The following is a 72089-nucleotide window of genomic DNA, read 5'->3' on the forward strand; positions in this document are numbered from 1 at the left end:
TTTACTTTTATTCATACAGCGTAGGATTACAAACAGACTGCAGAACTTTCTGTACCTGGTCGACATAGAGAAGCTGAGGATCATCACAGAATGCACAGTCCATGAAGCCCGCATAACAGACAACAGCTGGAGTTGTCCTTTCTGTCAGTGAGCTGATGGCATTCTTAGCAGTTCTGTTTCTTCGAGCAACATTCTGCCCAATTGCTGTGATGGTCGAATGTTGGTTGGCAATGTACGCTGTGCCCTCAATCAAGGAGACGAAGTCACGTGATCGCTACAAAGAAATTATGCGGTACTTGCGGTTTGACAACAAGTACACCCGGGCTGTTTCCTATAAAGTCCACTGTCCATTCTTACAGTGCATCGCATCAAAGACCAACAAATTTGGAATTAACTTTTGGGTTGCTTCCGACTTGAATACCAAGGACATGTGCAATTCAATTCCATATTTGGGAAAGGACCCCAATCATCCCAAAGGGAGACAGAGTGTCTATGATACTCATGGAACCATACCTGGGCAAGGGCAGAACTGTAACCACAGACAATTACTTCACATCTCTCTTGCTGGCTAGCAGACTGCTGAAATGCAGTACAACTCTGCTTGCAACGATCAACAAGATTACACAGGAAATTCCTCTGCAGTTAAAGCAAAAAATGCCAAGGGACGTGAGAGATTCTCCACGCAAGTGTACAGATCTGATGGTGCTATGCTGACGGTGTACGCCCCCAAGACAAATAAAACAGTCTGTGTTCTCAGCGCTATGCACCAACCCACAAAAGGAAACCAAACATGGTTACAGACTACAGCCGGATGAAGGTATGTATATATGTGTTGGCATTGCAAAATTAATTTGTCATAAATGAAGGAATTTATTCAAAGTGTAACACACTTTTTTGAATTCTTCTCCGCAGTGTGGTTTGGACATCATGGACCAGAAAATGCGTGCGTATACAGTGCGCGCAGGAACCCGCCGGTGGCCAGTTGCTAGCTTCTACAACTTGCTTGACTTGGCAGCAATGAACCCGCATGTTTTGTACATGGCCTGCATGGGGTCCACAGAGAGTAGGAGAGACTTTCTACGTGCTCTTACTGGGGAACTTCGTCATCATTATCTACAGGAAAAGGCAATAAGGATAACTCCACGTCCTCCGCCTGCTCCTGGAAAGAAGACACAGTGTCAGGTGCAGGAACACTGCAACCGAAACCACAGCACAGAGCAGTGTGCTGCGTGTGGCAACTACACCTCTCGCAAATGTAGGAAGGAGGGTCCCTGGCTGTGTAGCAACTGTTAGCTACAACTACATGTGGCTGTACTGATTTTTTTCTGTTATGAAACATTTTATTCAAAATGTAACTTATACTTCTTTGAATTGTTCCTTGCAGTGTGGCATCGACATCATGGACCAGAAGGTTCAAATACGCTGCGAGTACAAGAGGCCTATGCCTAATAATCTCTCCTCTCTTTCTGTCAAGGTGCATCCCCACTTGGTGTCGTGATGTTGCTGAGCCACCCGTCTAGCACTTCAAGAAACCCGGAATAGACGTTCATTCAGGTTGGTGCTTCCAACGCACTCCTTATCATTACCAAGACAATAGGCATTAATCGCTTCACAGCAGGGGAGTGGGCTACATGGGGGCTATTTTCCCTTATGAAAATTTTCGGAGCTTCAGTGTTTCTAGCTCAGCTGTAGCCACTCCTCTTTCACACATTAGTCAGGAAACTTTAACATGTAAAACGTCTCTGAACGTCTGACTTTTTCAGAGGCTGAAGTTCGATTCTCATTTACCAGCTTCTGGTTTGAATATTCGCGTTTCACCTTAAATGTGCCTGAGGCGGCAGAATGTACGTTACTGCTGCGCCATTTAAGGTGGAAAGGGAGAATTCGAACGAGAAGCTGGCTTCGCGACTTAGTGTTTCACAGTTTCTTGTTGTAGATTAAAGGTATCCAGAAACCAGCAGGAGTGATTATAAATGCAAATAAGTCTGTTCATCTCCAAATGATTGATGTTCGTCTTAAATGTGGGGACAGAATATTATGCCTGATTTTCTTTTTTATATGAAATTTGATTTGGTCTCTGTGAGCGCTGTCATTGAAGCATGTGGCCATTCAAAATCTGCCCAGCTCTGCATTATTTTCTCAAACCTCCAATCACCGCTTATCAATCATTGCTGCCCGCAGTTACTTCAGTAATCAGCGCCTGTGACGTTCGTAACTAGCGTCAGGACTCCGAGCTCAGAAGTTTCTCAGGGTTTTATGAGATTCAAAAAGTGGTGAAACTGTACAGCGAGCAGTAACAGGTTCTCAGCTGACCTCAGTACAGCTGTGGCTCAGCCATAGACTGAATTGCCTGCTCTGTTTGTCTCTGTACCAGAGGTTACAGCCCAGAGAACCAGAGTAACTTTGACTTGTTGAGATTTTCATTTGTGCAGAACACAGGCTATAAGCTAACACATAACATCACTATGGCAAAATGCAGCTAACTGAGAGTTGTTATGAGCACAATAAACACATTAAGACTGTAAAATGAAAACCCTATATTTCATTTTTTTGCTTGGACTACTTCAGTTGCATGGACCAAATCAGTTGCTGCTCCGTTTCAGGCTTCATAGTCAGCTATATTAGAGATTAGATTGTGTTACCTATTCATAACAGAGTACAAGTGACATGAGAAAGTTCACTGTTAAGCAGCATATTGAAGGTATAGTATCATGCAGCATTAAGAAATCAGCAGGTACACTAGACTAAAGTTTGTCTCATTAACCATATGAGTAGCTGCCTTTCCCTTTTGCTGGGCTTTAATACAGGCAGCCTTTTTAGAGCATATGTTTAATATGTGCTTTTACAATAATCAGTTAGTACAGAGATGCAAAAGAGGCAATCAATGATAGAGAGGTAAATGAAACACAATCAAATTTAAACTATCACCTGATTTAATATAGATTTAATGTAAACTGAAAATAAACATAAATAAATGGTTCAATGATTAAGCTTAAACAGGACAATTGAAGTCAAGTTTATGGAATTGTAATAGCAGTTTATGGAAGAACGTGTCACGATTGGCCCCTCCCAGTTCCCCATGTGCTTTTGCTTTGGTTTTGGTCTTGTCCACACTTGTCCATGTGCTTTTGTTTTGCTTCCTTCCCGGTCTTGCCCCCTTGTTTCCAGACCCTGCCCTTAATTGTACCACCTGTGTCTTATTAACCCTCGTTGCCTCTGTATTTAAGCCCTATGTTGTTCGCTAGTTGTTTGCTGGACTTTGTAGTGTTTGATACGGTATAACAAAGTATTGCTTTGTTTGGCCTATGTTTTGTATTGTTTGTTGTTTGTTTTTCTGGCCTCCATTGGGTATTTACTCTGTTTTTCTGTTTGTTATGTCTGTCCCCCGATCTCTCTGTGTTGGTTCTCTGACCTTGGACTGTTTTGACCCTGAATTTGGATTTGCCCCTAATAAATGTCGATTCTCTTCGCATATGTGTCCACCTCATCATCGCTCCCCCGTGTTACAAAAACGGAAGGGTGAAGACAGAATAAATGAAAGAAAAAGTGGCATAACAGTATAGATGGGTAAAAAACAAAAGGAAAACCTTTTACCTAAAAATCTAGTTCTGCTGTGGAGCCATAACAGGGCAATAAAAGTAAAAGGCAGTAAAAGTCCTTAGCTAAAGTGGAAAAAACATTTTTGTAATACACTATTACTAATAGTACTCCGCAGAGTCAGGGTCACTGGTAAAGATTTTGAGGCTGAAGTTTGACAAAAGACTCTGAATGTTGTGTTTGTATAGATCTTGCTGAAATGTTTAAATTGGAAGGTTTAGTTTAACAGTTGACCATGCTTTGCACAAAATTGTTTGACTTGAATTTAGTTATTTTAGTTCATTTCTGTTACTAAAACCTGGAATTACCTGGAATGATTGGCTTTTCCTTTACTTAATCTATATTTTTGTTGGATATCTGACAGAAGTTCAACACAATTAAGTATCTCAAAATAAACCTCCACAGCATCTTCAGTTGTGGAGTGCAAGTAGGCTAGTATGCATATGAGCTGGCGGATGTGCATCTACCCACTCGTTTGTCCAATTCATTAGACTGTCTGCCTTTCCTCTTTAATGATGTCATATCGTGCTATGAGATTAAGGCAGAGTGACTAATATGGATTGTAGGTGTTGATATTTATGTTATTGCTCCAGGCATTGTACTGTTATCATCTATTCCATCAAAGCATTCATAATGATTAATTCATTAATAATATTCATAGAACCCTCACAGACTCAACAGGCTTCTTTTAAGCAATTCTGTTTGCCAGCATAGTAGAGTCTCACAAACCATTGAGCAGAACACACATACTGCTCAGTTTACTGATTCGCTGTCCAGATGGTGTTGCTTTTCTCCAGCTCCATTACTGAAGGGCAGCTGTTTAATGTCTTCCGGTACCTTGTAAGCTTGACCATTAGTTGCTAAGCTCAATCAGCGGTGTTGGAGCAGGGAAAACACTTGTTTATTTTCCTATCTCTACTGCTAAATACATTTTTTAATCAGATTAGGTTAAACTGGTTTAAAGCTATCACTGAGGGTACAGACCAAGGATTAGCCCTTCGGAATTATGGCTAATAACTAAGAGTTATCATTTATGTTACTTTGTAGATTCTGCAGTGTCTTATGAATCTTTCAGAGAACCTCAGTTTAATCCAATTCATGCAAATTTCATCTGTGACCCCATAACTCTACTATCTGGTGTGTCCCAGAGGATGATGGGATTTTTGAGTTTTGGTTCCTCTCAGTGTTTCTTCCTCGTACTAAGAGATTGTGTCCTGCCACTGCTGCCCTCAGCTTACTGATTACGGGGCTAGACAAAGCTATAAAGCTCTGCCATAACAGCATCATTAAAAAAGCAAACAAATAATAATATTATTAGTAGTAATGAAATGATTATTTAATTTAATTTATTTATTTCATTTTATTTTGCTGATTAAAATTTAACTCCATTTGATCCTATGAATGTTTTTATTCATTATTTATTCATATATTATTACTTTCTATCATCCTTTTACTTAACTGTTTAAATGTGAGTTTGCCTTATTTATCCTTTCGTGTTGAAATTGTGTTAATTGATGTATTATCTTGGTTTCATTTGATTGTTTACCTTTAAATAAAAATTTAATGGTTCTCTTAATTTTTTTTCCTGTGCAACATTTAAATTTAACATTTTAGTGTTTGATTTTGTTGATTTTTGTTCATTTGTTCATGTTGTTCTGTTGATTTATTTCCATTTTAATTTCTTTTTCAATCCCTTTTTGCTGTAAATACTCGGCTGCATCCAAAATGAGGTTCCGAGTGAAAATAATGGTTGATTTATTGACCACATTGAATTGATTACACCACTTGAAAACTGCAGTTTGGAATCCATACAGTAGGTTGATAATACACTTCCTGACCACTTTATTAGATGTAGCTTCTTATACTTTCTGTCCATTAGTGTCCATTTTCTCAGGTCTGCTTACCACATAGGTGCATAACTTGTTACCCCTCCTTTACCCCATTCATCAACAGTCAGTACTACCACAGAACAGGTATTATTTGGGTGTTAGATCATGGTTGCACAGTGGTGACACTGTCGTGGTAGTGCGCAGGTACGAATGAAATCAAATACAGCAGTGCTACTGGAGTTACATTTAAAGCATTTAGCAGATGCTCTTATCCAGAGCAACTTACAAAAAGGGCTTTGTTGTCTATCTAGAGAAAGTATCTTTGCTATTTACAAATAGGTTAGATAGTAAGCTAGTCCTGAGCTCAGATACTGCTAGAAACAAAAGGTCATGTTGATACCTAGAGAAAAGAAACAGTTAAACACAGTGCAGTGCAATATATTACAATAAATATTTAACTCAGTGCTCACTTAAGTGCTGTAAAAAGAGATGTGTCTTCACTCTTCGTTTGAAGACTCTACTGTTTGGATAGCCAGTGGGAGTTCATTCCACCACCTGAGAAAAGTCTTGATGCTTGTCTTCAACTCGTCTTGAAGGATGGTGGGTCAAGCTGAGGTGTACCTGAAGTTCAAAAGATTAAAGGTACAGTTCAAGTTTTGATCATTGCCATCAGGTAGGGAGGGGCTGGTCTGTTTTTGGTATTGTAGGTAAGCATCAGGGTTTCAATCTGATGCGTGCAGATTAAAAACCCAGTTTTTTAACACTGTGTCCACTCACTGTCCACTCTAATAGACACCTTGTTGGTCTACCTTGTAGATATTAATCTCATCTCTATAGCTCATCTCTTGCTGTACAGTTTGTGCTAGTAATCCTCTAGTCCTTCATTAGTGGTACACTTTTAGTTGATGGACTCTTCTCGGTCCAGCAATGACAGTGAGGTGTTTAAAACCACCATATCAGTGTCAATTCATTGCTGAAAATGACCCATCACCCAAATTATACCTTCTAAATGGTGGTCCTGTGGGGGTTCTTACTACTGATGTATGGGGTAAAGGTAGGACTAACAAAGTATGTGAGCTTGATTAAATGGACAGTGAGTGTTGATACAAGGTAGATGTACCTACTGAAATGGCCAGTGAAGGTATATTGAGGTCCAGTGCCAGTTATAGGCTGAGTAGGTGATTGCCTAGTGGGTTCAACATTGCTGGGGGCGTCCACATAATTGCTCTGCATAGATGGAAACAGAAAATGAGAATTAACTTTCTTATTGGATACATTGGTTGATTGTCGCTAGTCCTGAAACCAGTCACTGTTTCAGGATCTCATCGTCTTAAAATATGAAGAGATCTAACAGGTCAAAAGCAAAAGACTCATACAGAGTGGGAATGTTTCAAAATGATAAAAGAAACACAATCAAAACAAAAAGAGCTGCATGTGATTCAATTACAGTACTGTATTAGGCATATTACTCAGTTTGATGTCCTGCAACATTTTATATCAACAGCCTCACCAAGCCTTTGCTGTAAAGCACAGTTCTTATCATGTCTGAGCATCACATTACGTCCTTCATTGAGCTGCACTAAGAGAAAAATGAACTGCAACTGAAGCCATAAATTTATCAAAAAGCAGTGAAAATACTTGATTAAGTCCTATAAACTATGTTTTGCCTTTTGTTTTTTGCTATTTTGTGTATTGTGTATAGTTGAGTAATTTGCTTATTTCTCAACAGCCTGCTAGCGCGAGTGATCTACAGCTGTTCCTGACCCTCATTAGACATGAACCTTCCTATTTACCTGCTGAATGTTTTATAACCTGAGATTATAAGAGATGTTATCTCTTTTCCATGGTGTTTAGCTATGAGTAATGTTTGTAATAGTTTGTAATATCAATGATTAATTTGTTGCTTTATTTGTAAGTCACTTTGGATAAAAGCGTCTGCTAAATGTAAATGTAAATGTAATGTAATGTAATGTAATGTATGCCAGTGATATAATACTTTATGCAGTAATACATAAAGAAATGCACAAAGTCTCTCATTATCTCATTATTAAAGCAACATACTGTTTATTTTCATGTATGAGCTTTACACTTATTACTAATTACATTTGTGGTATCCTGCAGAGGAGTTTTCTCATTCAGTGACTGACACAAAACTACTTGAGAGCTAACAGCAGACTTCAGGCTGCTAAACTTGTGTGAGTAAGTTACAGTACAGGTTAATACTTGGTATTGAAAAATAAGAACATTTAATTATTGCTGTTATGATTAAAGACAATGTGTACCTCAGGGTACATATGATTTAGTGGTTTGTCTGTTTATGTGATTTAACACATTTCATGAAAACTTGTACAATATACATTGGACTACTTTTTCATGTTCAAACCTTTTCATATAGCTTTGCTTTGATGTCATTTCATTTGATGCGGTACTAAGCTAAAGCAGATTAATTTGGGAGGGAGGTAAAATATACTCCTGCATACTCCTACAGTTACAGTCTAGAGCCAGATGTTTTAAAAATCTTTTGAAAACACCAGTTGGCATTTACACTGTTCAAACATTTCATGACAAGTAGTCCAGTGGATATGAAAACCCCATGCAGCAGGGCAAAAGGGAAGTAAATTACTTCTCACATAAAGATCTCAAATAGGTTTGCTTGGGAGACTTAAGTTTCACCACTCAACTGAAGGGCTATGTAAAAGGTTTCATTTAAAACTGAAGTTCTAATTAAGTCCCAGTTCTAGTCCTTAGTAGACCACAAGACTGCACAATGTTTCCTTTCTCTAATCCACCTAATTAACGTCATCAGATCATTTCCACAGCCTTCTGTGAGTTGAGACTGGTGTGTTAGAGCAATGAAAACACTAAAAGCAGTACAACGGTCCTCTAGAGCTGAACATGCCCATCCTTTCTCCATGACACTGGAAGAATAGAAAATGCACTAAACACTTATACATGCATCTGGAATTGCATACAGTCGAGAACTAGAAACTTTGAAATAGCTTAGCTTTCAGTATTTTATGTTTATACTTATCCATCATAATCTACCATCTGTCCATGTAATACTCTGTGTTTGAAAGGCAAAAAAAGGATTCTGGATCAGCACTTTTTGTAGTTTTGTTCACGTGACTCAACATGTGTTCCTTGAGTCTGAAGGCAGTCAAAGCAGAGCTGAGTGTGGCCTGGCTGACAGACTGTAAGGGAGAAGGCATTGATGAGACGAGAGGGGCAGTGGGTGGGGGAGGTGATCTCAATGGAGAGAGACAGGCAGACGCCCTGTGGCTGTCGTCAGCAGTCGCCTGTCTGAGCGCATCACCAGACCATCCTGTCTGTCTGAGCCTATGCACCCATCACACTCACACTCACTTTTGCCTAGTCTTGCTTTCAAAGTTGCACGCCATCCATCCAACTTTACATAAGAGGCCTACAAGCTATATGTCATGTCATAGGACATAAGGCCACAGTCAACTGCAGACTATTAACATGAATACTCAAGCATATACTGGACATGTTATCGAATTGTGTGACATTTCTGGAACACTGTTGCACCAGAGACACCTGTGTTAAAACATAAGCAGGGTTTCCTTTCAAATGTTTTGCAAAAGTTTTGCAAAAATTCAGTAAAAGAAAATGTAAATTGAAGTTTTTTCATCAACCACTGTTTTGTGCAAACTCCAAAAGATGTCGTCACATGCTTGTGCCGTATAAGCTCGCTCTGTATAGCATATACAATTAATGGATTCAAAACTTTATCAGTTCTCTATGAACAGCCTACTGACATGGTGGTTATTGTGTTAGTGTTTACGACGCTGCTATGAGGAGGCATGCAGCAGTACTGTGTGAAATTGGTGGTCTTTCTGGGTGTCGGTTGTTGAAGTCTGCGGCTATGATATGGCAGCTGCGTTCCCTGGACACAGAATCCCCTCAATCCTCTCTTCTTTCGTCAATTCCATCTTCAGTTACCTGTGACAGACAACAAAAGTTTTGAACTTTCTCTGTTGAACTTTCACCCATTATTGGCTGGGGTATTCAGATATATCATTTTCCCTTTTGTTTCTGAAATCAAAGGGTGTCCTGTGACTTTTGACTCACCCTGTATATATACAGTACTGTGAGAAAGCTTTAGGCATCTAAGCAAATTTGTAAACAGTTTACCTCAGCAGTGAGTTTATCACAATATACATTAGAATAAAGTCATATTCATAATTCAAATAAACAGAAAAACAATAAAAAGTAACAAGAATTTCTTGGGTCCATATTTGTCCTGGTCACCTTCACAGCCACCACAGAGACTTGTTAATATCATCAATTACATCATGAGCACAATTTACTGAAGCACTGATTGGTCAAACCAGGAGTTGTGTATATGTATATGTGCAGGATTTTTAAAGAAGAGTGGTGCACTCTGAAAGAACTATTGTGAATATATGAAGCAATGGCAGAACAGCATCTTTACACATTGTTTTGGGCTGCATGCTCCTCCTTAACACCAGTGCCGATAGTGCCCATTAGTGAAACTCCTGATAATGCAGACTGTTTTTAATTATACTACTCTTCTGTGTAAATAAAAACACCTTCTAAATTCTAATATAGAATTTAATATCAATGAATGTAGCTAGAAACAATGCTTAATCCAGCACCTCAGTGACTACCGTATTCATCTGTAACCAGCCTGGACAATCCAACTCATTCATAATTCAAAATCCAATGGAAATTTTATGGATTGGCACAACTGCAGCAGTTATTTCATCCTCCAGAATCGACCACTGTTGGTGAAAATAAACTTATTGTTGATTCATTTCAACTTTATTGCCATTATATGTATACAATAGGACTTGACTGCTCATGGGATGACAGTATATACAAGTACAAAAGACAATAAATAGACAGTAGACAATGCAGAATAAACAAGAAACACAGATGTGTACTGGTGCAGAGAAAGTGTGTATATGTATGTGCAAAATATGTGGCAATTTATACTGATGCTGTAGTGTTCAGTGAACAATAGTATGAATATTAGTTGAACTGTTCTAAGTATATATAAAGTCAGTCAGTAGTTCAGAATAACAAAGTGCAGTATGCATACATTTTGATCGGTGTATGTATGCATGTTCTGGTGGGTGGTGTGTGTGGGACCAGTTTTAGAGCTTGAGGGTAGTCCGTTGATATTGCCTGAATTATTGACTGGGCATGTTATTCTATCGTAATTAAGCAATTTTGATATTCAGCTCCCATCTGTGTTAATTTGTCTTCAATTAGCAACATCAACACCAGATGGAACATTGTGGATTCTGCAAGTCAGGCTAGCTAACATTAGCCAGCTTTCCTAGCAGTGTTCTACAATGAGGTAAACATCTAATTTATCTCATCCATCTCAGAAGTTCATGAATAGTAATAATAAGAGGAACAGGCTATGCCATCTTTATCACAGAGCAAAATGAATGGATTCATAAACAAGATGTTATACGTAATATTTTGAATATATTTTGAGTCAAAATAACTAGGACACCTTATTGTCTTAGTTTTATAAAGGCAGAAATGTACTTTGATTCATACATGATATACTTAAGTTAGCTCAAACCATGACAAATTGTTAAATAATCTCACTCTTTCTGTGGTTTCTGATGCTGTATGGCCCATTTTAACTCTTGGTATAAGACCTGCAGGAGTACAGCCATATCGGACAATATTCCAGCTTCAAGATGGCTGCTACTCGTTTTTAAGTGTTCAGCATACTTTTCTCCAAACCGCATAAGAAGTGTGGTTTTTTGAGTACTTAGCAACTTGATGTTTGTTATAAATATATGATGACTTAGTCATGCTGGGTGTCTGTAAGCTTTCATAGTGACCTGATCTACACTGCAGAGCAAAAAAATCAGACAAGACCCCAAACAAGTCTTGGCTATGTGAATACATTTGGGGTACATGTTAACAAAGTAACCAGCTGAATCTCACTGGTATTTCTTACTGAATGTATCTGATACTTGTAACTATGGATGGGCTTTACATGGTGGAACTTGCATGCCACTAATTGCATTTTGTGAGTTGCAACACAGTTTCCACAATTCCCATCCTCCACTGTGTTATTTCACCTGTAATCAGGTTTTCGTTACACCCATGATGTGTTTCAGTGAGCGTGTTTCTGCTTTCTTCAATTATTTGTTATATTGGTGGGCTGGAAGGGTATATGGTTGGCATTAAATAGTGTTTAGCACCATCTGCTGCTTGCTTTGGGCAATGCTTGTGCATATGTGTTTCAACGATGGATACCAGTCATTCAGTCAGTCAGTGACTCAGTGAGAGGCTCAGTGGTCAGTCCAGCAAATATAAAGAATATATTGTAACATTGTGCATGCAAAGAAATTTAATGTAAGTAGTAGCCATTCGCTGTATAATGTTTAAATTTCAATTAGTTTGAAATTCATATGCTACATGAATTACAACCCCAATTCCAATGAAGTTGGGACATTGTGTAAAACATAAATAAAAACAGAATACGATGATTTGTAAATCCTTTTCAACCTATATTCAATTGAACACACTACAAAGACAAGATATTTAATGTTCAAACGGATAAACTTTATTGTTTTTTGCAAATATTCACTCATTTTGAATTTGACACCTGCAACAGATCCAAAGAAGTTGGGACAGGGGCAAGAAAAGACAGGGAAAGTTGAGGAATGCTCAAAAAACACCTGTTTGGAACATTCCACAGGTGAACAGGTTAATTGGAAACAGGTGAGTGTCATGATTATGTATAAAGGGAGCATCCCTGAAAGGCTCAGTCAGTTCACCACTTTGTGAACAACTGCGTGAGCAAATAGTCCAACAGTTTAAGAACAACATTTCTCAACATGCAATTGCAAGGAATTTAGGGATTTCATCATCTACAGTCCATAATATCATCAAAAGATTCAGAGAATCTGGAGAAATATCTGTAAATAAGCGGCAAGGCAGAAAACCAACATTCAATGCCCGTGACATTTGATCCCTCAGGCGGCTCTGCATTAAAAACTGACATCATTCTGTAACAGATATTACCACATGGGCTTAGAAACACTTCAGAAAACCACTGTCAGTGAACACAGTTCGTCGCTCCATCTACAAGTGCAAGTTAAAACTCTGCCATGCAGAGTGAAAGCCATATATCAACAAAGTGGAAAAGTGTCCTGTGGTCTGACGAGTTCAAAAGCCAGCATCTCTGATGGTGTGGGGGTGTGTTAGAGCCCATGGCATGGGTAACTTGCACATCTGTGAAGGCACCATTAATGCTGAAAGGTACATGCAGGTTTTGGAGCCACTTTTCAGCCACTTGTATTCGCGATCTTGTTCTTTCGGTCATTACCCAAGGCTCATGACCATAAGTGAGGGTGGGAACGTAGATCGACTGGTAAATGGAGAGCCTTGCCTAATGGCTCAGCTCTTTCTTTACCACAACAGACCGGTAAAGAGCTCCCTTTTACCATCACTTGTGAACAAGACCCCGAGATACTTAAACTCCTCCACTTGAGGCAAGAGCTCATCCCCGACCCAGAGAGGGCTCTCCACCCTTTCCCGCCTGAGAACCATGGCCTCGGATTTGGAGGTACTGATCCTCATCCCGGCCGCTTCACACTCTGCTGCAAACCGATCCAGCGAAAGCTGAAGTTCACGGCCTGATGTCCCCAATAGGACCACATCATCTGCAAACAGCAGTGATGTGACCTTGAGGTCACCAAACCGGACACCCTCCATCCCCTGACTGCACCTAGAAATTCTATTCATAAAAATGATGAATAAAATTGGTGACAAAGGGCAGCCCTGACGGAGTCCAACTCTCACTGGGAACGAGTCTGACTTAGTGCCAGCCATGCGAACAAAACTGCTTTGTTTGTACAGGGCCTGAATGGCTCGTAGCAAAGAGCCATGTACCCCGTACTCCCAAAGTACCTCCCACAGAATACCCCAGGGAACACAGTCGACTGCCTTCTCCAAATCCACAAAGCACATGTGGACTGGTTGGGCAAACTCCCTTGAACCTTCCAGAATCCTGGAGAGGGTGAAGAGGTGATCCAGTGTTCCACGACCAGGGTGGAACCCGCACTGCTCCTCCTGAATCTGAGGTTCGACTATAAGCCGGACTCTCTTCTCCTGTACCCCTGGATAGACCTTACCAGGGGGGCTGAGGAGTGTGATTCCCCTGTAGTTGGAACACACCCTCCAGTCACCCTTTTTAAAAAGAGGCACCACCACCCCAGTCTGCCAATCCAGTGGATCGATGGGATTGAGAAGGTCCTCAAAGTATTCCTTCTACCGCCCAATGACGCCTTCAGTCGAAGTCAGCAGCACACCATCTCCACTATATACAGTGCTAGTGGCACACTGCTTTCCCCTTCTGAGTCGCCTGACGGTTTGCCAGAATCTTTTCAGACCCGTCTTGAAGTCACTTTCCAAGGCCTCACCAACCTCCTCCCACACCCGGGTTTTTGCCTTGGTGACAACTGAAGCCGCAGATCACTTGGCCTGTCGATACCTGCCAGCTGCCTCTGGTGTCCCGCAGACCAACCATGCCTGATAGGACTCCTTCTTCAGCTTGACGGCGTCTCTCACCTGGGGTGTCCACCACCGGGTTTGAGGATTACCACCCCGACAGGCACCAACTACCTTACGGCCACAGCTACAGTCAGCTGCTTCAACAATGGAGGAGCGGAACATGGCCCATTCTGAGTCAATGTCCCTCACCTCCCCCGATATCTGGTCAAAGTTCTGATGGAGGTGTGAGTTGAAGATCAATCTGACAGGTTCTTCTGCCAGACGTTCCCAGCAAACCCTCACTATGCGTTTGGGCTTGCCTGGTCTGACCGGCATCTTCCCCCACCACCTGATCCAACTCACCACCAGGTGGTGATCAGTTGACAGCTCAGCTCCTCTCTTTACCCGAGTGTCCAAAACACATGGCCGCAAGTCCGATGACACAACTACAAAGTCAGTCATTGAACTGTGGCCTAGGGTGTCCTGGTGCCATGTGCACTTATGGACATCCTTGTGTTCAAACATGGTGTTCGTGATGGACAAACTGTGGTTTGCACAGAAGTCCAAAAACTGAACACCACTCGGGTTCAGATTAGAGAGGCCATTCCTCCCAATCACACCCCTCCAGGTCTCACTGTCATTGCCCACGTGAGCATTTAAGTCCCCCAGTAGGACAACAGAGTCTCCAGGAGGAGCACTTTCAAGCACCCTTCCCAAGGACTCTAGGAAGGCTGGGTACTCTGAACTGCTCGGTGCATAAGCACAGACAACAGTCAGGACCCATTCCCCAACCCGAAGGCGTAGGGAAGCTACCCTCTCGTCCACCGGAGAAAACCCCAACATACAGGCGCCGAGTTGAGGGGCTATGAGAAAGCCCACACCTGCCCACCGCCTCTCACCATGGGCAACTCCAGAAAAGAATAAAGTCCAGCCCCTCTCAAGGAGATTGGACCCAGAGCCCAAGCTGTGTGTTGAGGTGAGCCCGACTATATCTAGCCAGTATCTCTCAACCTCGTACACCAACTTGGGCTCCTTCCCTGCCAGTGAGGTAACATTCCAAGTTCCAAAAGCCAGTTTCAGCAACCGAGGATCAGAACGCCAAGGTCCACGCCTTCGGACACTGCCCGATCCACAAAGCACCGAACCCCTACTACTGCCCGCTACTGCCCAGCCCAAAGGAGCTACATGAGTCCCCCCTCCCATCGACCCACCATCAATGGGAGAGGGGACTCATGTAGCTCCTTTGGGCTGGGCTGGGCACCATGAGTAAATGCCCGGCCACCAGACGCTCGCTGGCAAGCCCTCCCCCAGGCCTGGCTCCAGGGTGGGGCCCCGGTAACTCTGATCCGGGCAGGGTACACAAGTCCTGTTTGCTTTTTGTTTTCATAGGGGTAATTATGGATCACACTTTGTCTGGCCTGTCACCTAGGACCAGTTTGCCCTGGGAGACCCTACCAGGTGCTTTTGCTCCAGACAACATAAATCCTAGGATCATTCAAGCACCCAAACCCCTCCACCACGATAAGGTGGTGATCCATGGTGAGGTGTGGCGCATTATGAAGCGCAAAATACGACAACGGAGACCCCAGACTGTTGAACAACTGAAGTTGTACATCAAGGAAGAATGGGAAAGAATTCCACCTACAAAGCTTCAACAATTAGTGTCCTCAGTTCCCAAACGCTTATTGAGTGTTGTTAAAAGGAAAGGTGATATAACATAGATATTATGCTGTGACATAATAAACTACTCATCCAAGAGCAGATATCAGCTATGCAGTGTGGCCTATTTGTGAGATATCAATTCAGATATCAGAAAGCTTGAGTCTGAAAATTGGCTATATTATTGGATTCAATGTGCTCAGGTGTTTAGAGTTGGTCAGTGTGTGTGTGTGTTTGGGCAGATAACAGGAACAGTGCTTCCGAACTCCACACATAAATCAGCCGCCACTGTGTTTTATAATTAAATGTAGAGCGACTGTCTGCCAGGACCCTAGACTTACTTCAGAGAGAGGAGAAGGCTTGTGTGTGTTTGTCTAATGTATCTGTGCAGGTACAAACTAGTATGCATGTTTTTTTCCCTCAGATTCAGAAAGTTTTTAAATAGTTTCGTTCCTAGGCTAGTCATTCTGTCCCTTTCATTATATTATCCACTTCTTCTCAATGCTGTACTTTTTAAACTCAACATTTAACTGTAAACCGTTTGAAATAAGATTATATGGACACAGTGGAGTAGCAATGCTGCTACGTGGAGACCAAACACCCTATTTAATTTTGGCCTTAGCTATTCACCATTGTAACCAACTGGGGGGTTAAGTGACCAGTGTCATCAATATTCAGTTTTGGCCATTTCCTCCAGGAACTCATTAGCAACCTGCAGTGGAACCCTGACATCTGCTGGTAAGCTATGTATTACAAATCTATGGGAGGCAGAGTGTCCTGCATGCTGATTTATTTACCCAATAGTATGTTGATGAAGTAATTACATATAAAATTGCTTCTTGTATCTGCTCATACCTGTGTGAACAGCTAAGACCCTCCAATGAAAAATCATATATTAACCATATTTTTGAATTATTTTATTTTTCTGCATTTTACATAAAAAGCCAAACAATTATTTATTTGCATTTTAGTGACCCCTTTATTTTAAATACATTGGATCAAACAATACCTTACCATGGTTATATGATTAAAAAAAAGTACATACAGTTTTTTGTTGCAGGGGCAGTTTTTGAAAGGAATATATAGTTAACTCTGTAGATACTATAAACATTATTTGTAAGTTATGTTCTTGATGCTCCACTCAGAAAATATAGTCATAAGAACAATCTCTAGAGTATTACATTCCTTTTTTTAAAGCTTATTAATCATATTTTATAGGTGTAGGCAAAAACGAACAATAATAACAGCTAAAAGACAGCATATAACAACGTGATAACAACAGCTATAAGACATAATTTAACATTTTGTTTTGTCTACCTATATTTAAAAAAAGAATACATTTTATTTTACATTTTAGCTGTTATGAAGGCATGTTCCTCAGGCACCATAATATATATATAAATAATTCAAAGCTGCATATAAAGCTACAATATGCAAGTTCTGGGGATTTGGAGACCTGTTAGAAATGTGTAAGACCCCTGTGTTTCAGACCTCTACCCCAAGCAGACAAGTCTATGATGCGAAAGTTTTGAAAGAACATTCAAAGAAAACTCAGTGAAAACTTAGTGAAGGGCGTGTCATTCAATGACGTTAGTGAATTATCTTCATCAGCGTCATTTTCATTTTACATCAGAGACCTAAACATTGAGCCATAAAAACCCCACCACATCCAACTCAAAACCTCTGTCTTTTAAATTTTACAGGGTTTACAGGGTGACTCAGCACAGCTGTAGTACACCATATTTCAGAGTATTCTTACCAAAAATATCTTACATAGTGCAGTTTTAAGAAAATAACTGCAAAATAGTTCAGTCTTAACAATAAAGTAATAACAGGCTAACAGTACTGCTGTATAAACGTCTTGACATCTCAGGTGCGCAACAGAAGCTGGTGGTTGTTGTGGTAATGAGAATATGCATAATACAGTCATGAAACAGAATACTGCAGTAATGATGAGCTGCCCAGCCGCTGTGACTCACAATGGTTATAGCTTTAAGGTGCATTAGTTTTGGCAATGAGGATCAATTCGTTGAAAAGTCAGCCACTTTTTAGGTATGTAAAACAACAGAAAGTCGCTTAGCTTGCTATTTTTGATGATCTCCTCCTTAACATTAAAGAAAATGATCCATATATTTATTTATTTTTTTCCTTCCATCCTGTTTTAACAGGAAGCCAAAAAATATTGCAGAGATGAGAAATGTTGGTGTATAGACATCATATGTTATACTAATAATTTATTTTTACTGTTGAAATTTTTATAAGCTTTTGAATATCAGAAGAAGACTGATTGTATTCATTTTTATTTATTTATTTATTTTGAATATACAAATGGTTCATTTATTTTGATTACATAAAATGATCTTGACTGTCCAGATGCACGACTGTAGTGAGAAATAGGCTTGAAATACAATTTAGGAATAAAAAGTGCTTTCAAAAGGGCTTTACAGAGGATATCGGTGTATGTAGAGACCCTGATATGCCCTTAAATTAGACGGACACAAGATCTGGATACTAACTTTGTATTTTACACTGCAAACATACTGTATGGCTTCATGTTGATGGTGCTTGCAACAGTAATAAACTTGCTCATGTTTGTGCATGAACAAAAAATCTTAGAATCATAGAAACATTGCTTTTATAGATCGAATTAAACATATGAAACATAAGTATACCAATAAACCAGAACTCTATTCACTCTTGAGAGTACAAATTTACAAAGGCTATTTCCAACAGGCTTAGGCAGTAATTTCAGTCTTTTATATCCTAACATGCATGTTAATGTCCTCACGTACAGTACTGGCAGGCGTCTCAGACACTCTCTCAATCCGACTATTGTTGAGCTGCTGTGTACTAATCTCCAGGCTAGGAATAACTCTGAGTAGAAGCTGTCCTTTTTCTATGATCAAGGACCAAATCCTGATAAATTGCCTGTTGCTGGACAAACCTGCCAAGCTGGTCTCAGTTCAGTGTGGTACATATTAATTGCTTGGGGTGAGCAGGTACATGTGTAGTTCATAGTGATTTCCACTAGTAGGAGTATGTACTAGAATAATACTTAAACTCTATCTGAGCATTTTAGGCTGTTCAAAGTTGTGGATATGGCTTTACAAAGGCATTTAAATGCAGTGATAATCACAATAGAGTGTATTTATATCCCAGGAGAACTGAATATGGCCTATTTTTAATTTAAAAATGTATTATTTCTTTTTGCCTTGCTCTACATTGTGTATTCTGTCTGTTTGAGATATATAGTTTTATGAGAGGTTGGGGTTAATTATCAATCCACATCAATTAGATTAAATTAAACGCAGGTAAAGCAGTTTAACAGGTTTTGACTTACAAATGAGCTCTACAGTAAAACTTCTGTGACATCAGCACTTAGAGGGAGACATTCCATTTGCATCTATTTCTTGAATATTTAAGCATTTGGCATGTGTTTTACATTCGGTCACAGAATATTTCATGTTCGAGGACATATTGTTTCAGTTTTATCCCCATTCGATCAGAAAGTATTATTAACATTTTAACCCTTTTTCAGAGCAGATTCAAATGCAGTTTTTGTCTGTTTTTCGTAGGTCCCCCCGTTAACCTCTGTAAGGAAGCAAGCAAGTCAACATTAACCCTTTTAAATCCCAGGCTGATTAATCAGTAACTACAGGAACTTAAATGCAATCTAGCTGAGCTATTCTTAGGTTATAGAATGTGTAATAAAGTTTTGGGCCTGCTGGTGGGCCCTGGCCATTTGAAGGGTTTTGTTATCTATTTTTTATTGTTAGGTAAGTTAAGTACATTTATTGTCACTGTGCATGCACAGTACAACAAAATTCTTGTCTTCACATATCCCAGCTTTGAAAGCTGGGGTCAGAGTGTAGGGTCAACTGTGAGACAGCACCCCTGAAGCAGAGAGGGTAAGTGCCTTGCTCAAGGGCCCAACAGTGGCAACTTAGTAGACTCAGGTAATTGTTGGCAGTTTACACAATTTTTTGATATAAATAAAGTGGAATTCTGTTTTAACTTGGCGCAGACATCTTTGTGGAGAGGGGTGAATTATGTTCCTGTCCTCTTTCATCTCTCATTGCTATTAGCAGCTCAACACAGTCACAGCATGTCACCCTCAGAGAACCAACAGTGTCCTAGGTCATGTGATAGCAGAGTTAGAGGGAAAATGTTTGGACAATATTAATAAAAATATGTGAGTAAGTTGTGGGGGCATGAAGAAGATGGCTACAGAACTTTAGTTAGGGAATATTTATGGTTTGTTTTCTCTTAATTTTAATTAAAAAAAAAAAAAAAAAAAAAATATATATATATATATATATATATATATTATAACATATTTATTACAAAGCATAGTCTTAGATCCTTTATGAAAGCTGTTTTTAAAGAAAATTTAATGATTTGTAAATGCATCTATTTGTATATATATGATGAACACATTTTCAGCATACATAGAAAAAAAGAGCCACAAATTATTGACTGACAGACAGCTTCTAACCAGAACCTACAAACTGTTTTAAGGAATTGTTGGAACTCTTTATTGTAAAAAAAAAGTATTGTCCCTTTTTATTATGAAACTTTCTTGTATATTTTTTTTTGTTCTGGAAATAACTTAATGCCAAATTGAGTTCCTTATTGGCCACACCTCTGCAGAGGCATTTTCTTCTGACTAACAGTCAATTCAGTTCACAAAGGCCTTGCCAATCAGCTGATGAGTTCAATCAAGTGTCTTTAATAAATAGTGCTATGGCCCATGAGAACTGGAGTCTGACATATGTGGTTTCTATTCGGCAATGCATTGATAAAACAATAGATTATTGGTAGCTCACTCTTTTTGCACCATTACAATACAATTAGTTTCCTTCTTCTGATTTCAAGCTCGTTTCTGTGACGCTCTTTATTTTCACATTTTGCTTTTTTCTCAACAGCTTATTGTAATCATTGTTTTGACAGTGTTTAGTGACTTATGCTCATTGGCCACTTTATTAGAAACACATACCTTGTAGGTCCATCTTGCTGATGTATAATTAAAGGCTATTCCTTCACAGTTTGCATTAGGCATTGTCTAGCCCTGTTTCTGACTATAGACCTGCTCTTAGGTGGATATTTTGGTGGTGGGTGGTGGTCCACCCTCAACCCTACAGTAACACTAATTTGTGGAAAAACCCATCAACACCACTGTGACTGATGCACTTGAACCAGTATGTACCAGTATGCACTTGTACCAGGATGTGCATAACACATGAACTAAAGTTTTCAATTGCTCATAAAATAGACATTCAAGTACAAGGTTAGGGTTTTTAATAACATGGATTGAGAGTGTGTATTGGTGTGCTAGGCAAGAGTCTTAAAGGCGTATTTCACTATGATGCCAGTTTGAAGGAAGAAGGGGGCTCTAGCTGAACTAAAACTTTCATTATCCAAATATGTTAAATTTCATTGTGATATCAAAATATTAAACCTTACAAATTATTTATAATAATGAAAAGACTGTAATTGAATAATGGTTCTTGTATCTGTTTATGAATGTCGTAGCGGTTAACACCCTGCAATTCTTGCAATATAAACCTCTTTCTATAAACACGTGTATTTCAGGTCAGGTGGGGAACATGTGTAATGAACAGCTTGTCACTGCTCTATAATACACTTAAACTATTAAAATTCCAATAACCTTTAGTTACATGCATCTGCCAAAGGCTTTAAGGTTAATAGTTAGCCTCCTTGCGTCAGATAGGTCTGAGCACAGGAATGTTGGTTTGGCTATATATTGAACAGTGACTGTATGTTGACAAATTTTTTAGCTAATTAACTAATTTTTTTTAACTATTAACTAATTTTACAAAATCCAACTGATTATATTAATTACTCGAGTATTAAAAAGGTGTATATACAGAAAACAGGATCTCTATCACACTGTACAACATCGCTTCTGTAGAGCTAGGTTTAAGCAACTGGCCATAACGTTAGCTAGCTAGCTAACTAGCTAACTCTCGTAAGACTGGAGATTTTCATCTATATTGCCATTTTTATGACAGGCTACTTGTGTCAGCTGAGCAACTGAAATATTGGCTAGTAATCTGACCTAGTTAGCTAGTTAGTTAATGTTCGCTGACTAGCTCACTTTTCTCACAATTTGAAGGTTTTGCAAAGAGAAAGAGTTAAGGAGGCAGTGGGAGCTAGCTTTAAGAAGGGTTTTTTTCCATTAGAAAGTCAATTATAAGTACTTAGAAATACAACAATTTTTTTTTCAGTATTTCACAAGAAATTCTAAACTAACAGGCTATAGACATAAAAATGAAGCTAAGTTTCAGTCTCACAAAGCCTAATAAACACATTTTAACACATTGTAACTCATTTTACATCACCCGTTAACAATTTTCCCTGTTAATCCAGGTGCTCAGGCTGTGAATAATGCTCATGCGCATGTATATGAAAGTGTGACATTTATGATGAACAGCAAAGATTAGATTAGATTCTTTATTGTTCTCCAAGGAGCAAATGTCATGCCAGTCACATGACACACGAAGAGCTGCCACCAAAGAAAGAAAAATCTTACTATCTAAATATGTAGAACATAAAGCATGTATGAGCAACATTGTCACCGCTGTCACCAGGGTTGGACTGAACCCGAGCTTAAAGTTAGCTGGACAAGGTTAGACAGACTCTTGGATTGAGAAGGTTAATGGTCATTTGAACTGTATCTTATTAGAGGCCTGAATGAACATCTAATCAGCAGTACAGAAATTATTCAGTTTAAAATATATGTAATTTAGACAGTTTGTGCTAGTCACTGTTATTAGTGCGTCATTTTAATCATTTACATCAGCTAGAAATATGAGGAGACCCAAAAACACTGCATAGGGACCCCTAAAGGCTAGAGCTAGCCTTGCTTTTTTGAAGTGTTCTTGATTCCATAGGCTGAGCGCTAGTGGGCTTAATGTTCATTCTGTTGAAAAAGGAAAATGCAAGTGATGGACCAGATTTAAATACTGTATCATCCATTTCTACATATTAGAGTCATGTATGGTTTTAGTGTTACAGTTAGTAGCTGTATGCTATGGTATTTTGTACTGTGCTAAAGTCTTCTGAGAACATGATGTGTAAAGCTATTTTATCTGGGCAGGTAGCGTTAACACTAATCTTAGAATAAACACAACTAAATAAATAAACAATACCTTGTGATTGGATGTGTGTTTATCCGTTTCCTAGGCTCTCCTCAAGGATGTCCAGTATTTACAGGTACCATCCAATACCTGCTTCAGTCCTGCACTTTAAGTAAAATTAGTTGTACTGCTGATGGAAATGCATGAGTTGATGCAACGGCTGGAGTTCAAAAACCAGACCTGTGTTCTCCTAACTGCATTTTTAAACCAAAATATCAATGCCTTCACTGAAAATATTGTTGCAAGACTTTTGCACAGTACTGCAGTGTCATAAACATGTTATACCTCAAGATCAGAGTGTAAATACTGAATAAGGAAGATATGTTAAAGTCTTACAGTGAATTATGGAGACAGTTGCAAATGGTAGCAACAAAAATGGTTCAATAATTGAAGATACAAGATAGCAAAACCTTCAGGTGTTCAATATGTCAATATAAGTCAAGAAGTATTAACATTTTTTCTTTGCTTTTTGGGGTTTGTCATTTGTCAGTGAGGTTATAAAAATCTAATCATTTTTTTTCTGTTTCTGTTTTTTCATGTTTCTGACAGTTATTATAAACATTCTGATAATTATATATTATATATAACACATTAGTATATATAAGTTTTGTATAATTACAAACTTTTTACAATTACAATTCAAACTATTCAACATGTTAAATATCATAGTAAGTAGTTGTAACTTTGTAGGCTGAATCTAAAAGGAACTTTGACAGCCATCAGTGTGTATTCCATCCATCCATCCATCCATCCATCCTTTAAGCCGCTTCTCCCTCAGTTTCTCACAACCCTTAAAAAGAAAAATATAAAATCCTTTTAATAGCTGTTCCATGAGGCCATCCCCTGCCCAGTAACATATTTTATCACTTTTCCTTCTAGTTCTTTGCTGTTTCTCCAAACATTAATTAGTGCATACAATAAGAATAATGTTGCTGCTGTGCAGAAACCTTGCATTTCTGTTTCTCATTTTTTACTTACTCTTTGCATTGTGCTACGATTTCATGGTGAATAGGCCTATGGGAATGGCCCAGAATTACTTGGAAAAATATCTTTTTACATTAAGTAAAGAATGTTTTTCCTTATGTCATGTTACCGTTTTGGAGATATGAGTTTTTGTTCGGACAGCGATGATAATATACTGGTGAAATGAATTTGAGGTTGCATTTTATGCTTTGGGTTGCAATTTAATGAAATGAAAAGAAGAGTGTTATTCATGGTTGAAGCAAAATGAAAAAGAGCTTTTTAATTTACTGTTTTGTTTGACCTTTTTGAAATGCTTCACTGGAGGGCTTTCGTGGAACCTCCGCAGGAGCTGATCTTTAAAAGACCCCTGTTTAAGAAATGTAAAGAACCATACTTAGCTTATTGGAGATGGAGAATGTGGAAGAGCTGTAGAGCTATAAAGCAGGCAACAAACTGCATTTGAGATCAAACAGCTGGTAAACTATAGTGATGTAAATGAGGCTTCCTACACAGACCGTATTTAACCTCTCCTTTTTATGGGTTTGGACAGTAACTGTGGTTAAACTCGGATAAAAGCACAGAGGTTGCCAGGCAGGTCAAGGGCACTGATAAGAGGAGAGAAGAATACCACTTAGAGAAGGGCAATAATACCCATTTTGGTGGAGTTATATGAGAAGTTCTTTCTTTCCATTATTTCCATGGAAAAACATGAACTGCTACATGTATTGGCACTGTGCTTTTTCATCAGATTTCAAAACCGTGAAATTGTGTGCAGTGTGTCTCCATTTGTGGATCTACTTGTATGTTGTTTAAATGGCCGTTGCTGCAATTTGGCATGCATTTCTTTTTTGACTGGCTTTAGGTGTTTTCTGTCTTCTCTCTCTCTCTCTCTCCCTCTCTCAGCACACATGGTATCGGGTGTCTTTGTCAAAGAGGTATTGTGTTGGTCAGCGCACTCTCCTTTGCCAGCCAATCCCAGCCACTCTCCTCCCCCCAGGCTCACTTACCTGCTCCAATCGAAGTCTAAAAATGAGCAGTGTGGGTTCCACCTCTTCTTAACTGTTATCAAACATAGACAGAAGATGGATCAGAAGTAAGGAAACGGTAAACCTGTACTTGCATGAAGATCCAGTGTACAGAATTTCGAGGAGTCTGCTCGAGGTTTGGCATTCGTTTCTTCTTATAGCAGAGGTGACGTTAGGCATTAAACAGCAGAAGAGTTTGAGACTAATTGTGCTTCAGCGTCAACATTTGTCAGTTTAACATGCGTTGTGTATGTGTATATATATATATATATATATATATATATATATTTAAATTAAACTGGCAGGAAGCTGATTTACAAGTTTAACATAAAACATGAAGATTCTAGCAATACTAAGAGTTTGTTTTCTTATATCAATAGGGCTGATATTTCTCTGGAAGTTAACAAGATATACATTCAAGGTATATACATATTCTTACGAGTCTTTCTTTTATTATAGATTCATCTACAGTCATTAACAGACAGCCTAATTTTGGAAATATCAGCTGCAACAGAGACAAGTCATCACTCAAAGATGTAAGTACAATATATAGAAATGTTTTAAAGTGTTAAAGAGATATTGAGGTTAATGAGTGTTAGATTCAGGGTCTTACACCGTGATATTAAGTTGTGCTTTGGAATATTCTGTTTACTACAGTTTCAACATTTCTCTGTTAATTGGCTTTTCCAGTTGTTCCTATTGTTTATTTTTTGGGACTCTCCTTTTTTTACAAAACAAACTCTTATTTATGTCATGCCAAGCCATCATTACTGCAGACCATTCTAGCGACATCAGGACAGTAAGCTCATGAGCAGTGTAATGCGGGGGAGGCTGAAATCCCTGCTTTTCATAATGACACTAAAATTGCGCTCACTGCTCCATTTTGTTCTTGGCATTTTATGGGAGTCATTTAAAGACAGATAGTTAGATAGTAGATGAAGGTAGAAGAGGGTATAAAGTCATTACTGTGTGACAGTTAAAGCAAGATATATGCAAGGAAAGTCAAGGTAGGTTTATTTATATATAGCGCCTTTCATACATTGTGATCAAGTGTTTTACGAATTAAAACACAATTAAAAAATGATTAAAACATGATTAAAACAGTAGATTTTAAAAAGAAGAAATTAAATGTTAAAATAAAATTGAAGTTAGGATAAAGTGCTGTCACACAAGAGAAGAGCTGTAGAGCTAAAAGTGTTTTAAACTAAGCTGAAAACCCACTTAAATAGGAAGATTTGGATTTTAAAGTATCTCTAATATCAGGGCTCTTCTACTGCTCTCTGACAACTGGTTCTGTTTAAGACCAGATGTTAAAGAGTGGCTAAACGCTGCTTCTCCATGTTCATTCTTCACTCTTGGCAGGACTAACTGATTAGTTCCTAATGAGTTCTGCTCTGCTCATATCGCTGCAGCATATCAGATAAGTCTGCTACTCCTACATCATTAAGAGATTTATAGATAATAGCACCTTAAAGTCTATTCTGTAACAGACTAGTAGCCACTGTAAAGATATAAGCATGAAGGGTGACATGTTTCCTTCTTTTACTTCTAATGAGAAAAAAATTCTGATTCTGTTTGTCTTTTTTATTAGTCCAGTAAAGAGACAATTACAGTAATCAGTCCTGCTAGAAATAAAGGCATCAATGAGTTTCTCCAGGTCTGGTTTAGTCAGAGAATCTCTAATCTTGTAGATGTTCTTAAAGTGATAAAATTCTGATGTAGTAACTGTTCTGATCTGACTGCTAAGACTGAGATCAGTGAAATTGAAGAGAAATTCAGAGTAATCCAGATATGCTGCCATTGCTCTGATGCCTGGAGCCCAACACCATTAACACTTTCACCTCATGATCGGTCAAAGGTGTCTTTGAAATGTGTGAAGTAACTATGTAATGATTTAACAAATGAGTTACCATTTAACATTTGATTTACAATGAAGCAAGAATTCAGACACACATGTTATATACAGCAAGTTCTTTTTTATGTGATGTACATAACTAGTATGTAAGTAAAAGTACATAGAAGCGATTTTCTGGTACTTTGCAAATACACAGTATGTGTAGAGCATATGTACGTAGTATGTAGAGCAGTACTCTGTAATTTTGGGGAAAGATGACTGCAAAATATGAAGGGTAACTTTGTGTATAATGTGTCCATGGAACCTATATGTTTTCTTGTATTTGTGGTATCCAGAGTATAACCATGCTCAGTGTTCATAACCATACATAGATATTATCATTATACATATTATAGATCAGCTCTAGGTTAACAATCAGTGGTAAAAGGTAAGTGGTGTATGTATTGTAGTGTAAAACGTGGATTAATGAAGCAAAGAACAACACAGGCTTTAGGCAAAAACAGAAATGTATGACTTAACCAGAAGAATTTCAATACAGTGTATGGTTGCAAACATTCTGCATCTACATAAGAATATAACAAACAAAAAAAAAAAACAAACAGCAGAGTTCAGTAATGATTCACAGTTCAAAAACGAATCTAACAAGTAATCGTGCAGAAAACTACACTTCCTATACAGTTGTCTCACAGCAGACAACAGTCACACACAAAAACTAGTTCTGTGCTTCTCCATGTCTCATCGCTGTACACAGAACTGTTAGAGATGCGGTCCACTAGCTTCTGGATTTGTTATTTTGGTAATTTGTTACTCCACCTTGCCATTAGCTCTTGCCCTTTTGTACATAATCTGTATATAACAAGTCTTGTCTTTCTGAGTGTGATAGTAGCTGTAGGTCTGTATGTATGTGGAAATGAGGGACAGATGGATTTCGTTTGTTGTTTTGTCTGTGGATCAAACCTGAACTCTAAAATCTAGTTATGTTATGTTGTATTCTGTAGTTCACTGCTTGCAATGCATTCCCATTTTAGCTTTAACCTTGTGTCTTGTTTTCACTTCGTTCATCCATACAACATAAACACCACCTACCAGTGCTGTGCTTTAACCTAGATCAGATCCATTATGTGTGTTTGTGAACACTGTGCATGTACAGTATGTAACCGGTACTGTACTGCGTTATAACTGCATCCAAAGTAACACTTTATTTTACAGTCCTTCTTCCATCATATTACAAAAAACGTACCAGTACACTTTAAAATAAAATAGTTACACTTTATTTTACAGTCCTATTACTACAATTATTAACAAGGTATTACAGATAACATACCAATAAACATATTAGGTAATATGAGATGTATTACTATACTGGAATAATGATACGCTGTCTTACTCTGTCACATACACGTACTTTACGACACACTGAATCATTAAAACATAAAATATCTGGTATTTCTTATGCTAGTGATTACCGTTGTACATACTTACTTTTCATATAGATAATTTTCATATAGATAGTTATAACATCTATATTTATACTACTGGCATCTCAGAGTTCTTTGAGGACAGGTGATAAAGTCAATGATATAGATCAAGTTACTTAAAAGATAAATACCCAAGGGATGTAGAATTTTAATGAAGCGCTAAGTTAAAGTGACATGTTTTCAAATGTTTCTTAACAGTGTGCACTGACCTTGACTGCCTAATAAAAGGTGGAACTGAGTGTGAAAACAGAAAGATGCATCTTTACATTTTCTATATTTTACAGAAAGCATTTGCAGGAAGCCAGTACCTGCAGGTCTAAGATCATGTGTTGGACAGACATTCTGTGATGTAAGCAGTGCTTTAAGGTCTTTAGAGCCTTAAAACTAGTAGCATAACTTTAAAGTCTATTCTAAAATAAATGGGTAGCTGGTGCAGTTTTTCAAAAGGAGAGTGATATGATCTCTCTTTCTTCTTTTTGTTAGGAACTGTGCTGCTGCATGTTGTAGGAGTTGTAGAGGATGTATTGTTTTCTTAGAAAGCCCAGTATAAAGAGCATTACAGTGATCAGCTCTGCTTATAACAAATGCATGAACAAGTTTCTCTGCATCATTTAAAGATAGAAAAGGCCAAGCTTTCGCAATATTTCTCAAATGATAAAAAGCTGCTTTGGTGACTGTGTTTACATGCAGGATAAAACAGAGCTCAGAATGTAAGATTAAACCCAGGTTTTGTAATTCAGGTTTGGTATACAAAGCTAAGGCAAATAATTTTTCATAGATCTAATTTTTATCTGAGTCTGAGTACCAAGGATCAGAATTAAAAAATGTATTTTTTATTTTGTTGTAGAAAATTTTGTGACACCCACTGAGAAATATCTAACAAACACCTGGTAAGCCTGTCAACTAAATTTTGATTATCAGAAAGAGTGGAAATGTAGAAATGTGTGTCATTAACCTGGCTATGAAAATTGCTAATGTCACCTAGAGGTAACATATGCAAAGAAAAATCAAAGACCCTAAAATTGAAGCTTGTGGAACTCCACATGTAATGTTAAATAGTGAAAAAAAGTATTCAGACAGTTTATTAATACATATATACACTGATCAGGCATAACATTATGTCCACCTCTTTGTTTCTATGCTGATTGTCCATTTTGTCAGCTCGACTTACTATATAGGTGCACTTTGTAGTTCTACAATTACAGACTGTAGTCCATCTGTTTCTATGCATGCTCTGCTAGCCAGCTTTTACCCTGTTCTTCAGTGGTCAGGACCCCCATGGACCACCACAGAGCAGGTACTATTTGGGTGGTGGATCATTATTAGCATTGCAGTAACACTGATGTGGTGGTGGTGTGTTAGTGTGTGTTGCGCTGGTCCACAGTCTGTAATTGTAGAACTACAAAGTGGTCCATGGAGGTCCTGACCACTGAAGAACAGGGTAAAAGGGGGTTAACAAAGTGAAAGGGTTACCTCTGCTCTAACTCTGCTCTAAGCAGACTTTGCAGCAAGCATAGCTACTGTCCTTGGCAGTTTTGCACAAACAACTTGCTCTTCTTATCGGGACAACATTCTGTCCAGAACCATTTGTTCTCTTTCGTAGGTAAGATTATCGTACACAGAGCAGAAGCCCCCCTCCTTTGGGCAGTTCCGGTGGTCCGTGAGTGTCAGCTTAGCATTTCATGACTGTTAGACAACTTATTTGGGTCCACCCTGTTTGCTTGTACGCAACAGGGCAGGACGTGTTTGTATAAAAGAAGGAGTGCCCTTCTTTCTTTGTGCAGAAGACTTAATAAACTCTTTGATTGATTAAGAGAGTCGTTCTGTCTTTCTGCACCGAGCGCTCTTGCTGCAACTGAGACTTTCCACAGGACAGGTGATCCACTCTCTGGTTCCTCTTCATGAACGGACCAAAAAAACGGCCGGTCCTTTCACAAAGTATGCAGAGAAACAGATGGACCACAGTCTGTAATTGTAGAACTACAAAGTGCATCTATATAAGTGGAGCCGATAAAATGGACAGTGAGTGTAGAAACAAGGATAATAATGTTATGCCTGATTGACTGACTGTGTATGTGTGTGCTAATATAATGTCCAAAAACTTTTTTTCCCCCTACTTCTTCAATTGTTTTTAAACTTGTTTTTAAACACGTCTTTGTTCATTCTTATAAATGCATACTAAAACTCAGTCTTGAAAAAAGTCAAAAAGAATTATGTATATGTGTCTGAAATGAATGGTCTGAATACTTGTTTCCCCTCACTGTACATGACATACTAAAGAAAGAAAAGTACATAGTAGGGTCAGTATGTCTGGTGAGCATGTGATGAATCAAAGATCCAACTGAAATCTCCATATTTGCAGACGTGATGGATGAAACAGACCTGAAAAAACGGAATTACACTCGCAATGGCAGCGTCACACGCAGTGTGGGCTCCATAATCAAACCAAATGAGGAGGAAGTCAAAGCTACAATACTGCAGAAAGATGTGAGTAGAAATAAAAACAGGAATACGACCTTCCTGTGCTTTGGAATCTTAACAATTTTCTCACGATCATTAGGTTTTTTTCCCCCCAGACTGTCTGTCTGTGTGACAAGTTTTGCACTGGGACTCCTGGCACTACCTGTCACCGTCCCTTAGCTCTAATACCAGACTGTTTTGGGAAACGGCCTGTTAATTCCCATCTGCACTACAGATGAGGAGGTTCTTTTGTAGCAATGAACTGGAGTGATCACATGAAGTCTTCAAAGATCTATCCACTGAAAAGTTCTTTAGGGAACCAAAGGGGTTCTTTCTGTGGTATCACTCACACAGTGGCATGAAAAAAAAAGACATATTCTACTTATCGATTTCATGGTAGAGTTCCATGGTTTATAATTGTTGATAAATTGATTTCAATCCTTAATCCACCTAAACTAAAACAGAAGCAGTTATATTAAAGAGCACCCATGTATTTTGAAGTGTTTTTGTTGGATTTCAGTTGCATTACTTATGTGTTGTTTTGCTCTGTGTTGTGTTAGGTGGGTCTGCTGAGCGGGATCTGTCTGATTGTAGGGACGATGATCGGCTCAGGCATCTTCATCTCTCCCAAAGCCGTGCTTGAGGGAACAGGAGCAGTGGGGCCATGCCTGTGTGTGTGGGCAGCGTGTGGGGTGTTGTCCACTCTAGGTTAGTAACGAGAAGTCACTTCAGCAGCCTATTCATTTAAATCTGTTTATATCTCTAGTGCCCAACTTCAGCACCAAAAATCATTGGAATCTGATGACCCTTCATTTTGTTTATTCTCAACAGATTCAGTCCAACATTTAGCAAATAGCAAACATTTGTAGAGGAGAGCTTTTCAACAGAAATCATTATCTCGATGACCCCTGTTAGGAGAAAAGCAAGTTCTCCATTGCAAAAAGTCTTGAAAATAGACCGATTTCAATTCAGTTATGCTTTACAGGTCTGCTGGAACAATGAGCAGTTTTGAAAATGTAGACAAAATGATCACCAAATATTCTTTGTATACTAAAATATAGCAAGAGAAATAAGGCTTCTGATTGTGTTTTGACGGAAAATGTCTTTGTCAAAACCATACTCTCTTTTGAGGAAACAGAGTCTCTTCGGCACCAGAGACCAGAGAATTTAGTGCTTCAATTAATAGGGTTTTTTTTCCCAAAGCATAGCTACTTCTATAGATCATTTATGAGGACAAGGTTGGGTAATGTCATTATCTATTATACTATTATAGAATTGTCTTACAGACTGCCTTACATTAATGAAAACAACAACAACAAAGGCTTTTTGAGCTTTCTTTTAACATCAAAAGAGGGGATAAAGTTTAGGTGGGCTTAATCCATGTTGATACTTTAAAGACAATAATATTCAAGGTCAAGTTCCAAATGCCTTTATTGACTGGTTATATATGGTTTAGCCAATACAGAAAAATGACATAGCAGTAACAATAAAATGCTAACAGTACAGTATAGACAATGACGTTTTTACGATCAACCCTGATGATAACACTGTAACAGTGGAGGGAAAATATGTAAGCATACAAATTCCACAAACCGTAAAAGTATATAAGTAACAAAGTAAAGCACTGTGGAATTGTATCTGTGATATCTATCTTGGCATGCCTGTGCAGATCTCTAATTCAAAATCAAAGTTAAAGTCCTTTAGCCAGCTTTTCGTTCAATTATTTAATGACTGTGAGAAGTGTGAAACTGCAAAATACAAACTTAAACATTCGACATAAGACGTAAATGTTCATGTTTTAGTTAAAGTTAAGTTTCATTGTCCTGTCATTTTACTGTTTGAACACTGTGAATAGGTTGAGGTTGTACCACTAATAACACAAACGAATTACAGTAACTGCTGTTTAATTTGACACTTTGTTTCCCTCAAAAAAGGATCATAATACAGTAAAAGTACACTATATGGCCAAAAGTATGTGGACACCTAACCATCACACTTTCACACTAGTTCATATAGAGCTAGTTTGACATTCTATTCCAAAGCTATGGGCATCAATATGGAATTACACTGCCCCCACCACAGCTATAACAGCCTTCACCCTCCTTGCACAGTCATGCTAGAACAGGAAAGCACCTTCCCCAAACAATTACCACAAAGTTGGGAGCATATAATTGTCTAAATGTCTGTATGCTGTAGCATTAACATTGCTCTTCACTGGAACTAAGGGGTCTAATAAAAACCCTCAAAAACAGCCACAGATCATTATCCCTCCCCCACCAAACTTTACTGCCAGCATTATGCTTTTCAGAAGACCGTGTTTTTCTGCCAGCTGCCAAACCCAGATTCATCCATTAGACTTATAGATTGTGATGCATAGTTAATCACCCCAAAAACATGTTTCCACAGCTCAAGAATCCAGTACTGGTGTGCTTTAAACCACTCCAGTTGACACTTGCCTGTCTTAGGCTTGTGTGCAGCTCCTTGGCCATAGAAACCCATTTCATGAAGTGATGCAACAGAGGATAGACAATTTTTATGCTCTACACACCCTGCTCTTTGAGTTTGTGTGGTCTGCTGCTGGGCAGTTCCTAGATGCTTTCATTTCAAAGTAAAATGACTTACAGTTGACCCAGGCAGATCTAGCATGACAGAAATTTCACAAACAAATCACTGAGCTCTTCAGTATGACCCATTTTGCAGCCAATATTTGGAGACTGTGTTGATGTTATACACTTATTAGAAATTGAGGTGGCTAAAACTTTTGAACTTTTGAATTTTGGCCATATAATGAATCTGTAATTGTCTTTGTTGTTGCTGTATTTTTACAGTTACTGTCAGCTTTGTGATTGCATTGCATTATGTTTAGATTAAAAAGTAAAACCAACAAATAGGGGAAGAGGGTACAGAAGAATGGTACAATTGCATATATTGAGCTGACAGGAATAACAAGAAGCCTTAAAGGTGATTTGGGTGGAATGTAGCTAAAGCTTTTTTTTTTTTTCAAAGCATTATCCCCAAAACACACACAGGCTATAATATGGGAATACTGGTTGTGTTTGACACACATAAAATAAAAGCACTAGTGGACATCAGGTAATTAGCCACCTACACAGAAATGTTCTTCAGAAACTGCCAAGTAGCACAGCATTGGTGGAAGTTGGTGCAGTGGGATTAGAGTAAGGTAAACTTGTGTTTGTAGGGAGGTTAATCAGGTATGTGCACTCTTTTAGAAGCTTTCCGTCACTTGGCACAAGTCACAGTACATGGGCACACATTCCCACCACAGTCTTGTGAGAAATCCTCTTTAGTTTAGTACATTACAACCTCCCCATGGTGGACTCATTGACCTCAATATGAACACAAAACAGTATACAGCTTCTGTGTGTTAAAATTAAAAGGTCATTTTTAAAATGGCGATGTATTCTTGAATTTGAAATGAGATTCCTCATGCACACATGCAACTTTTGGCTCAAAATTTGTATATTATTTTGTGTACTGATAGACATTTTATTTACTTAGCTGTGAGTAAAGAGTAGAATAAAATTGATTTTCTATACTGCATATTCATGCCTCACATGATTACGCAGCAATTGTATCAAAATCCAATTTAAGAATGGCTTAGTGAAAAATCAGATTTACATCATTTTTAACTGACTCCAGATTTAGTCGATCAGCCAAGACATGTTTAGTATCTAAATTTAGCTTCTTTATGTTTAGCACTGGAGCTATGAGTTTAACATTGCTAACAAATGCTAAAAGTCAATCACTCAAATCTTTACTGTAATATTATTTTCCTTAATTACATGCGCAAACCATCTTTAAGTTCACTCAAACTACATCCAACAACCCATAGAACAACAGAAAGTGCAAACGTAATGGAATGTAATCTGGAGTCCATGTGTCTGAGAGACGTGCGTGAATGTGAATTGGAGTCCGATTTTGCAGGAGAGTCTGAATTTGGCTTTTGTCTGAAATGGCTACATGCTGCATTTAGCTACAAGTGGAAGTTTTGCAAATTTTTGTAGCTCATGCTGTGTCCTGTACCACATCAGGAAGTCTGCACAACCACAGTGAATAGCTGGATGCTGAGAAGATTTGGGAATGTATTTATGAGAAAGATATGGATTTTTGTTGAATTCTGTTTTGTTGAGTTTGTTAGCAATGTTAGCCTCATAGGGCTGCACTTCATTCCTGATGCAAAATTTGGACACCAAATAGTCTTAGCTGATTGACTACATCTGGAGTAATTCCTTTAAAACATAATTTATCTTACATGCATTTTTACATGTCAGTCGACCCATCGGGGGGCTACAGCAAGCTTGGTGGAAAACATTTTCTCTGAAACATGGTGGTTGAAGAGTTTATAGCTGTTTTGAATATAATTAATTTTTAATACAGCCAAAATTGCAAATTAAACATAGAAATACATGTTACATATTACTTTTTAATGTGAATTTTGACACAGATATACTTATGTACATGTCTCTGTGTTTACTATAGGAGCTCTGTGCTATGCTGAGCTTGGCACAATGATCACTAAGTCAGGTGGTGAGTACCCGTACCTGATGGAAGGTTTTGGGCCCGTGTTGGCGTACCTCTACTCCTGGACAACCATCTTTGTTCTGAAACCTTCGTCCTTTGCCATCATCGCCCTCAGCTGTGCAGAATATGCCTCCACGCCTTTCTACCCAGGATGCATCCCACCTATGATGATCACCAAATGCCTGGCTGCAGCTTTTATCTGTATGTCAGAACTTGTTTATCAGGAACACTACGTTATTCACCAGTATGTTAAATGCTAGGAAAACAGGGCTTTGACCTGCTTCAAATTGAAAAAAACCCACTATTTTTCTGTTAACAACACTTAATAATCATATAGGTACAGAACTCACAAGGGATGCAGTGGTACCTTTGGGTACACCCCCTAAGATTCAGTGCACACACATTAAACAAGTATTATGATAAGCCTGTTATTTTAATTTTAAAAATTCATTGAAATGTCATATTACTTTTGTTATTAAAATGTGGAATTTTTTGTGGGATTTTTTTGGGTACATTTGATTGTAACAAGGCAGAATAACTCAGATGCTTGTGGATCAAAAGAGAAAGTGACAATGTTGGAATCCAAAAAGATCCAAGAACAGAGGACAGAGAACATGGTCAGAGAACAAGCAATGGTAGATTTCACAAATGACAAGAGACACAAAAACACAAACATAACCTGGCAAACAGAGTGCAAAGGACAAAGGCAAAAAGGGCAAAAGTAAAAATACCAAAACTCATAATAATGCTCAGAAACTCTTAGAACAAGTAGCAATACTTCACAACAAACTAGTCTACAAGCCCGGGCTTTATACTAAGCTAATCATGCAAGAACATGTGTAAGAAGTTCATACTCAGGAGTCAGAGAGCAGTTACTGGAGCGAGATGTAGGTCTGAGGATCATGTGATCCCCCTGGCCAAAAGTATGTGGACACCTAACCATCACACTTTCACACTAGTTCATATAGAGCTAGTTTGACATTCTATTCCAATTCCATATTGATGCCCAGAGACTTCTGAGCCCTAGGGCTGCGTGACATTTATATTGATCATTACCATATTTGATATGGAGATATTCTACACCAGACACTGTTCCCATATACTGAATTAGTGTATTGCTTGTGTTTTTTTTATCAGTGGTGATGTGGTTTGGCTTGCATTTCCATACATTTACTTATTCTTGTTTTTACTTGCTCTAGCAAATTTACTTTCTCTTTCTGTCCCTACCTTATGTTTCCACAGTATTGATTGTGCTCGTGAACTGCCTAAGTGTGAAGCTTGCCAGCTATGTCCAAAACTTCTTCACTGCAGCCAAACTCCTTATCATCGTCATCATAGTGGTATCAGGAATCGTTATGCTGGCCCAAGGTCTGTACACACTGTGCTACCCATACAGTCAATAAACTGCATAACTGTGGCTGCTTTCCTTAAACAATTAGTGTTCTGTCAAATGCAGCAGGTATAATGTAGAAGCAGTAGGTATTTTTCCTATGCTTACTCCCTTCTTTATTTCTGTTGAGGAAGTTAAAAAGTGATTTTGCAGAAGATTAAGTAAACCTTTGCTACAAATTTAAAGCCGTATTATATTTTTCATGTCCTTGTTTTCAGGAAATACACAGAATCTCACAGATACATTTAAAGGAGCAGCAACATCATTTGGTGCAATCGGACTGGCCTTTTACAATGGCCTCTGGGCTTATGATGGGTGGTAAGTTATTTTATCATCTGATTGTGTTTTTGTTTTCTGATCACAGCCAGATAGCATAGATTAAAGTTCTCTGTTGCTACAATGAATTTCCATCAGTGGGATTCCAGAGAGGCCATGTGTGAGATCATCATAGATCCAAAGAGAAAAAACGCAGGGCTAAAAATAGTTTTATTTTCACAAATTACCTTGAATGTAAATTGCTTTGTCTTGGGAATCATTAGAATTATGAAGGTTATCAATAATGATAATAATAGTAATTTATTAATAATAAAACATTTTGTTGACTGGCATTAGACTATCCCAGTGACCCAGGGGGAGAGGTGGTTTAGATGATGTGTGTGTGTGTGTGGGTGTGTGTGTGTGTGAGACATTAGACTGCATTAGCCTACTTTATGTTAACCTTAACTCATGCCATTAGTTCTGTCAGAGTTTCAGACAGCAGCAACTTTAGATTAAGAACTATGGCTAAATTCGTTGACTTGTTCTCTTAAAAAACACATCTGGAGGAAAGAAGAACTAGATACTTTGGATTACGGAGTCCACTTTGTGTAGGAGGTAGGCCAATATGGTTTTCTTTTGTAGTCTGGCCCTAATTGGGACGTATTGTATTGGTTATTTAAATTGTGGCTGTATTCCTGTCAGTGCACTAACGAAGGTTATGCAGCACTTGTTATTAACATTCCATGGCTAGTTGGCTATTCATCTGGCTGGCTTATATCAAGATTAATTAAAAAAAAAATTAATTACAACCCCATTTCCAAAAAAATTGGGATGCTGTGAAAAATGTAAATTAAAACAGAATGATGTGCAGATCGATTAAACACTATATTTAAGACTCATAGAGTCTCTCTATGCCAATCTAGAAGGATAGATCAAAGTTAGCAGCCGAAATCAGCGACCTAGAGGGATGTAGCAGAGGGTAGAACATTCAACATCCCCGTCTTTCCAGAGTCTATTGAAGGTGGATGCCATTTCTCCAATTTACAATTTGAGGTCTTTGCCAAAGAGCTACTCCCATATCTCCAGAATTTGGCAGAACACATCGCTCTCTAGTAGCCAGGCCTGGCCTGGGGGAGAGGCCACTTTTGGTTATTATGCGTCTTCACTGCTACCAGGGCAAAAACCTCCTAATTCAAGAAGCATGAAGCAGAGGAAAACTGGAATACCATGGCCACCTAATTCATGTTTTAAAAGACTCTAGATTAAATGAGATGTGTCTGTGAGCAAAATACAGGGACATTATGGCTGAACTGTACAAGCAAAGACTGTGGCCCTCACTACATTACCTGGATAGGCTAAGATTACACTGCCTGGGGCCAAAAACAGGTGGTTGGAGCACACTTTCAAAGATGAAAGTTACTTATTGGGTCAAGTCAACTGAATTTAGATATGTGTGAAACAAATTATAGCTAACCAGGGCCTTTTTTTCTGCTGCAGGGCCAAATGGTTCTGAGTGTGAAGGGAAACCAGTACCTGTCTAGACCGTGTTGGTCTCAGCACATTTTTTTCGGCATGGTTAGCTAACCGTGCTGGGGGACACAGAACCATTTGGTAGGATTATGTAATGACATAGCTATTTGCTGGTTCTACGTTATTGCTGTGGTATTTCAAACTTCATAACAATCAAATAAGTTCAGTTTCCTCACAAGAATGGGAAATAAATTAAAACAGTGCACAATTTAAACCTACCATTCAATAAATGTCAAAGCTTCAAACTAACACCAATTTCAAAATGTTAAGCGGCACTGCTAACCTGGAGATTCCTAGCACATTCTTAGCTCTGCTCACTATAGAACAGGTTGACTAATAAAAACTTTAATGATACAAATTTAGATGACAATGACTCAACTCTGAGGATGTAAAGTTGAGTGGCTGATATTAGAGGGACAGAAAGCCAAAATTTACCCTGTTCTCTGGTGTCTAGAGCTGGAGCCTCCTAACTAAGCTAATAATAGCTGGCTTGTTTCTCCTAGTTAAATTAGCATAGCTGAAGAGATCCAAACACCGCAATATGGGTTTGATTCAAATAACTATAGATAAGTATAGATGATTAAGAACTTATAACAGTGAGTACAGCAGAGAGGGCAGTTATGGGCTGGAGGTTAGGGAACCTGCCTTGTGATTGGAAGGTTGCTGGTTTGATCCCCTGAGCTGACAGTACGTGACTGAAGTGCCCTTTAGCAAGGCCCCTAACCCCCCCAACTGCTCCCCAGGTGCTGCAGATAGGGCTGCCCACAACTCCAGACACGTGTACTCACTGCCCCCTAGTGTATGTGCATTCACTAGTGTGTATGTGGGTGTTTCATCGCACAGATGGATGAAAATGCGGAGGGAAAATTTCCCTGTTGTGGGACTAATAAGGGTAACTAGCAAAGGTGACTGATTAGGAGTGGAATGCCAGAAAGAAGCCAAAATTGAATCTGTTCTCTAAGCTGTCACCAACTAGGCTACTTAACCTAATAGGCTAAGCTAACACATATGTACGGTGCCTCCTAGAACACAGAACTGGCTCGGTTCTAGTGAACCAATGATTAACAACACTTTTTTAGAGGATAAAAACTTGTATATAGGAGCACAAATTAGAAAGACTGATGTTGACAGAAAGTGACAGAAAGATAAAAAATACCTGTTCTGTGGTGCTTTGAGCTATACCCTGCTAGGTGATGCTAACGCTACTGTAGTTATCTGGCTACAGGTGAAACTTTCAGCAGTACAGGCTGTTTCAGTAACCAATGCACAAATACCCCCTTTTTAGAGTATAAAGAACAGAGAGAGAGAGCACACTGAGAGACTGGCGTTGGAGGGACAGATGGAATCAAAAGTGTTTTGTGGTGTGTGCATAGCTATTAGCCTGTTAGCTGTTATCCTCTGGCTTGTGTAGTTTTCTTGTGTATTTCCTGGTTCTGATTTAGTGGTACAACAGAAAGAGAAACCTTGACTGGTTTCACGAGTCCCGACCAGCACGGAATAGCCCAGTAGGACCCTGAGAGTTGTGTGGCTTGATAGTGAAAAAAAGGTGTAAGGTTTCAGTAGAGGGCATCGGCAGCAAGGTGCCCAGCCTGCGCCACCTGCTGCTGGAAGAAGGCAACGGCAGCGAGACGCCCAGCCTGCACCAGCTGCTTCTGACAGAGGGCGATGGCATAAAGGTGCCATGGATCAATTAAACTAACTTGACGCACCTGGAAGCTTCCTTATATAAGGTGCTGGCAAACGCCAATGTTTGTCACACCTTTTTTCACCCAAAACCAAAAGAGGGAAAAGAGGGCTGAGAGAAGAAATTACCCCCTGAAAATAAAAAGAGAGAAGAAGACGGCTGGAAATAAACAAAAGAGAGTAATTGCCCCAAATTTCTCACAAAAAACTAAAATCCAAGCCATACCAAAGGTGTCTGCTGAAAGAGCAAACAAGTGAAGGAAAGTCTGCCTTACCATCATAATTACCGTGGCAGTGTCTTTGTGTTTTCATTTTCATTTGTTTCACTTTTCAACTAAGCCTTTGTTTGAGCATTGTTGTGGAATTTTCTTTGTTTATTGTTCGTCCCCGTGTTTTTTTCCACCTTCCTTGAGGTGCTTTGACCGTCACCACTTGCACACTCCAGTGGTGCAGCGGTAGTGCCGCAGATCGTCGACCATAACAGCAGTTGTCCGACCCTCGGTCTGGGCACCTCATTAATAGCGATGGCAACTGCATATTCAGTTGCCCCTTATATCTTGTTGCCTTTTGTTTTTGCTGGGTTTCAGTTTTGCACTTGGGTCCATCTCCCCACCATCCCATAGCAAAAGGCTTATGTCCAGTTAGCTTTGTTATGTTTGTAAGGCTTGAATGTCATAATTGAAAAGGTTTGTCACTGCGCTAATATGTGTCTATACATTTATGAGCCCATGTTTACTCTTGTTCTGGAAATTTCACCCAAGAGTTTTGTTCTGTCATTGATATATATGTGAATATGTACATAGTTTTTCATATAAAGTTTGTTAGAAAACTACAGGCCAATAAGCTGACCTGGCCAATGTCAGCTGGCTACCTTCATCTGAGTGTTATGCTTCTTTCCAAATGTTCTAATCACACACACCATTGCATTCTACCCATGTAAAGGTGATTTAATTTGGAGTACACTATGATCGACAGCATAGACTTCCATTAAACCCTCACTTAAAGACATAGTGGGTAGTAGTTTAAAACTGGTGAGCTGGAATGTCAAAGGCTTAAACCATCCAGTTAAAAGATGCAAGGTCTTATCACACCTTAAACAGCTTAACTCAGATGTTGTGTTTTTATGGGAAACCCACCTGTGCCACTTTTACCAGTTTCATGCTCTAAAAGGTTCAGGGGGACAACTTTTTCACTCTTTTTCCAAATCAATGGCAAGAAGGATTACCATTATAATTGGTAAAAGTATACATTTTATCTCTACCAGCACTACCGCAGGCAGAAATGGTCACTACGTTATTGTAACAAGAAAGCTATTTAATGTTCAGGTCGCTCTAGCAAAAGTCTGTGCCCCAACTCTTCCCTTCTTCCTGATCTGTGTACACATTTACTGATACTTGGTGGGGATTTTAACTGGCTAGACCCAAACTTAGATTGTTCTTCCTCTAATTTCTCCCTACTTGCACAACATAGCCCAATGCATAAGCTTGTTTCAGGGATCTGCAACTGTTTGGGAGGAGTCTGGCCCCCCACCTGAAATATACATTCTGAATGGTTGCAAAAGAGTCTGAGACTCTTTGTACATGTCTGTTGATGAGTGCTCCATGCAAATTAATTTCTTTATGATGTAAGTGATCTGAACTCATTCAGAAAGTGATTTTATTTCCCAGTACTTTGAACAGTGAGGGGTCAAATGCCTACTTGCATCGTGGTTCCAGTGGCCCTGCTCGTTGTGCATTTTGACTTATTAACTAATATCATTGTCGTCATTGTCGTCGTCATCGTCATTAACCGCTAGTCCAGAAGGGTCGCGGTAGCAGTTGAGAGAGCAGAGAATCCCAGATGACCCTGTCCCCCACAGCTTCCTCCAGCTCATTCCCAGAGACTCCAAGCCGCTCCCAGGCCAACTTTGAGAAATAATCCCTCCAGTGGGTCCTACGACGACCCCGGGGTCTTGTCCTGGTAGGCCATGCCTGGTAGACCCCCACTGGGAGACGTCCAGGGGGATCCATCCGGATCAGATGCCTGAACCACCTCAGCTGGCTCCTCTCAATGCGGAGGAGTAGTGGCCACCTGTCCCAGCCTGCAGCCAAACTCATGATCCCTCTTCCTATCACTTGTGAACAAGACCCCAAGATACTTAAACTCCTCCACCTGGGGCAGGTCCTTTCCCCTTACCTGGAGTGGGCATGCCATCCCTTTTCCGGACTGAGACCATGGACTCAGACTTGGAGGTGCTGATCCGCATACCAACCACCTCACACTTGGTTGCAAACTGCTCCAGTGAGCGCTGGAGGCATCCATGTGATTCAATCAAAAGAACAACATCATCTGCAAATAGCAGAGACGCCACCCTCTGGCCTCCACATATAATGCCCTCCTGACCCCAGCTATGTCCTGACATGAGTGGAGACATGGCACAACCCTGGCGGAGTCCAACACTAGCACTGAAAGAGTCTGACTTAATGCTGTGTATACAAACACAGCTCTCTCTCAGGGAGTACAGAGATTGGATGGCTGGGAGTAGTAGCCCCGGCACCCCATACTCCCAGAGGAGCTCCCACAAGATATTTCGAGGAACACAGTCATAAGGCTTCTCCAAGTTCACAAAACACATGTAGACTGGGTTGGCAAACTCCCGTGCCCCCTCAACAATCTGTGAGAGGGTGAAAAGATGATCCATTGTTCCATGGCCGGGGCGGAATCCGCATTGTTCCTCCTCAATCTGAGGTTCAACTGTCAGTTGGAGTCTCCTTTCCAGCACCTTAGCATAGACTTTCCCAGGGAGGCTGAGCAGTGTGGTACCCTGATAGTTGGCGCACATCCTCCAGTCCCCCTTTTTAAAAATAGGGACCATCACCCTGGTCTGCCCGTCCAATGGTACTGTTTCTGAGGTCCATGCAATATCGCAGAGGCCTGTTAGCCATGACAGCCCCACAATATCCAGAGCCTTAAGCATCTCTGGACAAATCTCATCCACCCCTGGTGCCTTGCCACTGAGGAGCTTACCAACTACCTCAATGACCTCCACCAGGTAAATGGAACTTGACACACCAGAAGCCTCTGGCCCTGAATCCCGTGAGGGAAGCTCGTCTCCCGGATTAAAGAGTTCCTCAAAGTACTCCTTCCACCGACCAACAATATCCTCATTTGAAGTCAGAGTTTCTCCACCCTTGCTGAAGCTTGAGTGCAGCCACCCCAACCACTCCTGAGTTGCCGGACAGTTGTCCAGAACCTCTTTGAGGCCGAACGAAAGTCTTTTTTCATGGCCTCCCCAAAATCCTCCCATGCCCTAGATTTTGCTTCTGCCACCATTGCAGCTGCCACCATTTTTGCCTATCAGGATCCTATCTGCTGAATCGGGAGTCCTTCAGGCCAACCAGTCCCTAAAGGCCTCTTTCTTCAGCTTGTCTGCCTCCCTCACCACCAGTGTCCACCAGGAGGTTCTTGGGTTACCGCCCCGACAGGCACCCACAAGCTTTTGGCCTCAGCTATGCCTGGCAGCTTCCACAATGGAGGTTTTGAACAGGGTCCATTCAGACTCCATGTCCCCTACCTCCACCGGGACATGAGAAGCTCTCCCAGAGGTGGGAGTTGAAATCATTCCAAACAGGGGCCTCCCACAGTCGTTCCCAGCACACCCTCACTATTCGCTTGGGCCAACCGGGTCTGACCATCAGTCTTCCCTGCCATCTGATCCAACTCACCACCAGATGGTGATCAGTTGACAGCTCAGCACCTCTCTTCACCCGAGTGTCCAGAACATATGGTCCCAAGTCAGATGAAACGACAACAAAGTTGATCATTGACCTTTGACCCAAGGAGCTCTGGTACCATGTACATTTATGAACATCCTTGTGTTCGAACTTGGTGTTCGTTATGGACAATTCATGCCTGGCACAGAAGTCCAATAACAATTCACTATTCAGGTTTAGATTGGACAGGCCGTTCTTCCCACTCATGCCTCTCCAGGTCTCCCAGTCATTGCCAACATGAGCATTGAAGTCTCCCAGTAAGACTATGGAGTCTGTAGGTGGGACCCTTTCCAGAACCCCGCCCACTCGCTCCAAGAAGGCCAAATACTCTGACCTGTTGTTTGGTGCATAAGCACAGTCAATAGTCAGAGTTTTCCTCTCTGTGATTTTAATTCGCATTGACGTGACCCTCTCGTCCACCGAGACAAACTCCAACTGCATGGTCGCCAGCCGGGGACTCGTGAGTATCCCCAGACGCGCCCAGCGCCTCTCACCCTGTGCAACCCCTGAGTAGGAGAGGGACCAACCCCTATCCAGGAATTTTGTTCCAGAGCTGACACTGTTGGTGGAGGTGAGCCCAACTATATCTAGTTGGCACAAAGAGCCAAGAGCCAGTTTCTGCCGCAGGGGCCTAGGCCACCAAGGGCCTCCCTGCAATGTCCCACTGCCTATACGGCACTGCACTACTCCTTAATGCTGGACCTTGTGTGTTGAGCCCACGTGGTCTCCCCACATTGCCTCTTCAGGTTAAACCCAGCTGGGTTACATGGACTACCTGGCCACCAGGTGCTCACCGAGGAACACTACCCCCAGGCCTTGCTCCAGGGGTAGGTCCCGGTGACCCTCTCCCGGGCAGGGTACACGCTTTTCTGTGTATGTTGTGCATGGTGGGGTTTTGGATCGCGTTAGTCTGGGTCTTCACTCCAGACCTGTTTGCCCTGGGAGACCCTATCAGAAGCATATTGCTCCTGACTACTTAGCTCTGAAGATCCCTAGACCACACAAACCCTTCCGTCATGACAAGGCCCCAGTCCAGGAAAAAACTAATAATATGTAAATGTTAAATAAACACTAATATAGTTAATGAACTCATCAACTTTTAAATGGAAATTTCATTTTATGTCATGGAAAAGTCACGTAGGAACCCTGGTAAAGTAAGGTTACATGCACTTTGGTCCTGCTAGAGCCTCCTCATCTTCCACTCCTGGAGTCAGAGCCACTGCACCTGCTAGAGCCTTTTTCTCCTCATTCTCCACTCCTGGAGTCAGAACTACTGTACCTGTGTACAAGCTTCAGGCACGTGGTTTCACTGGTAAAAAGCAAAAAAGTTGTTCTAGGAACTATTGCACTTGCAAATAATTACGCTGTTCATTATTGCTGGTGCTGTTTTGTTTTTTGTGTCTTTTTCTGACATAAGATACTTACTTTTAAAAAACCTCTTTGGTTTTATAATAAGATAAGATAAATAAAAACATAAGCACTGAAAAGTTATGTAGATTGTATGACTAAAAACAGAGACAGGCTTTGCAAAAAGTACCAAGTTTCATTTAATATATTGAAAACACCATTGAAATTATATAAAAGCAAGCTGGCAATAGAAAAGCCTTACTTGGTCACACGTGTTTAAAGTGTAGGGCAATGCCTTTTGACAGCTTAGTGGCTGCATTGAAAGACAGCGGCAATGGTAATGCACCCCAGGTACTGAAATATCATAATTTTACTTGTTTAGCAGACATTACAGGCTAAGGATGTTCTACCTTTTTTACATGAAAACCTTAAAAAAAAAAAGCTGGACACTGTGTACATGCCCTAATGTAGGGCCTCCTCTGTGTATGGAGTATATGACTTTACATAAAAAATTCAGTCAGAAGAATATTTTTTGCTTTGGTCCCTGTCATAGACAGCTGCATGGGAAGAATCATTAGTAAAGTGATTTCATTCAAAACAATAACAAATCAGTAGTTAAAATGTCCTTATCAGTAAGTGTGGCAGGTGGTCTCATGAAGTCACCAAAGGCATGATGGCAAGCTTTAGTTTGCCATCCAGTGGCTATTAAATATGAGTAGAGACTAAATATCAGTCTTCCTTGTTTTCCTTACATGAACTGGAAAGAGAGACAAAGAGTTAATCAGAGGCTAACAGTACACAAGGTTTACTGTATTAGTAGAAGACTAAATACTGTCATTTTTGCCTTCTGCAGGAATCAGCTGAACTTCATAACAGAAGAGCTGAAAAACCCATACCGGTAAGTCAAGGCAGTGATTCATATGGGACCACATTGATTCATTCTGCATATGCTATACAACACTGCATAACATAAGAAAAAACGAGAAATACAGCAAAAGTTGAGATGTTGGTTAGAAGACTAGAGTTTGAAGAACCCAAGTTTGGTTCCTGCTACACTTGTGTCATTTTATAGATTTGTTCAATTCCATCAGCAGCGCAATTGATTTAATTTAATGAAAGACTGATCAGCTGAAGGTGTGGGGGTTATAACTGAAAATCCTGGAGTTACTTTAGGAGAGCTTTGGAAATTAAGCCAACTCACTCACAAACACAGAATTACAATGCCAGTTTATATTTGTGTTTATTCAGATGTTACTATTTGTCTTTGCATCTGTTTTCTGCTTAAGCATTTTATAAAAATAACATTTTTTGGAAAACCTCAACCATTATTCTGGAACAAAGCTGGCCTATTCCTCTTTGCTTCATTGCTCAAGCTGTGAAAAGCTAGGAGCAGAGTGATTATGATTTTTAAGCTGCAAGTACTTTACTGTCCGTTGAAAGACAATTTTAGTTTTGTGGCCAAGAGGGAAATGTTCTTAAAGTTCTTATCCTATTAATTTTCTCATCAATTCTGCAACAGGTACCAAAATGTTATGCTGTTTCTAGGGCTACCAGCATCAAACAGTATAGTGCATAAGTAACCTATAGGCATAAAGTAACCTGGACATATGACGTCCTGTACATTGTAAGCAATGACTAATTTTTATATCTTTTATATCTCCATATCTTTTATATCTCCATATATCGCCCTTTTTATGAAATGCCTTGAACTCATTCAGACTCATAGTTGCCCCACTAAGAACTGCCCTTGATGCCCAGTATTTAAATTTAAATTTAGATGGATTTTATATTTTTGCACCTCACATTAGCCTACATTATGAATTATATGAATCAGTTCTTTTCAACTTAGATGGAGTGCATCAATGTTTGGTGTTAACTGTTTATATAATATATTGCATTATGCTTGTAGTTGTAAAGACAGTTGAAAGACTTTGAATATTCATTAATTCATAGCTTTCTTTTTTTAAAGTTTCTGAAATGTTCCTTGAGCTGATGTGTTTGTATCTGTATCCAAGAGTCTGCCTATTAAAATTGTAGTAGAACAGTTTCCATGGACTTTGTGTTGTAATGCTGAACGTCTGTCTGCCCTGTGGACAGGAATCTTCCACTGGCCATCATGATTGGGATTCCTTTGGTGTCTGTTTGCTATGTGCTAGTCAATGTTGCCTACTTCAGTGTCCTGACACCCACAGAACTACTGCAGTCACCTGCTGTTGCTGTGGTGAGTATAGTTGTCATGGAGATGCATGAAGTACATGAAATAATGTGTTTCGTATAACAAAATCACGGAATTGCATCAGGTATGTTGCAAATGAGTCATAGTTCCTCAATCAGCTGTTTTGACAGTTTAAATATTTTTTAATATCCAGTTTTCCACATGTATACTTATATTTCACAGGTTTCTAGTGCTGCCTCTGTTCTTTTCTAACAGGATCAAAGATCCAGCATTGTTTCAGACCTTTCTTATTGCTCTTTAACGCTTGATATTATTTAAGATGGTTCTTTTTAAAAACATTGTCTGCTTCACAGACTTATGGTGACAGAGTGCTGTACCCAGTCTCATGGTTGGTGCCGCTGTTTGTGGTCTTCTCCGCTTTTGGAGCTGCTAATGGAAGCTGTTTCACAGCTGGAAGGTAAATTAAACAATGTTTCTACTAAAAAAGTTCAAAATGAGCTGCAAAATCCAAAATGAGCCACAAATTAGGAACATAAAAATCTAATCACATGGGAACTGAAATTTCACAAATCAGATTATTTCCCATGCTCTTTAAAACAAGGACCAGATAAACTATTATATTACCTGTGACTGTGTTGTGTAGTGAGGTGTTCTAGGCAAAGCCAACATCGTGTCTTTTATTTAATTATTTAATTAACTCCTTTTTTTCTACCAGGTTCATGGGTCACAGTTTTTGAGTCGTGCACAATTGCAGAGCTTATATTGGGAATGGTGCGCTTGTGCATTTGAGACTCATCGCACATGTGGTTTTCGTACAGCGTTCACACTGATCAGTTTTTTTCCCTTAAGAATGCAAATGGCAGAATGGCAAAACATTACCTCACTCGAATGATCACAAAGTATATCTCTCACACTGCCTCACATAGACATTACATACAGATACATACGCATATTACTAACTACTTGTGACAATATAGCAGTGGCCTACCAACACCGTAACAACCACCTGAGATAACACTGCGGTGACCAAGCAACACCTTAGCGACCATGTGGGATCCTACACTGTGTGCACAATTATTAGGCAAGTGAGTATTTTGACCATATTATCATTTTTAGGCATATTTTCTAACTCCAAGCTGGATAAACTTGAATGCTTAATGGATTTAAGCATAGCAGGTGTATCTGTGTAATGAGGGAGGGTGTGGCCTAAGGAGGTCAACACCGTATATCAAGGTGTGCATAATTATTAGGCAGCTTTTTTCTTTAGACAAAATGGGCCAAAAAAGAGATTGAACTGACTCTGAAAAGTTAAAAATGATCAAAAGTCTCTCAGAGGGATGCAGAACTCTTGAAATTGCTAAGATATTGGGGCATGATCACAGAACCATCAAATGTTTGGTGCAAATAGTCAACAGGGTCGCAAGAAACGTGTTGAGAAAAAAAGACGCAAAATAACTGCCAAGGATTTGAGAAGAATCAAGCGTGAAGCTACCAGGAACTTATTATCTTCCAGTTCTGTCATATTCCAGAACTGCAACCTAGCTGGAGTATCGAGAAGTACAAGATGTTCAGTGCTCAGAGACATGGCCAAGGTAAGGAAGGCTGAAACCCGACCACCACTGAACAAGACACATAAGCTGAAGTGTCTAGACTGGTCCAAGAAATATCTGAAGACAAATTTTTCAAAGGTTTTATGGACTGATTAAATGAGAGTGACTCTTGGCAGACCAGATGGATGGGCCCGTGGCTGGATCAGTAACGGGACAGAGCTCCATAGCCTAGCAAGTGCCAAGCAACATCTTAGCAACCACCTGAAATACCACAGTAATGGCCAAACACCTTAACAACCACCTGGGATCACCTCAGAGAGTAACAGTCTAGCAGCACCTTAGCATCCACTAAACACCCACCAAACAGTGCTCTAACTGCAAACTGGAATACTATAGCAGTCTTAGCATCATACCATTTTACTTCAATTGCCATATAAAGCAAATAAATATTTTTGCTGTTTGTTTTGTGTCAGTTCATTTCCATTTTGCCACAAGCATGGGAATATGAAATTATAAATGTGTTTTCATGCCATTTAATATAAATTATAAGATTTATTTGCACACAATCATTATTTGTACTACTTTAGGGCATTTATTTGCTACTATAGTACATTATTTTATACTTTTTAAACATTAATTAAACATTTTTAAACATTTTAAAACCTAACATTTCATTACAGGGGAATATTATTTGCACAACACTTCATACAATGTTTACCATGCAGTTTCACTATTAGGTAATTGTGGTGGAACAGACAGGCACACTAAGAGGCTTTATTGCACATATATACAGCATATACTCCAATCAGCCATAACATTTAAAACCAGCTTCTTATTTCTATGGTCAATGTCCATTTTATCAGCTCCACTGACCATATAAGTGCAATTTCTAGTACTACAACTACAGACTGTAGTCCTTCTGTTTCTCTGCATACCCACTGGACCACCACAGAGCAGTTATTATTTGGGTGCTGGGTCATTCTCAGCACTGATGTGGTGGTGGTGTGTTAGTGTGTGTTGTGCTGGTACAAGTGGACCAGACACAGCAGTGCTGCTGGAGTTTTTAAACACTGTCCACTCATTGTCCACTGTATTTGACACTCCTACCTTGTCAGTGCACCTTGTAGATATAAAGCCAGAGACGATAGCTCATCTGCTGCTGCACAGTTTGTGTTGGTCATCCTCTAGTCCTTCATCAGTGGTCACAGGACGCTGCCCACAGGACGCTGTTGGCTGTATATTTTTGGTTGGTGGACTATTCTCAGTCCAGCAGTGACACTGAGGTGTTTAAAAACTTCAGCAGCACTGCTGTATTTGATCCACTAATTTCCAGTTGTATGTGAGTACACAGCTTGTTAATCTGAATGTCTATAAACTATCTATAGACAGCTGTCTGAATAAAGTGGCACTAATATTTTGTTTCACCTGTTCATTTTTTAAAATACTTTAACCCCTTAACAGACCACGGGCCCACCAGGCTCAAAGGTTTATTACACAGTTCTAAAACCTAAGAGTAGCTTAACCAGTTTGCATAGAAGTCCCTGTAGTTACTGAATAAAAAGTCTTAGCATGTAATAAGCCTGCGATTTTGAGTGGTTAAGGACTTCCAAGCCCTTCCTTAACCCCTTTTACTGTCAATTTTCATAGCTAGTGATTTAAACATAGATTAGAAACTGATCAAATTCATACCTAAAATTTTAAATAAAAAGCAAAATATGTAACAACAAATTTAGCAGACCCTCAGAACTAACTGATATTATCTTGTTTATGTGCATTGTTAAGGCTGACATATGTCGCTGGACGAGAAGGCCACATGGTGAAGATCCTGTCCTATATTAGTCCGAAATATTTCACTCCTGCACCAGCTCTCATCTTTAATGTAAGTCATTGTTTTTAAAGGATTTGCCACTTTGAATATTTGTCTGTTTTAATAAATACTGTAGTAGAATTGACTTCACTAGAAGGCGCTAGAACAGTGGTCCCAACTTTGTCTTCAGGGCCCCCAAAGAGTTTGCAATTTTCCTTCGTCTCTTTGTGTTGTGAGTCAGGTTGGAGCCAAATTGTGGATCATCTGCTGGGTCCTGAGGACCAGGTTGGGAACCATTGCCCTAGAAGATGCAAATCCATGTGTGCAGACAAATATGCTGCAATTAGTATTAAAACAAAACACTTTATGCTTTCATGTAAATAAAATTTTAATGCCCTAATCCCGCTTTCTTTTTTAATGCAGGGTATTCTGTCCATTTTCTACATAATTCCAGCAGATATCAACACTCTCATTAACTACTTCAGCTTTGCTCAGTGGCTTTTCTATGGTCTGACTGCCCTCGCTCTCATTGTAATGCGCTTCACAAGAAAAGAGTTAGAAAGGCCTATAAAGGTAAGAATGGGGGACACAAGGTTTTGTCCATGCCGGTACTGTCAGTGTGGTTCAGTTCATGACCTTAATTAGTTCATGTCCTTATTTACTTTCAGAAGTTTTAACTTAGCTATAGAGAGTTAAAACAGTCCAGTTTATGGACTGGAAGGTTTTAAACCTTTAACAACACCAAGCTCGTTAATTGTAAATAATGTGATATATATAGGGTATATGTAAGGGTCCAGCTGGCCCCGCCTGCTACCAGCAGAGGGCGATGGCAGCAAGGCGCCCAGCTTGCACCTCCTGTTGCCAGCAGAGTGCAACGGTGGTGAGGAGCCATGGACCAATCAGGCTCACTTGGTACACCTATGGGCTCCCCTACTTAAGGTTGTGGCAAACGGCAGCATTTGTCAAACCTTTGTACAGGGGTGACCGTTACGGAGCTTAGTCTTTGAAAAGAAAAGAAAAGAAACTAGAAACTAACTAAAGCCTCAAAACCACAAAGAGAAAAAGAGAGCTGAGAAAAGAAATTGCCCCAAAAAATAAAAAGAGAAATAAAAAGAGAAGAAGAGGGTGGGAAAAAACAAAAGAGAATAATTGCCCCCAAACTACTCACAAAAAGCAAAAAATCCAAGCCATACAAAAGGTGTTTGCTCTAGGAGCAAACACGTGAAGAGAAGCATAAAGTCTGCCTTCCTGTCATAATTAAGGTGGCAGTGTCTTTTGTGTTCTCATTATCGTTTATTTCACCTTTCTAACTCAGCCTTAGTTTGAGCATGCTGGTTCTAGTTCCTTTGTTTAATGTTTCCATCTTTTTTCTGTGGCACAGCAGTAACGCCACGGACAATCGATTAGTACAGCGGCTGTTCAAACCCAGCTCTGGGTTACCCCCCTTTTTACAACGTCATAAAGACACACGCTGTGGCCCCAATAAACCTCCTTAGTCCCCTTATTTTTTCACTGTCTTTCAGTTCTGCACTTGGATCCGCCATCCCGTAACAGTATAAGCCGGAATCTCTGAGCTAGCTGAGCACTAGTGCTCAATGATAGGTGGGGGTGGTGATAGGAGGAGGTGAAGCATGATATTGTTAGTTAATATGTTTCTCTGCTTTCTCTGCTTTTCACATAGTGAAATAATGAAAAAAGACTTAAACTGCTGTTGTATGATGAATTTTGCTTAACATGAGCAGAAACAAGCTAACAAGGCAAAAAAGCTTGTGTTGATTTCCATTTGACTTCAACAGCATGTTTGATGTAATAACAAACCTGACTCTGTAGAAGTGAATTGCAAAAACTGAGAGTGCCTGATGTTTCTGCCCCACAGGTGCCCATTATTATCCCAGTTGTGGTGGTCATAGTGTCCTGTTACCTGGTTTTGGCTCCAATCATCGACAAGCCTGAGTTTGAATATCTGTACTGCACAGTGTTCATCGTAGGCGGGATGATTTTTTACTACCCCTTTGTCCACCGCAAGTTCAGCTGGACCCGCAGAGTCATGAGTGAGTAACAGTATTCATTAGTTTCTTCATTCACGCAGAGACTTTTAGCTGAGACTTCACTGCTGGACTGTTGGAATGGAAAAGGTACTGAAAATACCTGCTTAAACAAGTAGAGTGACTGTAGTGATAATTTCCTTGAGTCCATGTATAAGTATTAATAAATGATTAAGAGAACATTAATTAATGATTAAAATAAATTTATTTCCAAAAGAGACAAATATACAGACTACAAATGGAGTATTTGTCATTCATTAGTTTGTCTGGTTATCCATTAGTACATCTTATTAAGAACTTAATTCTGTGTAATATATTCCCAAACAATTTACAGTTGCATGCTGAAGTTTGAAATCAGTTTGAACTTATGTTTTATTTCTTTCCCAATATGTTAAATTAAAAAATATATAGTAATTGTGCTTTAGTATGTCTGGATCTGTTAATCTATTTTCACTTAGAAAAGCAAGAAAACATGTCATTTGATCAGGGGTGCACAAACTTTTGCATATCACAATAAATTTAATATGTATGTATTTTAATATGTATTTTAGCTTTAAATGTCTGCTTTGCAAATGGTGAATGGACTATATCTCTGAAACTGTGAAAATAGTGGTGACAGTATTATCTGGTATCAGTTTCAGGCTAATTTTAGCAGAAAATGTGAGATTTAATATCAGAAGGAAAAGAGAAAACATCCAATATAAACAGACACAAACTTTTCAGCAAGATAGCACAGCAGTTACCATGGCTAGCTAGATGAGTTTGGCATTTTTTTCTGGTTTAAGTAACCTGGCTAGTGGCCAGGATTGGATGACACCACAGGTATTATCAGTGGTTGTATAATGAATTTGTGTAATGCATGCTGGGTGAGAGAACACTTAGGAGAAACATGAAAGCAATATATAATTGTGAATTCTGTCAAACCAATACTCAAGCATTCAGTATCAGTATCAGAAGCACAGAAGTGGTATTGTGCCATCTCATGATGAAAAATGCCAAACAAGTGGCATTTTATCGTGCCCTGTTGTGGTTCACTTGGAACTGGTATAGCACTGGTTTTAATCTTTCACCCGTCTTATTCCTAGGACCCATCACCATGCATCTGCAGTTGCTAATGGAAGTTGTCCCACCGGAGTTAGAGTGAAGAACCTCAGACAGTAGGTTGGAAAACACCGGATATGATCAGTCTGATCAGTCAACAAATTGCTACAGAATACTTAAAGGGAAGCTGACTGCACAGAGTGTTATGAAGAACTTCAACTGCCATCTTCCTGTACTGTACTACATCGCCAGAGCGACCTCTACTGAGCAAAAAGAAGGCCTTAAACATCAATTGGTAAGAAAATACTCATTTCTAAAGTAAGACACAGTGCACAACAACCTCCCATAACAGTGTTCTTCATTGTGCTGGTGGTCCCAGAAATAAGCAAGGAGGCCCATGAGTAAAATCCCCAATATACACTCATATGCAGAAGTTCAGAAGTTTAGGCACTCCTAATGCACTACACAGAAATGTACACGTTTTGTCATTTTTTTTTACCTCTACAGAGAACACACTCCTACACATTTTATTACAAAATTGATGCTTATTTGCCGAATTTAACAGATCTGGAAAAAATATAAACATGTTGCCTGTAAAAGTTATGACCGATTTTATATTTTATGTTTTATTTTTTGCATTTTGTTGAACATTATACACATATCTGAAATATAAAACAGATGTTTATAGCAGTAGCTATTTAGTGATCAACTTTAAATTGCGAGTGTCCCCCTGCCTAAGTGGTCTCCATAGATTTTACAAATACAGACCAAACAATTGAGAAAAAAACATCCTTTATGAGACCTTTCACCCAATGAGCACTGACCTCTGAGCATCCTTTTTGAGGGTTCTAGATACTGAGAAACTGCTCATGGGTAAATTTTAAATATGTACAAAATCTTTTTAAGTGGTATGTGTAATAGGTGTGATACAGATTTATGTAAATATGAAAGATATATATTTAATTTTTTAAATTCTTTATTATTAATTATTAATAATTATTAATAAACAATTAATAATTATTAATTTTTTTATTATTATAATTATTCCTCTTTAGTGTTCTTTTTTTGTTGTTGTTGTTTAATATGGAGTCTGCACTGCCTCTGTTATATGTGTTATGATGCACAGTTTATAATGGTTTAGTTAGGTGATGAAGTTCTTGTTTGTGTGTGAAAATTGTGTCCAGATTATGAGCTGTTTTAATGTTTAATGTGCAGCCCCAGTATGTCACATGTTCACACAAAATGTTCACACAATCATTGTACAACCCCAATTCCAGTGGTTGGGACATTGTGTAAAACATAAATAAAAACAGAATACGATGATTTGCAAATCCTTTTCAACCTATATTCAATTGAATACATTACAAAGACAAGATATTTAATGTTCAAATGGATAAACTTTATTGTTTTTTGAAAATATTCACTCATTTTGAATTTGATGCCTGCAACACATTCCAAATAAATTGTGACAGGGGCAACAAAAGACTGGAAAAGTTGAGGAATGCTCAAAAAACACCTGTTTGGAACATTCCACAGGTGAACATGTTAATTGGAAACAGGTGAGTGTCATGATTGGGTATAAAGGCAGCATCCCTGAAAGGCTCAGTCGTTCTCAAGCAAGTATGGGGTGAGGTTCACCACTTTGTGAACAACTGCGTGAGCAAATAGTCCAACAGTTTAAGAACAACGTTTCTCAATGTGTAATTGCAAGGAATTTAAGGATTTCATCATCTACATGATGATATGATCAAAAGATTCAGAGAATCTGGAGAAATCTCTGCAAGTAAGCTAGAAAACCAGGGTAGAAAACCATCACTGAATGCCTGTGACCTTCGATCCCTCAGGCGGCACTGCATTAAAAACCCACATCATTCTGTAACGGATATTACCACATGGGCTCAGGAACACTTCAGAAAACCATTGTCAGTGAACACAGTTCGCCGCTCCATCTACAAGTGCCAATATACCAATAGCCATATATCAACAACACCCAGAAACGCTGCCGGCTTCTCTGGGCCCGAGCTCATCTGAGATGGACTCACGCAAAGTGGAAAAGTGTCCTGTGGTCTGACGAGTCCACATTTCAAATTGTTTTTAGAAATCATGGATGTCGTGTCCTCCGGGCCAAAGAGGAAAAGGACTGTCCAGATTGTTATCAGCACAAAGTTCAAAAGCCAGCATCTCTGATTTTATGGGGGTGTGTTAGTGCCCATGGCATGGGTAACTTACACATCTGTGAAGGCACCATTAATGCTGAAAGGTACATACATGTTTTGCAGCAACATATGCTGCCATCCAAGTAATGTCTTTTTCAGGGATGTCCCTGCTTATTTCAGCAAGACAATGCCAAGCCACATTCTGCATGTGTTACAACAGCGTGGCTTCGTAGTAAAAGAGTGCAGGTACTAGACTGGGCTACCTGCAGTCCAGACCTGTCTCCCATTGAAAATGTGTGGTGCATTATGAAGTGCAAAATACAACAACGGAGACCCCGGACTGTTGAGCAACTGAAGTTGTACATCAAGCAAGAATGGAAAAGAATTCCACCTACAAAGCTTCAACAATTGGTGTCCTCAGTTCCCAAACGCTTACTGAGTGTTGTTAAAAGGAAAGGTGATGTAACACAGTGGTAAACATGCCCCTGTCCCAACTTCTTTGGAACATGTTGCAGGCATCAAATTCAAATCAAACTGAGTGAATATTTGCAAAAAACAATAAAGTTTATCCATGTAGCGGACACCCCAATCTAGGCAAACCAGAATCACACTGCTAGGGAGGACTTCACATTCCTGAACTTTCAGCTCAGGACTTTTTCAAGCAGATGCCATCCAAACAGGATTAGGGTGCCTACAAGTTTTATGACTCAAAGGGTGTTATCTTGAAAATACAGACACAGTGGGAGACCTGCAACCCCCTTTTGCTACATTTGGCATACTATACCAGGCCATAAATCCTGGCCTGGAATCCTGCTGCAGATCTTCCCAAACCTTAAATAAGCTATGAATTAACAGAAATCATTCTTTAGACTGCACCAATATGGAATTTCCACCATTCAAGAAGTCCAGAGATTTGGTTATTAGTATTATGTCTAGAAATACGGAGTGACCAATATGTATCCTGAATGTGGTTTTCTTTTATTTCCTTTGGTCCTTTCCTTTTGTAGTCAATTTTAGTTCTTTAACATTTATACAGTCTATAGTATAGGAAAAGCATTACCCATGTTCTTTAACATGTGTTGTGTATCAGGTACCGAGGGTTAAACTCTACCTTATAAACATATCTGAATATTCTGTTCATTCATTGATTCTGAAAGTTTAACCAAGTTGATATAAGAACGTTCCTTTGTTTAAACTAACTGAAACAAAGAAGGCAGTGATTCTGGGGAAGGCGTTCCTTAAATTATGCACAACCAATCAGGGTTGGAAACAATCAATAGCTAATTAAGTGTTAGGTTAGGAAAACCTATCAGCACTCTGATTCCACCCCAAGGGGAAGGGTCAACAGTTGGAGCAAAACCCCAGGGCACGGAACTTTTGGGGGAGAGAAAGGGAGAAAGAGACGAGACAGAACAGGGAGACAGATTGAGCAGGAGTCAGCTTTCTCAACCAGACGATAGCTGAACTCCTAAGTTTGTGCCGGCCTTAGTCAGAGAGACAGGCCAGAATTGGAATGCTCCAAGATCAGATCTGCTTAGATCAGTCCATCGACAGACCTTCAATTTAGACCACCCTCAGAGAAGGAAGATAGATGTTTCTTGTCTGCTAAAGAGAGGTAGTTAGTTAAGTTAGCATCACCAGCCTCAGAACTTTGACTGCAATCAAACCGGACACAGGAAAAGAACAAGCGGTTCGGACGCCATGGAGACCCAGCAACACACCAAGAGCCACGCACTAATCTGTGAGCAGATTAACCAGCGAAAGGCCACGAGACACCACCCTCAGACGGCCACGAGGCGCCACCCTCAGACGGCCTCGATACGCCTTCACCAATCACTGACGGGAAGGCGCATGCCCGCACGGCGACACAGCATCTGCAACCAGCGAGTAGACTAAGCAGCGTGTGAGCTCCAGCCTCAAAGATGACCCTTTGGAAGTCAGCTGATTCCCACGTAAGTCGGTTCCATCAATTGACAGTCAGGGCTCTGACGGCAATTTATTTAATAAGACAGCTGTTAATAGGTACATCTAACTCAGCCATATGTAGTTACTCCCGTCCATACTTGGGTTAGTTCTTTACAGAGACTCTTTCAAGTTTAAGTTTCCCGCATCTGCCTGAGAACCACCCTGCCTCATATAATTTAACTGAACCACTTCATGTGAGCTATGTTGTCCTTTTAACTTTTATCCTTTTTGTTGTGTTTTGTTCTATTTTCTTTCATCCATCATTGGATGTAGTCCAAGATAGTTTAATATTTAGCCAATAAACTCTTTTTATCAAAGCATCTTTGGTGTGAGCGTCTCTCTCTTATACTCTGTTCTGTGAACTTCGCATGAATCCAGGTTACCTCACTCCCTCATCTAAAGGTTTGAGCAATAATAAATTAAAGTTGCATAGACCGCAACATCCGTTTGAACATTAAATATCTTGTCTTTGTAATGTATTCAGTTGAATATAGTTTGAAAACGATTTGCAGATCATCTTATTCTGTTTTTATTTATTATTTATTTTTATTTTACACAACGTCCCAACTTCATTGGAATTGGGGTTGTATGCAGTTTTAGGCTGGTAAAGCCTTGATTGTTGCATGCTAAAAAATATAAATACTGCATTTTCAGTGGTTTACAATGATGCACCATCAGCGCCGTAGGACAAACATCATGAAAATCTATGCCTCTTCCTGTCTTGTTCTCTGTTAGTAGTGCAGCACCAGTGTGGCCTTGGTGGTTTCTAGGTCTGGCCAACATTTCCAACCTGCCTTTGCTCTGTGCCAAAATTAGACTACATTTCATGATTTCTCATAATGTATGAAATTTGTCAGAAGCATTTTATCATTTAAATGTCGGGGACAAATCTTATGGGCCAATTGAAGCCAAAGATTACAGAGGTGTCTCTGAAATGTATCATTAATGTGTTATTTCTGGTGTTTCCATTATTCCAAAAAAAATGTATAATTGTTAATATGTATTTTGTTTCTCTTCTGAAAAATAAAAAAAGTCTTATTACTTCTGTTTTATTTTCTGTTTCTGTGGAGGTGAAGAAAAACACTTTACCCATTTCATATAATTTTTATTTTATCTTGCTAAATTGTGTTTAATGTCTAATACTACAAATTTTGATCAGAAATGCAATTGCTACTTTCAGCTCTATTTATTATTATTATTCACAGTGCTGTGCAAAACACCTATATGAGCTTGCTGGGCTTCCCATTGCAAAACCATAGGTCCTATTTGAGGTTGTAACAAACTTGCAGTATGTACAGCACTAATGTTGGACGAGAAGCCTTGGCTTGCAATCAATCAGTGGGGTTCTGTTCAGGACTCTGTGCAGGCCACTGGATTTCTTTCACACCAAACTCATCATAACTTGTCTGTAGTGAGCTTGTTGTGTGCACAGAGACACAGTCATGCTGGAACAGCAATGTGCCTATTGCCAAAAATTTTGAAGCATATAATTCTCAATAAATATATTTATATGTTGTAGCATTAATATTACCGCCCAAGACCATTATCCCTCCTCCACCAAACTTTACTGTCGGCACTATGTATTTAGACAGGTAATATTTTCTGGTATTTACCAAACCAAGATTTATTCATCAGCCAGCCAGATAGTAAAACGTGATTCATCACTCTAGACAACAAGCAGTTCCACTGCTCCTGGAGTCCAGTGGCTCAGCTGTTGTTGTTCCATTTTATACAATAATAGCACTTTAGTGCTAAATGAATGTTATTATAGATACTAAGTGAATATACTGAGATACTAACTACTGAATGTTTTGAAAAAAAAAAATCTGATATAAGAAGTAAAAACTTTAACAACAGTTTCTCAACTGATGAAAAAATATCGTTAGATCTTTAGGGTTAAAACCTGATGGTTTTGCTTTCTAATGGCAATTGGCTTAATAGTTACCTTCAATGACTGCGAGGGTCCTGTGAGACACCCTTGGATCCGATTAGGAAACCATCAAATGCATCAAACCATTACAATCCTTTACACTGTGATATCAACCTATTAGGAAAACACTAAAATACCATTAGTGACAACTGAACACCACCAGAAACCCACAGAAACTTTTAAAGGTCCCATTCTTAATCCATAGGGCTTAATATGATGTCGGCCACCCTTTGCAGCTATAACAGCTTCAACTCTTCTGGGAAGGCTTTCCACAAGGGAATTTTTGACCATTCTTCCAGAAGCGCATTTGCGAAGTCAGACTGCTGTTGGACAAGAAGGCCTGACTCGCAGTCTCCACTCTAATTCATCTCAAAGGTGTTCTGTTGGGTTGAGGTCAGGACTCTGTGCAGGCCATTCAAGTTCTTCCACACCAAACTCGCTCATCCAAGTCTTTATGGACCTTGCTTTAGCACTGGTGCAGTCATGTTGGAGCATGTTGTGCACTATATTACCAAAAGTATTCATTCACCCATCCAAATCATGCAATTCAGGTATTCCAATTACTTCCATGGCCTCAGGTGTATAAAACCAAGCACCTAGGCATGCAGACTGCTTCTACAAACATTTATAAAAGAATGCATTGCTCTCAGGAGCTCAGTGAATTCTAGCATGGTACTGTGATAGGATGCCACCTGTGCAACCAGTCCAGTTGTGAAATTTCCTCACTACTAAATAGCCGTTTGTCCAAAGTCAACTGTCAGTGGTATTATAGCAGTTTTTCAGGAGTTGGCTCCTTAGCTCCAGTGAAAGGAACTCTTAATGCTTCACCAGACCAAGAGATTTTGGACAATTTCATGCAATTTCATGGACAATTTTCAGGGATGGCCCCTTCCTGCTCCAACATGACCACACACCAGTGCACAAAGCAAGGTCCATAAGGGCATGGATGAGTGAGTTTGGTGTGGAAGAACCTGACTGAGTCCTGACCTCAACCCAACAGAACACCTTTGGGATGTATTAGAACAGAGACTACGAGCCAGGCCTTCTCGTCCAACATCAGGGTCTGACCTCACAAATGCACTTCTGGAAGAATGGTCAAAAATTCCCATAAACACACTCCTAGCCCTTGTGGAAAGGTTTCCTAGAAGAGTTGAAGCTGTTATAGCTGGTGGGCCAACATCATATTAAACCCTATGGATTAAGAATGGGATCTTACTCAAAGTCATATGCGTGTGAAGGCAGATGAGCAAATCCTTTTGGCAGTATAGTGTAGGTGGGTTTAGGCTTCTTTCAGTACATGTGACAGAACAAGCAGATAGAAGTGGTAGAGATGAAAATAGTACAGAATATGATGACTGACCAAAGTTTTAGAAAAGTGAATGCACAAGTGAAGATGCAGAATGGAATTAGAGTCTAATGATATAGGGGAATATCGATTTTTCAAAAATTCTGCATTATTAAAGGATTAAGGTGTAAAACAAAGTCAATTAGACTGGTTTGATATGAAATGCTCTGTTCTAGAGAAACTTACAGAGTGAGAATTGTTCACGGTGGTGGTCATAGGAACCAGATATCTGAAGGGTTTAATGCTTTTGAAAGCTCCCATACAAAAATAATGGAAATAGCTGTGTGCTGTGTACAGCCCTTATCTCAGTACTGCTGAAGCCTGGCAAAGACCCAACACTTCCCCCTAGCTATCGGCCCATATCACTTATTAACACCGATATCAAAATAATTAGTAAAGCACTGGGTAACTGGATCGAAACAGTTATGCCATTAATTATTCACCCAGACCAGGTTTTATTAAAGGACGGCACTCTTCTGATAATTTGCACAAACTATTCAATCTGATTTCCATCAGCCAACAGCACAATTTAGATGTCATAATTACCTCATTAAATTATTAAAAACATTTGATAGAGTTAACTGGAAATTTCTTTTTACTACATTGCAGAAATTTGGCTTTGGGAAATCAATCATCCAATGGATCAGGACATTACATACATCACCCATGGCTATAGTCACTACTAATGGGCTTACCTCCGCAAAGGGGCACTAGACAAGGATGTTCATTGTCTCCATCTTTATTCTCAATTTTTATAGAACCATTAGCAGCAGCAATCAGACAAAATAGAAACATCAACGGCATAATTACACAAAACACACAACATACATCATCTGCATAGAGGCTGATCTTATTGTTATGCCTACAGGATCCATGTAATTCTCTACAAGAGACAATAGCACTTATGAATACATTCTCCAAAATATCTAGTTATTCAATAAACTGGAACAAATCTACAATTCTGCCAATCTATAAAGGTGGTCGTAATTGTGTACTCCAAACCCTATTTCTTCACCATTGGCAACATTAAATACCTAGATCACTATATCACTATATCCTCCGAACTCTCAGAGTTGTTTACCCTTAATTTCAAAGCATTACTGAAAACTATAGAAGACAATCTACAACGCTGGATGCATTTACCTTTTTCTGTGCTTGGTAGAAAGCAACTATAAAAATGTCAATCCTCCCAAAAATAAATTACCTATTTACAATGACACCTGTTCAACCACCCACTAACTGGTCCAAATCATTAGACTCTGCAATAACTATATTTTATTGGAAAAATAAAAACCCAAGAATTAAACTTTCAACATTACAAAAAAGCAAAGAACTAGGAGGACTGGAAACACCATATATATATATATATATATATATATATATATATATATATATATAAAATATATACACCGCTCAAAAAATAAAGGGAACACTCAAATAACACATCCTAGATCTGAATGAATGAAATATTCTCATTGAATACTTTGTTCTGTACATGTGAATGTGCTGACAACAAAATCACACAAAAATCATCAAAGGAAATCAAATTTATTAACCAATGGAGGCCTGGATTTGGAGTCACACACAAAATTAAAGTGGAAAAACACACTACAGGCTGATCCAACTTTAATGTAATGTCCTTAAAACGAGTCAAAATGAGGCTCAGTATTGTGTGTGGCCTCCACGTGCCTGTATGACCTCCCTACAACACCTGGGCATGCTCCTGATGAGGTGGTGGATGGTCTCCTGAGGGATCTCCTCCCAAACCTGGACTAAAGCATCCGCCAACTCCTGGACAGTCTGTGGTGCAATGTGGGCATTGGTGGATGGAACGAGACCTGATGTCCCAGATGTGCTCAATCGGATTCAGGTCTGGGGAACGGGCGGGCCAGTCCATAGCTTCAATACCTTCATCTTGCAGGAACTGCTGACACACTCCAGCCACATGAGGTCTAGCATTGTCCTGCATTAGGAGGAACCCAGGGCCAACCGCACCAGCATATGGTCTCACGAGGGGTCTGAGGATCTCATCTCGGTACCTAATGGCAGTCAGGCTACCTCTGGCGAGCACATGGAGGGCTGTGCGGCCCTCCAAAGAAATGCCACCCCACACCATTACTGACCCACTGCCAAACCGGTCATGCTGAACGATGTTGCAGGCAGCAGATCGCTCTCCACGGCGTCTCCAGACTCTGTCATGTCTGTCACATGTGCTCAGTGTGAACCTGCTTTCATCTGTGAAGAGCACAGGGCGCCAGTGGCGAATTTACCAATCCTGGTGTTCTCTGGCAAATGCCAAGCGTCCTGCACGGTGTTGGGCTGTGAGCACAACCCCCATCTGTGGACGCCGGGCCCTCATACCATCCTCATGGAGGTTTCTAACTGTTTGTACAGACAAATGCACATTTGTGGCCTGCTGGAGGTCATTTTGCAGGGCACTACACTGACAGACACAGCAAACCTTCTTGCCACAGCTCGCATTGATGTGCCATCCTGGATGAGCTGCACTACCTGAGCCACTTGTGTGGGTTGTAGAGTCCGTCTCATGCTACCGCAAGTGTGAAAGCACCACCAACATTCAAAAGTGACCAAAACATCCGCCTTGCTAATTGTCTTGCTAATTGTCAATAATTTCCACCTGTTGTCTATTCCATTTGCACAACAGCTGTGAAATTGATTGTCAATCAGTGTTGCTTCCTAAGTGAACAGTTTGATTTCACAGAAGTTTGATTAACTTGGAGTTATATTGTGTTGTTTAACTGTTCCCTTTAGTTTTTTGAGCAGTGTATACGGACACATCCTGAACAAAAATATCATTCATGGTTAGAAATGGAGCAGGAAATCTGTAAGGAAATATCTGTATCAGACCTTCCATTCATTATCACACAATAAAACAGCATGCATGTTTCCGCAATGCTGTCATATCCACAGCTCTGAGGGCCTGGTGGAAAATGTTGATTACATTACCAACTGCACCTTAGCACCATGTAAATGCACTCCAATTTGGCCCAATCCCAGCTTCCTGCTTAATAACACACCATTAAACTTCACTGCATGGAAAAAGAAAGGGATCACACAACTGCATTATGTTTTTAAGGATGACACATTTATCTTGTACGAAGATTTGGTCCAGATATTCAATATCGGAAAAGATCAATACTTACAATATTTTCAACTCAAAACTGTATTGAAGTCTAAAATAAATATTACAAATAACCACCTTCACCCACCCAAACTAATTGAAGCCATTAGTGAAACAAAAATTAATAAGAAATTGCTTTCGAAATTCTATAAACTTCTCGCTAATCGGGATAATACTATTGTACTTCCATACAATAAAAATGGGAAAAAGATCTCAGAATCTCTCCTGGCATTGACTTCTGGACTGAAATCTGCAAAACCACTTTTACAATGACATCTAATAGTAATCTTCAGCTGATTCAATATAAAGTAATTCACAGATCACATATTACACAGCATAAATTGTATAACATGGGACATATGGGCCTAGACATGTGTTCTTATTGCACTTTAGACACTCCTGATACCTATTTTCATGCTCTATGGACATGTCCACCTATATAACAATTCCAGCACTCTGTCATTGACTATATATCCCTCATTCTGGGGTCTAGTATTCCATTATTCCCTACACCATTTTGAACCCCCACAACCATCACACCACTTTCACACTCATTGCCCTCACTGTAGCCAAAAAAATTATCCTTAAACACTGGAAGATCAGGAACTCCATAAACATTACACAATGGAAAAAATTACTTTTAATGCATATATCACTGGAGTGATATAGAAATGAATCAAATGGCCATATTCAACACTTCATGGGAACAATTTATTAAAAATATTGACCTCTTAACACCGTAATCCATCCACTTCTGTCTCAGCCACTTCTGTCTAAGCCTGTTAATCAATCCCCTCACACCAATTTATATACACACACACAAATACATATGCACAAAAATGACATGAATATGAAATATTAAATTTTGTTAAACCCTTTCCTACATGATTACACTGAAAACATTCCATATACATATGTATGTATGTTTGTCTGTCTCTTTGTTGGTCCGTCTATCTACTCTTTCATCTCTGTCACACTGACTAACACGCACATAGACACACTTACACACACACATGCACACATACCTGCACTGACCACCTAACCCCAATCATCTGTTGTTTATTATTATTATTTTTTATTCTCTTGGTTATATAAGTTAAAAAATGCCAAAAGTTGTAAAAGTTGAATATTGTTTTTTTCCTTTTTTTTCTTTCTCTTCTTTCCCTTTCTCTTTTTTCTTTCCTTATTTCTAATAGTGTAATAAAAATAAAAAATAAAGTCGTCCTCCAAAGAGGGGGGTAGTGGCGGGCCAAAAAAAAATAAATAGCTGTGTGCTGCCTGTCTGAAACATTGTTTTATGATAGCTTTGTGATATTATTTTGTCTTACAATGTGCTTAAATCCATTTAGTCATGGTGGAGGGATGCATTCATGGTATTGTAAGGCACAATAGTCCCATAGAAAACTTATTACTTTCCAGATGTTCCATTATTTTCCTTTTTTTAATTAACATTACATATAAAGACTCAGAAGATATGAGATAGTAAATAAAATGCCAATATTTGTGCCCCTGGTTCCTGATACCACTACTGTAAAGACATCTGAATCAGTCAGTTTCTCTACAGGGAAACACTTCACATCAAACCAATCTGAATGACTGCGTTCCCCTTTAGATTCACTGTGAGTACAGCAGGTGGCAGCAATGCACTTTTCTCTGGTTTGGGAGCTGCTAAATCAACTATCCATCCATCCACCCATTTTCTAAGCCGCTTCTCCCCCAGGGTCATGGTGCTAAATCAACTAAAGAAGCATAAAAATAAGGGAGTGACTGGTCAGGCCAGAGAACTTGTAGAGAAGAGAATTCCCACTCTGCAGTGTCTTCCGGGTTTCTCAAACGGTAGAGGGTGCTCCTGAGTGAGTCCAAAACGAATGGGTTGATATGAAGCATTTGATCAAAATCATAGTTTATAAATGCTTAAACATTTTTAATGTCAAAGGATACAATCATTTCCTGAACCAAGAGCAGCATAAAACATTTTAACACCACTTTTATATTTTTAAGAGCTTTTAAACTTAATGGTGCCTCATGTATATCAATGACATCAGTGAGTGCGACCAGCCAGTGAGCTACTCCGCTAACCAATCAGTCATCACTTTACTTTACTTTAGCAGTAAAGCCCGCGTTCTGCTGCCCAAAACCTGTTTGCTGTAGAAAAAAGGAAATATATAGGTAAGATTTCTTTGATTTTGATATACATCTTTCTATTTTCTAAAATTAAAGGAAAGTACTGCGCAAGTGAAGTATGTTAGAAACATATTTGAACTTTTTGTTATTCGTTGTTGAGCGCCATTTACTTCCATTCATTGAGGACACAAGCGCAGGCGCCCTCTGCTGATTAGTAGTCCTGTTTCTGATATAATGGGGGGAAAAGAAAGTGGCCAGGCTCCTCATAAACTGGCTTTGGTCAGACTGCCTGTATTCCTACTACTCAGATTGTAACAGGAGGGATAAAAACATCACATTCAACCTTCCGATAATATTTTGAGTAGCACAATAGTTTAATGCTTAGTTCACATGCTTTTGCACCACTTTGCTTAGCAGACTCACTGCCATATCGTTGAATTGAGTTATTCAGCATGTAGAAGGGAAAGAGAAGAATGGTTTTCATGAAAAGACATATTTACATTTATCATCTACTCCATTCACTACTCCATCTACTTCCCCAAGATCACAGGTGTGGCTGCAATAATTATGAATACAGTACTGTGAATATCATGTTTACCAATCTGTGACACACAGACAATAGAACAACATTTTTCAACAAGCAAGCTATCTTGCAAGTTATGTAGCATTAGGCTAACATTATTAGCATTAAAATAAGTAACAGCTGGTTACTCTGTGGGGTCATTTTTTACACACTGATTTTGGGGTAGAAAAAGGACACTGAGGGAATCAAATAGTTTATGTATCTGGCCCCTTCATTAGACAGAAGGGTATTGAAATAGACTGGTGTTGACAAGCTGTTTGAAGATGTTGTGGCCTACAATTTCTCACTCACTTCCTTGTAAACTTTGTGGAATGTTTCCCCCCTTGAGGGGTGTGGTTTTCCCTCTGATGACGCGATGCACACTGACTCAGAGTAACGCAAAAAGACTAACATTTTGTTCACCCTAATGAACCTGCTGAGGCATTATCTCAACATTATTCGCAAATAACTGAATGAAGTGATAAATAATAATAATAATAATAATAATAATAATAATAATAATAATAATAGACATTTACTGATTTAAAGCAAACTACAAGCATCTTTAGACATCTGTGCTGGAATGTCATGTCTGTAGGTGTGTATCTTGTTACAGATGATCAAACAATAACTGTGTTTGTGTTTTGCCATTATTTTATCATTGTGCCATTTTTTTTAATCGAACGAAACAAATGCCCATCCATCCATCCATTTTCTAAGCCGCTTCTCCGTCAGGGTCGCGGGGGAAACAAATGCCCATATCCTAAACATTTGCCTACATAATACTTTTTATTGGGATTCATTGTTAAGATCCAGAAGGATTGTCAAAATGTGTCTTCCTTAAAAAAATTTACAAAGTTCTGAACCTATTTATTTGATCACTGCATTATTTCTTGGTTTAAGACCTCTTCCCTACAACTGTACAGTAGTACCACAGAATTTTTCTGAAGTCAGCTTGAAGTCAGGACTGTAGCAATAGGCACAGATGCCAAACATCTCATTCTTGAAGTCCAGGTGTATACAGTAGGCCTACTGTACAGCAAACAGTAAAAGAGTACTGAGCACTCTCCTGGCTGTTTCCATGTGAAATACAACAAATACACTGCTCAAATAAACTTTACTGCTAAAACTCTCCTCTAATAAACACCCATATTTGCAAAATTATGCTGTCACCAAGTTTGTGTGGCTTCATGCCACTGTGAGTCTCATACTACTATGAGGCCTGTACAACTGTTTTTTAACACCAACATGTAAACACAGCTGCCTTGAATCATCAGCACTGATAAGAGGAGAGAAGTATATCATTGAAGAAGGGCAATAACACTCGGTTTGGCAGAGTTCAGTATGTATGGCAGAGTTCAGTATGTCTGTCTTTCCAGCACTGGTATTGACTGTTTTTCTTCATGGATGTACTTGTGTTTTTTTTAAGTGGCCATTGTGGCAATTTGGCATGCATTTCTTTCTTGACAGGTTCGAGGTGTTCTTTTTCTTCTCTCTCTCTCTCTCTCTCTCTCTCTCTCTCTCTCTCTCTCTCTCTCTCTCTCTCTCTCTCTCTCTCTCTCTCTGTCTCTCTGTCTCTCTCTCTCTCTCTCTCTGTCTCTCTCTCTCTCTCTCTCTCTCTCTGTCTCTCTGTCTCTCTGTCTCTCTCTTTGTCTCTCTGTCTCTCTCTCTCTCTCTGTCTCTCTCTCTCTCTCTCTCTCTCTCTGTCTCTCTCTCTCTCTCTCTCTCTCTCTCTCTCTCTCTGTCTCTCCGTCTCTCCTTGCTCTGTCTGTCTCTCTCTCTGCTCATATGGTATTGGGTGTTTTTGACAAAGAGGTCCTGTGTGTTGTCAGCCAATCTCAGCCACTCTCCTCCCCCAGACTCACTCATCTGTTCCAATCAAAGCCAAGTTTGAAAATAAACAGTGTAGGTTCCACCTCTTCTTACCTGTTATTAAACAGGATGGATCAGAAGTAACCAGAAGCATGGAAATCTGGCATACAGAATGCGGAGGAGTCTGCTCTGAGGTTCAGCATTCATTTCTTCTTATAGAAAAAGAAGTGACATTAGGCATTAAATGGCATAAGGTTTTGAGATTAATCTTGTTTCAGGACTGTGTCTATATATATATTTTTTTTTTTTTTTTTTTTTTTTTTTATGCGTCTTTCTTTTATCACAGATTCATCTACAGTCATTAACAAACAGCCTAATTTTGGAAATTCAAGCAAGAGACAAGTCATCACTCACAGATGTAAGTATAATATACAGAAACCCTGTAAAGCGCTGTAAAGTTTCTTTGTTAAAAAACAAACTGTTTATGGACACAATAGAGTGCATTTTGTTATGTCTATGTAAGCCATCATTACTGCTCACTATTCTCTATTCTAGAAGCATCAGGACAGTAAGCCTATAGCCAGTGTAATGCAGGGAGGCTGAACTCAGTGTTGTTCATCATGACACTGAAATTCCCCTCACTATCCATTTTGTTCTTGGTATTTTATGATCATTTAAAGACAGATTATTAGGCAGTAGAGGAGGGTATTTTATTGTGGGGAATTTAACGCAAGATATATGCAAGGAAGGTCAAGGCAAGTTTATTGATATACACTCCTATACACTAAAGCACTCATTCAAAGTGCTTTACAAATGAGAAAATACAAAGATAATTCAAATTGAAATGTAAAAAGTTGTAGGAGAACATAAATTAAAACTACGATTAAAACATGATTAAATCAATAAATTAAAAGTGAAGAAATTAAACTTATTCAACTTAAAAATCTATTTAAAACTGTAGTTAGGATAATAAAGTGCTGTCACACAAGGGAAGGGCTGCTAAAAGTGTTTTAAACTGCTAAAATAGGATGATTTTTAGCTTGGATTTGAGATTGTTTGATATTAGGGCCCTTCTAATGCTCTCTGTCAACTTCCATTTCCATTTAAGAGCTAAATGCTGTTTCTCCATGTTCAGTCTTCACCTTCAGCAGGACTAACCATTTAGTTCCTGATGATCTGAGAGTTGTGCTCAGCTCTTATTGCTGCAGTATATCGGATAAATATGCTGGGCCTACACCAATAATCGATTTATAGATCAGAAATAGTAGATTAAAATCTGCCGACCAACACAAACCAGTGTTGTGGGTAGAATGAAAAACTGATAGAAATTTTTTTGAAGACTTAGAACAGGAAGGTTAGAAACTGATCTAAAATGATTTAGAATGGAAGCATCCATGCTACTGTGCACGAGCAGTTTCAAAAGCATATGGAAAAGCCCCTGTTAACAGAGAACATCATGGTAGTTAGAACATCATTTTGAAATCAAAAACCTTCTTAAGGAGTGATGTAGGAACAGGATTAATTTGTTCCAAACAGTTGGAAGCTCCTGATAATTGATAACAGAGAAAGATATTACTGATGTAGGCGTCTTATCAGGAACATTATTAGAACTTGTTTCAGTTTGTTGAGCTGTGCTTTGTCATATGGAGACTATTTCATTTTGAAAACTGCAAATTATAGAAGTAAATCACAGTGAAACACACTAGCAGAAAAAGTGTGTGGTTGGTTAGTGTAGTGGGTAACACTGGAGTGTAGACTGGAGTTCACTCCCCACCTGGGTAAACACCCTACACTACACCAATAAGAGTCCTTGTGCACGACTCCTAACACCACCTTCACCTGCCTGTGTAAAATGATCAAACTGTAAGTCACTCTGGATAAGAGTGTCTGCCAAATGCCGTAAATGTTTATTAGTTGTTTTATGGTGGGAAAAAAAGGTCTTTGTGTTTACTAATTACACTAGAGTGGTATGACCGGATATTTTAAATAGCATTGTAGGTGGAGATCTGCTCTCTGAGAACATCATAATGTATCAGTAGTTTAGTTTCCTCTGTAAGTGCTCTGCTTTACAGCTTCTCTTAAGCTGACGTGTTTCCTCATTCATCCACAGGTTTTATTAGATTATATGATTTTTTTCTTCAATTTGACTGGTGTCAGAATGTCAGGAGAATTCTATTGCATACTGTCTGATGGGCTATCAACTCTTTTTGAGTGATCACCCTCACTCTCTGTCCTTATCAGCAGTATAAGTTAGTGTTGTAAAATCCTGCGTGTTGCACCTGTCTGCAAGTTTAATTGAGGTTCCATTGTGCTGACAGGTAACTTTAAAGTCCTTGCTATGGGTTGTTTTTTTCCATATAGCCATTGTTTATTAATGCTACCCCTGAGAACTTTTGCCACTCCAAACCAATGGAATTTTTTTACAGTGACACCAGATGAAATACCTAAAACTTGGCTTGCATACATACATATATATATATATATATATATATATATATATATATATATATATATGTGTGTGTGTGTGTGTGTGTGTGTGTGTGTGTGTTAATGTGTCTGAATACTTTATCATTTAAGTTTTTCAAAAAACCTTTGTTCATGCTTATACATGCACATTTTTTGTTTATAGTTGAAAGACATTAAGGGTATAAAAATGGATATATGCACTGATATATTAAATAAGAAAAGGAAAGGTGTTTGAATAATTCCCCTCACTGTACATGACATACTAAAGAAAGAAAAGTACATAGTAGGGTCAGTATGTCTGGTGAGCATGTGATGAATCAAAGATCCAACTGAAATCTCCATATTTGCAGTCATGATGGATGAAACAGACCTGAAGAAACAGAAGGACACTCGCAATGGCAGCATTACACAAAGTATGCGCTCCACAATCAAACCAAAGGAGGAGGAAGTCAGAGTCATATTACAGAAAAATGTGAGTATTTAAGAAAGAGAAAAGAGCTAGAATATGATCTTGCTGTGCGTTGGCGTCTAAACAGTTTTCTCACGTTCACTGTTTTGTTTTTTGTTTTTTTGCTTGAACTTTTTCTGCCTTGTGGCAGGTTTTGCACTGGGTCTCCTAGCACTACCTGTCACCATCCCTTAGCAGTAGTACCAGACTGTTATAAGTGTTGGGACATGGTCTTTTAATTTCTATCTGCACTATTACAAATAAGGAGCTTCTTTTGTAGCGATGAACTGCAGTGATCAAATAAAGTCTTCAATAATCATCCACTGAAAGGTTCTTTAGGGAACCAAAATGGTTCTTTCTGTGTCATCACTCCAAATAACCGTTTTGACACCTTTATTTTTAAAAGTGTGCTGCAGAATGTATAGGAAAATGCTAACAACCCAACTTCAAGTGGGTAAGTCAGTATTGCTAAATTCTATAAAAC

General features: G+C 39.2%; 2 protein-coding genes across 3 annotated transcripts in view; both read left to right on the plus strand.

The window, feature by feature from the left end:
- The first annotated feature begins 30441 nt into the window (after positions 1-30441).
- LOC108432375 (b(0,+)-type amino acid transporter 1-like) lies at positions 30442-54539 on the plus strand. The gene is made up of 12 exons (XM_017706148.2): positions 30442-30561; positions 31095-31242; positions 35035-35277; positions 36319-36444; positions 36685-36784; positions 45890-45934; positions 47134-47257; positions 47566-47669; positions 50545-50641; positions 50993-51142; positions 52446-52620; positions 53700-54539. The coding sequence occupies exons 1-12, from the start codon at positions 30442-30444 to the stop codon at positions 53756-53758; spliced, it is 1491 nt and encodes a 496-aa protein (XP_017561637.1). The 3' UTR covers positions 53759-54539.
- A 14280-nt stretch (positions 54540-68819) lies between these two features.
- Positions 68820-72089, plus strand: part of LOC108432365 (b(0,+)-type amino acid transporter 1-like) — a 25980-nt gene continuing 22710 nt past the window's right edge. The window contains exons 1-3 of one of the 2 annotated variants that reach the window (XM_017706134.2): positions 68820-68885; positions 69038-69109; positions 71508-71629. In XM_017706134.2, the coding sequence (XP_017561623.2) occupies positions 71510-71629 (120 nt within the window). In that variant the 5' untranslated portion in view covers positions 68820-68885; positions 69038-69109; positions 71508-71509. Of the gene's footprint in view, positions 68886-69037; positions 69110-71507; positions 71630-72089 lie in introns of those variants that run through there. The other variant, XM_037534343.1, reaches the window with a different exon arrangement.

This window comes from Pygocentrus nattereri, chromosome 25, assembly GCF_015220715.1.
Source record: "Pygocentrus nattereri isolate fPygNat1 chromosome 25, fPygNat1.pri, whole genome shotgun sequence".
NCBI classification, from domain to species: Eukaryota; Metazoa; Chordata; class Actinopteri; order Characiformes; family Serrasalmidae; genus Pygocentrus; species Pygocentrus nattereri.

Coding starts and splice junctions, on each gene's coding strand:
- LOC108432375 (XM_017706148.2), top strand. CDS start 30,442: ATGGATGAAACAGACCTGAAAAAACGGAATTACACTCGCAATGGCAGC. Junction 47,258..47,565: donor AGTCACCTGCTGTTGCTGTG/GTGAGTATAGTT, acceptor TCTGCTTCACAG/ACTTATGGTGACAGAGTGCT. Junction 52,621..53,699: donor CTGGACCCGCAGAGTCATGA/GTGAGTAACAGT, acceptor TCTTATTCCTAG/GACCCATCACCATGCATCTG.